Source organism: Salmo trutta, chromosome 1 (genome assembly GCF_901001165.1).
Source record: "Salmo trutta chromosome 1, fSalTru1.1, whole genome shotgun sequence".
Lineage (NCBI taxonomy): Eukaryota > Metazoa > Chordata > Actinopteri > Salmoniformes > Salmonidae > Salmo > Salmo trutta.
Window position 1 is genome coordinate 41341904 of NC_042957.1, and position 72089 is coordinate 41413992.

Here is a 72089-nt window from a genome sequence, read left to right on the forward strand (position 1 = left end):
CCAATGTTGCCCTGCAAATACAGAATGATGGCAGATGTGTGAAATTTGCATTTATGCATGAGGAGTTCAACTAGGACACTTTTAGAGAAAAAGGACAGAAAATAAGGAGAGAGAAACTGACAAAGGAAAATAGCACAAGACTGATGAATGCCTGAACATAATACCTCAAAGAAAAAAACATTTGATTTGACTCATGTCACTACTTTAAGACTTTGCCCATAGACATTGAGATACAAGATTAGAAAAATAATAGTTAAGGCCTCCTGAGTGGCATAGTGGTCTAAGGCACTGCATCGCAATGCTAGCTGTGCCAATAGAGATCCTGGTTTGAGTCCAGGCTCTGTCGCAGCCGGCCACGACTGGGAGACCCATGGGGCGGCGCACAATTGGCCCAGCGTCATCCGGGTTAGGGGATGTCCTTGTCCCATCGCGCAATAGCAACTCCTGTGGCAGGCCGGGCGCAATGCACTCTGACACGGTCGCCAGGTGTACGGTGTTTCCTCCAACACATTGGTGGGGCTGGCTTCCAGGTTAAGCGGGCATTGTGTCAAGAAGCAGTGCTGCTTGGCTGGGTTGTGTTTCAGAGGAAGCACAGCTCTCGATCTTCACCTCTCCCATGCCCGTAGGGAGTTGCAGCGATGGGACAAGACTAACTACCAATTGGGAAGAAAAAGGGGTTAAAAAAAAAATTGTTAGGTAACACTTGCAATTCACACACACAAATTCCTCTAGCCATGTGAGCTCACTGAAACGAATGACTGTATATTCCCTAGGTGTGAATTACGATTCATTCAGGACACAAATATTGCTTTACCCAGAGTGTAAATATTGAATCACTCACACATTACATTGAAAACAAACTAATATAAATGAAACTAAAGTGCCATGGGTGAAACAAAAACACTTAGGCTTTACAGATTAATTCATCACAAACAACTTAATTCATTTAGAGCTACTCAGCCACCCAAACAACAGTGTTTAATCAGTAACAAAATGGTACAAAATATAGCAGCCACATTGACCATAGCACAGAGACTACAAAAATGAATCAGGTACAACAGCACAAATTGAAACAACCAAGTCATTCACTTCACAGTACAGAGTATTTGATCATGTAACTTCCTGACTTTGCATAGTACTGGCCATAAACCACAGTTAGTTGTTCAGGAACAGAAGGCTTCATCACAGGTTCTGATAACAAACATGAGTATGTGATGTAGTCCTTAACCATGATGAAGCTAGGCCCACTGTTCCCTGGCAGCTTGCAAACCCTTGGCCTGTGAAATTGAGCTCTGTTATCCTGCATCAAGAGGCTGGAGGGGTGTAAAGTAATCAGATTTGCGTTCCGCCTGTGTATGTGTGATGGATTGGTGTGAAAGGAGCCAAGGGTGTGTGCTCTCCCTCCCTCTATTTTACCTCAGGGACCCAAGGCTGCTTCCAACCAGGGATATCACTCATGTGATGTCATCACACAGAGACAGAGGACTCCAGAGCGAAGGTTTTATCGAGGGTGTCTGTCGTGTCACGTGAACGTGACTGAAGAATCGCAACAGCAGTTTACAAAAAAAAAAATGTCCCCCTCTGTATCGCTGCACTACCCTTTGAGTCTGTTGCCATGATGCTGCTCTTTGGCGTCGCCAAATGTTTTAGCAATTCCAACACGTCGCCTCCACCTAAATGCAGCTGGGTTCTCCATGAATCAGCGGAAGTTCAGTTGAGGCCACACCTGCCTCAGAGCTTATTACCGCCTAGACTTAATACTGCAGCACACCCAACCTCCCTATTCCCTACCAACTACCACAGTGAACACATGCTTCAATTTCTGCCTCAGCTTCTTTTAAAAACGATGGAGGAGCAGCATGCAGAGCAACTCAAAAACGTAGCCATAGCTTGAGTGCTCCCTGGTGGACAATCACAGAACTTGACACGTAATTCATTGCAGTGCAATGAGAGAGGCCTGCCTCTTGAAGGGGGGAATCGTCCTCGTGGCTGCAACTACTGTATGCAGATAACCAAGAACATTCTAGACAAGAAAAATAATGTAGTTGGAACAACTGTCATGGAAGGGGAGAGTCTGACCTGATGACTGTATGAGGAGGTCATGCCTGCCGATCTGGCAATGGTAGAAGCCCTTCACACATTTTAAAAATGTTTGTTCTCGCCACTGTGCCCGGTGGCATTCCAGGAGCTTCCTCAAGGTCAGTCTTGGCTTTGCTGTCCACTTTCTCTTCTGAGCCTTCTTATATTTCTTAGCTGTTTAGGATTCCTCTTAGCCTTTTGAACCTCAGAAGTTACTCCTTTTCGGCCAGCCTTACCAACACCGCAGTACATGGAGGTATCTGGCAAAAGAAACAACAATGGGTTAGACTACATAAGATGTCATACTGCCACTTTTCCACTATCAGAACCAGGAAAAACTAGAGGTAAGGACAGCCAAGCATGGTGGTTCAAGGAAGTAAACATGTATTCTTAAACTAATTGTATATTTTGCCATAGTGCCAAGGCTGCAAATACTGATAAGTGGGGACATCTCTTAATCTCACAACTGAAAGAAAGTAATACTCAAGAAAATAAAAGGTGTTACTGTGTAGCTTTACTTACAGCGAGGACAAAAGGCTCCAACCACAAAGCTCTTCACTTCCAGTAGCTCTCTATTCTCTGCCGAATCCTTCCTGGCCTGGAATGTTGAGAAGTGTATTGCTAGCCACCAGTCTTTTCTGTACCCCATCTCTTCTGCAAAAATCTTCAGCCATTGCTTTCTAAAGGAAAATATAAATCCGTGGAATTGGCACAAATTAAGCATGACATAAGGATTTGCCAATTCGCCATGAGAAGAGACAAGCAATGTATGCCGAATTTAATTTCTTCAAAGGGAGTGCATTTTCAATGTACTCCTTTTGAGAGAGTAGTGTGGATTCATGCAGCCATCTTTACTTCATCCTCAGTCTCTTGATGATGTTCATCAAATGGTTCCAGACATCCAAGTTGCTCCTCCAACTGGAGTAGTCCAGGAGATCCAGAACCACACCAAGAGCCTTCTGAAGATCCCCCTCTTTCTCTGGAAAAAACTCATCCTTTACTAGGACCAACATCAATGTGAAGAGCACATCCACCAAACACATTAATCTTAATGCATAAAAGCCACCGAAAGGACAAACACACACGACAACATTGAAAAATGACTAAAACATCAAGATAGACTTTAAAATGTCTTGTTTTCCCTCATTTTACACCCATTGTCCCTTTAAGACACTCAAAATCAATATATTGTTATTATTCTATATTCACATACCCGACTGTACCAGAAGAGAACAGTATTCAGGCATCAACTCATGACTTGGGACCAATTTATGCAGGATCTAAGGCAAATGTAATCAAAAACATGGACTCATTAAACAGTACAGTACCAGTAGTGTATTGAGAGGCAGAGTGCAGGACTAACTGTAGCCTAGAGATTTCTGGGTAACAATCAAGTACCTTACTGTGATTGTTTTAAATTGAAAATGGTCAAAAATAAACAAATTGCTTCTTAGCAAAGAAACATTTCTCAAGCAAGAATTTTGCTAGTACTGTCTGGGAGTGGTCTTTGTGGGGAGGGGAAATCCGAAAACTAGCTGTTATTGGCAGAGACGTTTGGAACTCTTTCTTATTGGTCTACTAACTAATTTACCACCTGGTGATGTCACCAGGCAGACCAAAACTCCACCCCACCAAAACAGGCGGACATTTCAGGCAGTCTCTTCAAACAACTCATACACTTACAGGACGTTATACATGTCACAGTATTATTCAAACCTGTGGAAATGTATATAAAACACAGGAAAATATTTTACTGCACTGGGCCTTTAATAATGATAATAGTGCCCAACATTTCAGCTAGACTCCCCTGTTAAGAACAGCAATGGCTTCAGTACAACCTTCAGCACTTTGAGAAGTTTCTTCAGTGGGTGGTTCTGTTTCTTCATGTACCGGTATAGGTAGACATGGGCATTGGGGTTGGGGGGGAAACTCTTGTCATAGGCATAGTCATTTAGAACCTTCACAGCTCCCTCGTGATCGTTGTAGAATTCCAGCATCTGCCATTGGCACACGCAAGTCAAAACATTAGATCATCATAGATAGTCTGATAAGGGAAAGTAGTTCAATGACGGAAAAGTAATACAATGATGGAAAAAGGGGATGCCAGGGGCCATGTTTAGTAGGGCAAATTGTAGCAAATCGTTTTGAAACGGAAAAATGAAAACAAGTATTTTTACTGGACAAATTCAGGTAGTATGTTACCGTTCGGTTTGGAAATTGTTCTCGTTTCATGCCTACTGAACATGAAGCAGTACTTACATCAATGTAACTCAGAACAAAAGGATCCCAGACGCCAGGAAGCTTCATGATCTCCTTCAGGTTCACAGAAGATTGTCGGAAGTAGCTATGCATTTCTTGGTTGACAGCTGCATCATACTCATCTAAAATATGTCAAAGTCCATGTTAAGCCAAAGCACAACCACAGGTTATGGTTACCTTTTATTTGGCCATGCTTTTTGAAATGTATTGGAATTGTCCCTAAAGGCGCAGTTACATTATCTGGCCAGTAGGTGGTGACGTAACATAAGGATTTCTACTTTCCCAATGTCATTGAAACCAATGAATAATGGACACTTGGGGGTTGCCAGGTGTCCTCTTACCTGTGCTGGATGCAGTGGCTTTCTTGTCACACCAGATGAAGTAATCCAGGAAGCCACTATAGGCCTGGATCAGCCTAATCCTCTGGGACTGACCGGCAGACAGCTTGCCATACCTCCAGCTCTCAGCGATGGACAGCTGACGCTTGGCATCCTCAAACTGCCCATTGACCAGGAGATGGAACGAGTGCTCCAGACAGACCTTCAGGACAAACCAATTCCTCAAGTCACATTGGCATACATTTCCATTGCAAACACATTGTTCATAGCTCATAACAAAAGTATAGACATGTTGACTGTCCTATATTTACTTTTTTTAACCTATTGACTTAGGGTCCTTTAGTTGGGCTGATAGTGTAGAGATCAAGAGGTCAATTAAGGAACATACCTTCAGGTAATTCTTTACTCCTGAGTGTTTCACTCGCTCATAGAAACTGTTGTAGTCTTCCAGCTTCGAGTCGGGATGGTGGTGTAGTATCTCTGTGCCTATCCTCCAAATTATCTGATAGACAAAGTTGAAGAAATCAAACTTAGCATTTATACAGACACTGGAGGATAGCTACCCTTTGTGAGAGTCAGTGCAAAAATATACCTACCTCAGCGTAGAGTTGTGGCATGTTTGCAGTGGTATCCTCCAGTGTCTGTGAGTAACTGGCCATGTAATCCGCGGCATCCTGCCATCTATTGTGCAGCAAGTCCTCCCTGATGTGCTGGAGGCAGTTCCTTGTGGTCTTGTGAAAGCCAGTCTCACAGGGTGTCTCTAATGAAACAACAGACATAGCTACTGGTTAATAAGAGCATCTTATGTATAGATGAAAACGATAAATCGGGCATTAACATACACTACATGACTAAAGGTATGTGGACACCTGCTCGTCAAACATCTCATTCCAAAATCATGGGCATTAATATGGAGTTGTACCCCCCTTTGCTGACATAACAGCCTCCACTCTTCTGGGAAGGCTTTCCACTTGATGTTAGAACATTGCTGCGGGGACTTGCTTCCATTCAGCCACAAGAGCATTCGTGTGGTAGGGCACTGATGTTGGGCGATTAGGCCTGGCTGGCAGTCGGCGTTCCAATTCATCCCGATGGAGTTGAGGTCAGGGCTCTGTGCTAGCCAGTCAAGTTCATCCACATCGATCTCGACAAACCATTTCTGTATGGACTTTGTGCACAGGGGCATTGTCATGCTGAAACAGGAAAGAGCCTTCCCCCAAAACTGTTGCCACAAAGTTGGAAGCACAGAATCGTCTAGAATGTCATTGTATGCTGTTTTTTTTTGTTACATTCTTTCACCTTTATTTAACCAAGTAGGCTAGCTGAGAACAAGTTCTCATTTGCAACTGGCCAAGATAAAGCATAGCAATTTGACACATACAACAACACAGAGTTACACATGGAATAAACAAAACATACAAGCGCTATGATTTCTCTCCACTTTACAGTTGGCACTATGCAGTCGGGCAGGTAGTGTTCTCCTGGCATTCGCCAAACCCAGATTCGTCCGTCGGACTGCTAGATGGTTAAAGCGTGATTCATCACTCCAGAGAATGCGTTTCCACTGCTCCAGAGTTCAATGACAGCAAGCTTTACACTACTCCAGCCGACGCTTGGCACCACGCATGGGGATCATAGGCTTGTGTGTGGCTGCTCAGCCATGGAAACCCATTTTATGAAGCTCCCGACAAACAGTTATTGTGCTGAAGTTGCTTTCAGAGGCCGTTTGGAACTCAGTAGTGAGTGTTGCAACTGAGGATGATTTCTACGAGCTATGCACTTCAGCACTCAGCAGTTGTCTGTGAGCTTGTGGCCTACCACTTCACAGCTGAGCCGTTGTTGCTCCAAGACGTTTCCACTTCACAATAACAGCACTTACAGTTGACCAGGGCAGAAACTTGACAAACTGACTTGTTGGAAAGGTGGCATCCTATGATGGTGCCCTGTTGAGTCACTGAGCTCTTCAGTAAGGCCATTCTACTGCCAATGGTTGTCTATGGAGATTGCATGGCTGTGTACTCGATTTTATACACCTGTCAGCAACAGGTGTGGCTGAAAAGGCCGAATCTACTAATTTGAAGGAATGTCCACATACTTTTGTGTATATATAGTGTATGTAGCATCAGTCAGTAAACAGCAGCTTTTTGTTTTTGTTTAAAGGCAAGTCAGTTAAGAACAAATTCTTATTTTCAATGACGGCCTAGGAACAGTGGGTTAACTGCCTTGTTCAGGGGCAGAACGACAGATTTGTACCTCGTCAGCTCGGGGACCTTTTGATGACTAGTCCAACGCTCTAACCACTAGGCTACCCTGCCGCTCCTAGCTTAAACTCGCTAACTAGCGGGTTCCCATATTCTTCTACACGCTGTATTTTATAAATTACCTTTAAATAAAGGAGGCGCCAGGGGAAGGTTTTGTTTCTTGATTCGTTTTCTGTTGATTGATTCATCGTCATCTGAAGACTCATTTTCGCCCTGTTCTTCTCCAGGCACCCTGGGTTCTGACTCCAGATCATCCATGACTCACCGTTCAAAGTTCGGCCTATTTTCGTTAACAATCATGTGAAAGGCCACAACATATATAGGTAGATGTAGGTTATTTAGCAAAAAGTGTGAATTTGCGCCAAACACCATGCACGATACCAGCATCTTATCAGCGACACCAAAAAAAGTACTTCCGGGGCACGGAAGTCGTTTTTCAAAATAAAAGTCGCCCATGTAATAGTAGAAAAGTGGCATTAACCTGTATTTATTCATGACAAAAATAATTGTCTTACCATTAACAATGATTCATATTTGTTCATATTTAAGTAATATTTGCATTCAATTTGGGCTTCAACACATGTTCCAAGGTCAAATAAATGCCTCCAATGCAATACACTGTATATGAAATACATATTGGTTTATAGGGAGAAAACTATTCTAGGTGCTAAAGTAAAAGTGGGGTTGGGATTACTCACTAGGGTCTGTAGAATCTATATATGGTGTTATTTTATGGGGGACTGAGGTCTATGGCAACACTTTCTACTCCACCCAGTCCATAGCCCCCAATACAATACACTATAGAGTACCACAGTATGAGTCATAATACCCATAAAACCTTGCGGTCAAACGAGGAAATGGTTCCAATCGTTTTTCCACCATTCAATTTTTCCTTACTGGATTATAGAAACACTTAAAATAAGGGCTGTGTTTCGTGTAGGCTTACCTTGGAGTGACGTTTTGATAAATCTCTCTAGGTCCAGGACAAGATGTCTTATCAATATATTCGCTTGTATTTACCCCTAAAAATGAAATGCTAATTAGCTGTTAATGTGGCTATCATAATGAACTAAAAATACGGAATCGAGGCAAATGTAAGAATCTCTGGATTAACTATATCTAATGTTAGAAAAATGTACTAATGAATAAGTCATTTCTTTAAATTGACAATTCTGTGAACTGTCTTGTGCAAGTTTTACATTGACACAATATACCTGTTTGCAAAGGTCAGCTCGACATGACGTGCAGGAGCTGGCAGAGATTTGTAGTCTTGCATGATGTCTACTTTGATGCTAATTAGCATTTTCGAATCTGAGAGTAAATAGAGCCAAATATATTGATGAAAGTCACCTTGTCCAAGAGCGATTTAAATGGTTATCAAAACATCATGCCAGGGTAAGCCTACATGAAACACAGCCCTTATTAAGTGTCTCTAAAATTCCCTATGGGGAAAAATGAATGGTGGAAAAACGATTGGAACCATTTCCCTGTTTGGGTATTATGACACCACCACTTTGGGGCTCTATAGCAGGGATAGGCAACTCTGTTCCTGGAGTGCAGCAGGTACAACAGGATTTTGTTCCAACTAGGCACCACACCTGACCAACTGAGCTAATTGATCATTTCAATGATTGCCTAAATTCAACACACCCGCTGTTCCAGATTGGTAAATCAAAAACATGAAGTGTCTGCGACACGCCAGGACCATGGTTGCCTAGCCCTGCACTATAGGCCTATACATTTTATATTGGCTTACATAGAAAAAAACTATTCTAGATGCTGAAATAAAGTGGGGTTGGGATTACTCACTACGGTCTTCATTTTAATTTGACTTTATAAGAAGAGTGCTTTGTGTTTGAGCCTATTTCTTCCTATTTAAGAAATAAGAGGTAGGCCAACCTGTTTCACAGACAATTATAGGCTATACTATTCATAGATCTAACCTATATAATAATGATTTAACAACAATGTACTGGAATAAAATATAATAAATTAAGGAAGGGAGGGAGTTCGCTGCAGAGGTCTGGTGTTGGTGGAAGGACTGGTAAAGGGTGGACCTAGTGCTAAAGTAGGAGTTGACTGTACTGATAGTGACACTGTTGTCTGTGGTGATAAGTGTTAACTGTGGAGTTAACCGTACTGGTAAATGCATAGATCAGAATAATTTGACACAATAGATGATAAATTAAAATAAGGCTGTTGAACCACCAAATCTGAAGCATAAATTGTATGGGGATGTTGTGGCACGGATGTTGTGAATGATCAGAAAGTTAAGACTCAAAAAAAAAATTGGGGGGGGGGGGGGTTATTAATGATTAATTTGTCTTTTAAAATGATAAACTTGGATTAGCTAGCACAATGTGCCACTGGAACACAGGAGTGATGGTTGCTGATAATGGGCCTCTGTACACCTATGTAGCTATTCCATAAAAAAATCAACTGTTTCCAGCTACAATAATCATTTACAACATTAACAATGTCTACACTGTATTTCTTATCAATTTTATGTTATTTTAATGGACAAAAACATTTGCTAAGTGACCCCAAACTTTTGAACGGCATTGTATGTCAGAGTGGCATTGGACGAAGATACAGTGGCTTAGTATAGAATACAGTATATACATATGAGATGGGTGATGCAATATTTACACACAATTAAAGTGACTAAGATTTTGACCCTTTTTTTATTCATTTCACCTTTATTTAACCAGGTAGGCAAGTTGAGAACAAGTTCTCATTTACAATTGCAACCTGGCCAAGATAAAGCAAAGCAGTTTGACACACAACAACACAGAGCTACACATGGAGTAAAACAAATATACAGTCAATAATACATTAGAAAAATAAGTCTATATACAAGATACCTAGGAATAGTATAGAGTACAGTTTAGAAATATGAGATGAGTAATGCAAGACACGGAGACATTATTAAAGTGGCTAGAGTTTCATTTCCTTAAAGTGGCCAGTGATTCCTAATCTATGTCTATAGGCGGCAGCCTCTGATGTGCTGGAGATGGTGTAGTATAGTCAGTGGTGTAGTATGGAATAAGGGTAGGGAACAACACATCCACCACACTGATCCTCAACACAGGAGCCCCACAGGGGTGCGTGCTCAGTCCCCTCCTGTACTCCCTGTTCACTCATGACTGCACGATTCCAACACCATCATTAAGTTTGCAGATGACACAACAGTGGTAGGCCTGATCACCGACAACGACGAGACAGCCTATATAGGGAGGAGGTCAGAGACCTGGCCGTGTGGTGCCAGGACAACAACCTCTCCCTCAACGTGATCAAGACAAAGGAGATGATTGTGGACTACAGGAAAAAGAGGATCGAGCACGCCCCCATTAACATCGACTGGGCTGTAGTGGAGCAGGTTGAGAGCTTCAAGTTCCTTGGTGTCCACATCACCAACAAACTAACATGGTTCAAGCACACCAAGACAGTTGTGAAGAGGGCACAACAAAACCTATTCCCCCTCAGGGGACTGAAAAGATTTGTCATGGGTCCTCAGATCCTCAAAAGGTTCTACAGCTGCACCATCGAGAGCATCTTGCCTGGTTGCATCACTGCCATGTATGGCAACTGCTCGGCCTCCGACCACAAAGCACTACAGAGGGTAGTGCGTACGGCCCAGTACATCACTGGGCTGTACCAGGCGGTGTCAGAGGAAGGCCCTAAAAAATGTCAAAGACTCCAGCCACCCTAGTCATAGACTGTTCTCTCTGCTACCGCACGGCAAGCGGTACCGGAGCACCAAGTCTCTTCTAAACAGCTTCTAACCCCAAGCCATAAGACTCCTGAACATCTAATCAAATGGCTACCCAGACTATTTGGATTGCCCCCCACCCCCTCTTTTACACCGATGCTACTCTGTTATTATCTCTGCATAATCACTTTAATAACTCTACCTACATGTACATATTACCTCGACTAACCAGTGCCCCCGCACATTGACTCAATACCGGTACCCCCTGTATATAGTCTCACTATTGTAATTTTATTGCTGCTCTTTAAATTACTTGTTCCTTTAATTTCTTATTCAGATTTTTTCAACTGCATTGTTGGTTAGGGGCTTGTAAGTAAGCATTTCACTGTAAGGTCTACACCTGTTGTAGTCAGCGCACGTGACTAATAAAATTTGATTTGATTTATAGAACACAATACAGTATATACATATGAGATGGGTGATGCAATATGTAAACACAATTTAAAAGTGACTAAGATACAGTAGAATAGTGTGGAGTGGAGTTTATACATATTGTGACGACCCTCCTGCTGTCTGCCGTATTCTCTCTTTGCTCTTGTTTTCCTTATAGGATTTCGGCGGGCTGAACTGGGAGGGTCGTCAGCAACAAGGGACACACCTGGGCCCGGGTGTGTCCCAGGATGAATGCACCAATTCCCCATTCATTTAGGAGACTCTCTCCATGCAGACACACTTATAGATTTTGGTTGTGGCCATTTGTTTGCTTGGCACCTTTCAGCACCGTACTGACTACACACACCATTGTTAATTGTATTTAGTTTACTTCAGTTAATAAATATATTTTGTTATTCCTTATCTCCACGGTGTCTCCCTTTTTGTTACGAACTTCGAGCCCGTTTGTGATGAGATTAGTAATGCTAGATACGGAAGCATTATTAAAGTGGCTAGTGATCCATTTCTAAAATTGGCAGTGATTCCAAATCTTTGTCTATAGGCAGCCGCCTCTGATGTGCTAGTGATGTTTCGCAGTCTGATGGCCTTGAGATCGAGAGACTGAAAAACAGCTTCTGTCTACAGAACCTGGTTCGATTCCAGGCTGTATCACAACCAGCCGTGATTGGGAGTCCCATAGGGAAGCGCACAATTGGCCCAGCGTTGTCCGGGTTAGGGTTTAGCCATTGTAAATAAGAAATTATTTTTAACTGACTTGCCTAGATAAAGGTTAAATAAAAAAATGTCATAAAATATATTGTCTTTGGTATAGGCCTGTAATTTGTTGCAATGCTTTTTTTTGTAATTTCATTGGCAATGACATGTGACTTGGATCATTACCGTCATTGAGGGTCCACCCAAATATGAGTAACATTATGTCCTCCTTTTAATGGGGTGACTGTAGTCTAGTCGGGTGGGAGTGGCTACTATTTTGATAACAGGTGAAACAAAATCAACTGGATCGCCAACCCTTAGCTTCGTCCAGCAACAAGGCATTTATATTAACATTTATTTGATAAATTCTGACTTGTACAGGTTAATATAAATGTAGTTTATAGCCTACCCTGGAAATGTGAGACCTATCCCCTCTGTTTGTTTTGGTACTCAGTGCCTGAAAAACAATGAACATGTGCTTTTGATGTGTCATAATAAATCTGCGGTAGTCAGATAGTCAAATTGAATGGGATATTACGCTCACTTGTCAGTAAACTTGTGGAATGTTTAGTTCTATCCAGCAAAGACGTGATAAACCCGAATCAGAACGTCTATTGTGACGCAATAAGAAGCTTTTGTTCTGGTTTCATGTCCATGCTCTTATTTTTGACATTGTCTGCCCAGATTTTGATATTTGCCTCTTCGATCAACATCCTGCGAATTGTTCCAGCCTTGGATTTGCTGACGTGTAGGCTTCATCTGCTCATGCTCGAGCAGAACCAGCCAGCCCAACATGGCTGTACATGTTTCTTATGTATACATTTTTATTTTATGTATTCATAATTTCATATCCAAAGCCGCAGTCGAAAGGAGATTCTCCGACTTCAAAATATGTGCAGACGAGGAATGCAGTAGTAAGTACTTGGCGCTAAACTCAAGCGAACTTTAAGGATGCTTCCATCCTTTCATAGCTAGCTAGCTTGACCGGGGTTGTCATTTCAAAGGGATGAACTCGGCTAACCTAGCGCAACTGTCGTTAACGTTAGTTGTACATACCAATACACAATAACCTAAGCTTGCTTAGTTGTAGCAGAAGCGAAGTCTCAGCCTGTGTTGGCTACTGCCTGACTAGTTGCCAAATTCTGGAACTATAACAACTGTGTTTCTGTAGTAACTACGTTAGTAGCTTGCACCGTATACAAGCTTTCGGCCTAACGTTATATATTTTCTTGAAACCAAGGGCAAAGCCACACAAGGGCCCAAAGCTACTCCAAACGTGTGAACATTGACTAACTAGCTACATGACAACTTGCCAGTTGATCTGGCAGTCTTCTTAGTTAACTAACTAGCTAGCTACACACAATAGAGATGTTAACTTGATTGTAATCAACTACTATAGTTACTTACTAAACGGACCATAAATATCATACCTCTGTGTTGGCTTAGGAAGCAAATTGCAAGATGGTGTATATAGGCCTGGTTAGTTATAAAGCTAGCTATTGTTGACATAAAATACCGTCATGTCATTAACCCCTCTGGCTGCAAGTTCTTCTCTTTTTACATCTACCTTATCAAGACAAAAACAATATTCTATTTACCCTTGATGCTTGGCTTTCCTTTTGGATACTCTGGCTCTGTAAAAAGAGAAGCAGATGAAACAAGGCTTACTTTAGTGATGTGTATTCTATTCATGCTCTGATTGTGCATGGGGCACATAGGGTGGACGCTGAGCTAATGGGGTGAAACAACTGATCTTTGAATCATTCCTCTCCACAGTGCTCCTATGCCGGGGGAAAGCTTTCAGCGATTTCACCGGACCAGACTGTCGGTTTCTGTCATTTAAAAAAGGAGAGACTATATATGTCTACTATAAACTCTCAGGCCAAAGGACAAATATATGGGCAGGGGGTGTAAGTATGAGTTAATATTTAATTACAGTACCTGTCAAAAGTTTGGACACCTACTCATTCAATGGTTTTACTTTATTTTTACTATTTTCTACATTGTAGAATAATAGTGAAGACATCAAAACTTTGGAATACGCATAGAATCATGTAGCAACCAAAAAAGTGTTAAACAAATCAAAATATATTTGAGATTCTTCAAAGTAGCCACCCATTGTCATGATGACTGCTTTGCACACTATGGCATTCTGTCAACCAGCTTCATGAGGTAGTCACCTGGAATGCATTTCAATTAACAGGTGTGCCTTATTAAAATGTTATTTGTGGAATTTATTTCCTTCTTAATGCGTTTGAGCCAGTTGTTATGACAAGGTTGGGGTGGTATACAGAAGAGTTGGTAAAAGACCAAGTCCATATTATGGCAGTCGCAAAAACCATCAAGCGCTATGATGAAACTGGCTCTTATGAGGACTGCCACACGAAAGGAAGACCCAGCGCTACCTCTGCTGCAGAGGATAAGTTCATTAGAGTTACCAGCCTCATATTGAAGCTGCTTCACAGAGTTCAAGTAACAGACATAACTCAACATCAACTGATCAGAGGAGACTGTGTGAATCAGGCCTTCATTGTTGAATTGCTGCAAAGAAACCACTACTGAAGGATCCTAATAAGAAGAAGAGACTTGCTTGGGCCTAGACACACGAGCAATGGACATTAGACTGGTGGAAATCTGTCCTTTGTTCTGATGAGTACAAATTTGCGATTTTTGGTTCCAACCACCATGTCTTTGTGAGATGCAGAGTAGGTGAACGAATTATCTCTGCATGTGTGGTTCACACCGTGAAGCATGGAAGAGGTGTGGGGGTGCTTTGCTGGTGACACTGTCTGTGATTTATTTAGATTTCAAGGCTCACTTAACCGGCATGGCTACCACAGCATTCTGCAGTGATACGCCATCCCATGTGGTTTGTGCTTAGTGGGACTATTATTTGTTTTTCAGCAGGACAATGACCCAACATGCCTCCAGGCTATGTAAGGGCTTTTTGACCAAGGAGAGTGATGGAGTGCTGCATCAGATGACCTGGCCTCCACAATCACCCGACCTCAACCCAGTTGAGATGGTTTGGGATGAATTGGACCGCAGAGTGAAGGAAAAGCAGCCAACAAGAGCTCAACATATGTGGGAACTCCTTCAAGACTGTTGGAAAAGCATTCCTGGTTCAACAACACAAGCATTTTGCTACACCCGCAATAACATCTGCTAAACACGTGTATGTGACCAATAACATTTTATTTGGGCTACTTTGAAGAATATCAAATATAAAATATTTAGATTTTTTGTACACTTTTTTGGGGTTACTACATGATTCCATATGTGTTATTTCATAGTTTTGATGTCTTCACTATTATTCTACAATGTAGAAAATAAAGAAAAACCCTTGAATGAGTATGTGTCCAAACTTTTTACTGGTACTGTATGTGATAACATTGCAGTCTAGAAGGAATGTTGAAGCTTTTTCTGTTTTGTTGACATGTTTTATTCTCTGTTTTGTTTCCATTTCTTACAATAGGTTGGTAACCGCTTTGGTTACTTCAATAAGGACCAACTCATAATCAATCACATATACACTGAAAAAGAATTGGAGATTCCTGCTGAGGTAAGTCAATAAATAGATGTAGGCCTATTTCACTACTGCTAATGCATCATCGCTTAAAAACATTATCTGGAATGACTGAACTTCTTTCTGAAATAGGTAGTATGACTCAAACAATGTTTTCTTTTTCTTTTCAGGAAACCGACTTTGTTTGCTTTGACACTGGACACGATAAGTTTGACAGTTATGACATTGATTCACTGTTAGGTTCCTCTTTATTGTTAACAGACAAGGAGGAATCTGTGCAAGTAACCACAGAGACTTTTTACCTAAACAAAAGTGCTGAGAGCACCACGGTGGAAGTGGATGAGCCTCCACCTGAAGTGACACTGTTAGAAAATGATGAGATTGATAGGGATGTTCCTGAGGACATTGATAAGGTTGTAGAGGTTCCAGATAATGATGATCTGAGACATTTTGAGGCTTTAGAGTCCTCTCTGCATCAGCCTGAAACTCTTGACACAAAGGGAGTGGAATCTAACACTGTACTTGAGACCACAGCTGAGAGGATCAAAGATTACCTCCAGAAAGATCAGCAGAGGACAGAGGACTCTGTGCCGTACAGTGTTGTTGAACCAGAGGAAGGTGAGATCAAAGAAACCCCCTCAGAACCTCTATCCAAAGATGATCCTGAGTTAGAAAATGTACCTAATGGTTTTTCAGAAGGCAGGCCTATTCCTGTGTTAAAAACCACACTTGGAATAACTTTTGATGCTGTCACTTCCAATGATGAGGACACTTGGAAGGTGACTCCATATGACGAGGAAAGTGACAAGACTGAATATCAGCAGGATGAGGAAAGTGATTATCATCTCAGGGAAACTCCATTGCTGGCTTTTTCTGAAGAAAGTTCTAATTTGGAACACGAGAACATTCCGGAATCTGATCAGACAGATGAGGAAGACAGTCTATCAGAGGTACCTCATACTCAGAAACAGGACTCCAAGGACAATAACCTGTGGTCTGCATTTGGTGATACAGTTTTTAACATTGTCAGTGGTGGGGAAAGAATAGCTCATGTTGCCGGTTCAGAGGAAGATGGCGAGGAGGATGATGACGAAGGTGAGATTACACCAGAGGAGCCTCCCAAAATTGAAGAACCCAAGGAGTCATTTGGCTGTTCTACTTCCTCTGAGCTAATCTTTGAGGAACCTGCAGACTCTTATTTCAGTGAGGATGCTGTCAAAGTACCTGATGAGGATTCTCAGACGTTGTAGTTTGAGGATGAATCTGAAGAAGGTGACATTGAACCTTCAACACCTCCTGCTGATGAGGCGAGTCCCTTTGAACACACTGAGGCTTTAGCAGAGAATCTTACAGTAGATGACAGCCCAGTCCCTAAACAGCTCTCACAGACATACATGCTCTCAGACTTTGATAGTAAAATTAACGAATCAGAGCAGAAACAAGCTGTTGAAGAACTCCTCACACAAAAAGAGGAGTCAATAGATTTCTCACAAGTAGAGAATACATTTAAACAGGGTGGTACAGAGCTTTTCAGACTATTTCGAGAACCATACCAGAAGGTCCCAGATCCAAGTAAAAACACAATGGTGAAAGAGAGCCATCAAGAACTCCCCATAGAGGAGGAAGATTCAATACACTTAGAGGGGGAAGAGATTGAGGAAGAGTTGCTAGAGGATGAAAATGCAGTATTGTCTTCATCCAAAACTGAGCACACTGATGAAAAGGACACAGAAAGTCTATCTGAATTTGGGTCAGAGCAACCCAATAATTATACACAAACCGATGTTGTATCCAGTGATGTGTTGGATGTGGTCCAACACGACGAGGCAATTGACATAGAACCTGAGGTGCATGAGACTGAAAATGATGCTGAAAGCCACACACCCTCACTTAAAGATAAAGTTCTGGATCCCCTTCCAAACAAAGAGACGGAATACAGTGACAATGTGTTGACGCTGACACTACTGCGAGACCACTTCAAGGAGGAGGATATGGAGCGCCTCCAAAAGATTCTAGGTCTTCAGAACCTCTTTAGGGTGGAGTTCCTGTTTTCTGACCTGGAGCTGAATGCTGCCCGGCTGTCCCAGACAAACACCAGTGAGGACATTGAAAAGGTGCTGGAAGCCATTTTGGAAGCCTCTGAAACCCCAATCCTGGATGAGATTGAGAGGATGCTGGATGCCCAGGAGAACGCTGACCTGCAGCAGGAGGCTGGTGAGTTTGTTGATGAAGCTTCCGTCTTGGACGACTTCCAGGAATTGGTGTTCACCCTGCGTCAGAAGTACTCAACGGCCAGAAACAGTGCTCCCATGGCAGTGGGCAGTCAACTACACCCTGACACAGGTAATAATGCTTTTTTTTCAGTTTGTTCATGTCAGTATAGGAGGATTAAAACCTTTTGTTAAGTAAGTATTTGGAAAGTCTCATACATTGCTAATGACATGATAATTATGCCTGGAGATTTGGTTTGCAGAATAAGCTGTATTTAAGAAATGCTCAAGAAGTACAACAAAGTAAATAGTAATCTGTTGACAGAACAAATACACTTCCTGACAATGGCAGTTAGATTGGCAATGCATGAACATTTACTCACTGTTTGAACCTCTCTGAATGTTTCAAAAGATGGGGATATGTCTGATGTTGCGGAGGAAGAGAAGACATCCCCGCACTCTGTGGAGGACACAGACAAGGACAACCTCACTGTGACAGAGACGGATGAAGAGACTAAGGCACCTGAGAAGCCTGCCCATGATGGTCACAAGATACCAGATATGGGCATTGAGGAGGATGGTGGGTACTTTAACAGAAACAAAAACAATCAGGCAAGCTCTAAAACTCCAGAAGAAATCCAGAGGGGCCCTCAAATTATTTTGGAAAATACCTTGGACGTGGGACTTAGCGTAGACATGGATCACCCTCCCTCAGGTAGGTGTTCATTTTTCTTCCCTACTTTTTAAATTGTGGTGAGATGTAAACTGTATGCATTAACCTAATTTGCTTGTGCTGTATTTCCAGGATCTCTGGAGTCACCACCTGTCACTGATTTCCATGAAGATGAGCAGAGTGGTTCATCATTCATAGCAGTGCTAATTTTATCTGCTCTTCTCATCACCCTGTTTTATGAGTATCTTGGAATATATGGTGTTATGGTAAGTTACTTCATGTATTTCTCTCTTTATGAATGGGCTTTCCTTCCTATTGTAATTGTAGTGCTTAGGACTCAAGTATTCATACTTATTTTATTATTGCTGGGACAATGCATGTATTATTTTAATTTGGGGCGGGGGGCATTTGCCATGCTGACAGCGTTACCCAACCCTTCCCCTTTTGAGTACAGCGCCGTTTCGTTAAATTAAACGTTCCGGTAGCGATGGATTCGGAAGAAACAACTCATTTGCCCCTGATGACAGAATCTGATCAACTGTCTGTCTTGTACTTCGATATGTAAGTAGTTGGCTACAATGTAGCTAGCTCGCTAGTCAAGTCTTAGGCCACCATATGGCTGGCTGGCTAGCTACATTGAAACTGAATCTTGTTGGCAGCTTCATTGTCTTGGGGAATGATTTTGTCCAACAATACCTAATGCATTTCCCAAATAGTTGCAGCCTAGAATGGATCAGTTGATTGCTCTTTTAGTTTAGATTTTTTTCGAAGTGGAAGTTGCCTGTCCTCTTCCTCATTAAAAAAATGGCTCACTTTCCATACTAGCAGTATCTGTTCTTCCTGTATCTGGGTCTCAGATCGAGAGGTGCCTTCAAGTTGTTGAATTTTGCTTTGACAGCTTCCCCTTACATAACTATCACCTGAGGTTACATGCCATTAAAATCTATATGTGGCTCATGTCTAGTGATATGTTACGTAATCATCTGTTTTGTTTATTGGCCATTTTACAGGGTGAAAGGCTACATGATGCAATCTTTTGCAATCTAAATTCACATAGACCTGAGACTTGTTAGTTAGATCCACTCTGTGGTGATTAATTTAGCTAATCCTTGAGTTTCGCTGAGCGACTGCGATGGAAGTTCTGTATTGTGCAAAGGTCACCATGGTTGGACAGTGGTAGGGCCTCAGGCCAATCCAATCCCCATTGATTACATAAGGTCAAGGCAAATCTTCTCTATTGATTTTGATCAACAACTAGGTTATAGGCTACATCTATTTCTAAACCCACCTTGATTTGATCTGAAGATATGCCTCTTTGCATTGGCAAAGGGTGCTCAGTGAGATAACCATTAGCTGTGCTTGTAAACAGAACACTGGAATACCTGACAGGTTTAGTTAAATGTTTTTAACATCACTTATTTTCTTCTGTCATCTCAGCCCAACTATTACCCTACTTATTTGCTAAGCCTGACGTGCTGTAGTAACACTGATTGGACATGTCTCTCCCCAGATGGTCACCAGCCTGCCAGAGCACTGGAAGCCAGGTCCAGACTTCTATGGCGTGTCCTGGGATCCCGTACTGGTCACTGCAGGTGCCAGGGTCATCGGCTTCCTCTTCTGGAGGAGCATTCTATCTGTAAGTCTTTGTTGCACAGTTACTGCTTTCATAATTTCATAATGTGATTGCTTTGTTATTCTATGATGTATTGTATGCTACTGTTGAGGAGGTTGTTTGCTGCCACTTTTCTTTTCCCTTTCTCACAGGTCAAAAGCAAGTCATATCTAAGTAAGTTCTTCTCTCTGGCAATTTAGGGTGCATAGTGAATCCTCATTCATTTTGCTTACAGGCTGGTGTCCTTGTCACGTGTAAACCATGTCTGATTTCATACTCTTGTCATGTGTTTTATTAGCTACTGAAAAAGAGATGGCAGACAGGATGAAAAGGCTTGAACAAGAGAAGGACATACTCCAAAAGGTTGCTGAACTGCAGCAACAGGTAAGTTGCAGAGACTTTTCACATACTAAGATCCAGACTTTAGAGTTCAATGTGAATTAAGGGACATAATGTTTTGACAGTATATTTCTACTGGGTTCCCCTCAGGGCGAAGAACTTAAAGAAAAGCAAAAGCTGTCTGAAAAATCTGCCACTTTATCTCTGGAGAATATCCAGGAATTGGAGGTGAGTCTCTAAGAAATATTATCTTGATCACACGTCATTGTCATGCTGACGATTCTTTTATTTTTCATTATATATTTTTTTCTTCTCCATAGTGTTTAAATTGACTCAGCATTTTATTTTTCTATCTAATAGAATATTGGGCAAGAGATGCAGAGACAAAATGAGTGCCTGGACGAGGAAAATAACTTACTCGCCATATCCTTTGACAAAGAGCGGGCCAATACTGCAAAACATGAAGATATGGTGAGTAATATTGAGCGATTTAGCTGTAATTAAAATGTTTCAAAACAACCAATTCTCTGACATTGGTTCAATTATTTGAATTCCATTAGGTTAGTTTATTATGTGAGCTCAATGTGCCGTTTCTCTAGAGAGAAATAAAATCAAGCACAAACGTCGGGATGTTGTAGGAAGTTGTAGTTTTCAACAGGCAAATAAATATTCAACATAGTTTAGTGCAGAAAATGTGGTAATTGACAAAATTGACCACAATCCATTGCACCTATAGCTGCCTGGACATGCGCAGGCAGACACAGAAAGAAAGGGACAGCCTGCAAACGAGAGAGATGAGCAGTTGCTTGCGTGATGTAGACAGCATAGGCAGCTACTATTAGCCAGCTACCCTCCTAAATAGGATGGCTCGTTGATGAGCACAGAGAAATATGGTTGTCATTATGCTTATCATTATCTTTGCCCATAGATGTCCGAAATGGACAAAACCATTGAGAAGTTGAAGCGCAGCAAGAAGACGACCCAGGACGCACTCTCAAAGGTGTAGGTCATATACAGTGGGGAGAAGTATTTGATACACTGACAATTTTACAGGTTTTCCTACTTAAAACATGTAGAGGTCTGTAATTTTTATCATAGGTACACTTCAACTGTGAGAGATGGAATCTAAAACAAAAATCCAGAAAATCACATTGTATGATTTTTAAGTAATTCATTTGCATTTTATTGCATGACATAAGTATTTGATACATCAGAAAAGCAGAACTTAATATTTGGTACAGAAACCTTTGTTTGCAATTACAGTTTCCTGTAGTTCTTGACCAGGTTTGCACACGCTGCAGCAGGGATTTTGGCCCACTCCTCCATACAGACCTTCTCCAGATCCTTCAGGTTTCGGGGCTGTCGCTGGGCAATACGGACTTTCAGCTCCCTCCAAAGATTTTCTATTGGGTTCAGGTCTGGAAATTGGCTAGGCCAATCCAGGACCTTGAGATGCTTCTTACGGAGCCACTCCTTAGTTGCCCTGGCTGTGTGTTTTGGGTCGTTGTCATGCTTGAAGACCCAGCCACGACCCATCTTCAATGCTCTTATTGAGGGAAGGAGGTTGTTGGCCAAGATCTCGCGATACATGGCCCCATTCATCCTCCCCTCAGTCGTCCTGTCCGCTTTGCAGAAAAGCATCCCCAAAGAATGATGTTTCCACCTCCATGCTTCACGGTTGGGATGGTGTTTTTGGGGTTGTACTCATCCTTCTTCCTCCAAACACGGCGAATGGAGTTTAGACCAAAAAGCTCTATTTTTGTCTCATCAAACCACATGACCTTCTCCCATTCCTCCTCTGGATCATCCAGATGGTCATTGGCAAACTTCAGACGGGCCTGGACATACGCTGGCTTGAGAAGGGGGACCTTGCGTGCGCTGCAGGATTTTAATCCATGGCGGCGAAGTGTGTTACCAATGGTTTTCTTTGAGACTGTGTTCCCAGCTCTCTTCAGGTCATTGACCAGGTCCTGCCGTGTAGTTCTGGGCTGATCCCTCACCTTCCTCATGATCATTGATGCCCCACTAGGTGAGATCTTGCATGGAGCCCCAGACCGAGGGTGATTGACCGTCATCTTGAACTTCTTCCATTTTCTAATAATTGCACCAACAGTTGTTGCCTTCTCACCAAGCTGCTTGCCTATTGTCCTGTAGCCCATCCCAGCCTTGTGCAGGTCTACAATTTTTATCCCTGATGTCCTTACACAGCTCTCTGGTCTTGGCCATTGTGGAGAGGTTGGAGTCTGTTTGATTGAGTGTGTGGACAGGTGTCTTTTGAACTCGTTACCTGCATAAACAGGTAATGAGTGGAGAACAGGAGGGCTTCTTAAAGAAAAACTAACAGGTCTGTGAGAGCCGGCATTTTTACTGGTTGGTAGGTGATCAAATACTTATGTCATGCAATAAAATGCAAATTAATTACTTAAAAATCATACAATGTGATTTTCTGGATTTTTGTTTTAGATTCCGTCTCTCACAGTTGAAGTGTACCTATGATAAAAAATTACAGACCTCTACATGCTTTGTAAGTAGGAAAACCTGCAAAATTGGCAGGTTATCAAATACTTGTTCTCCCCACTGTAAGTGAACATGCCCAATAAAAGTATGTCAAATATATTAACATTGCAACAATCAAATTTAAAGTGTATATTTCCTTTTAATTATCCTTATCATTGAATCTGTAGTCTACCATTCTGATGGATGAAGCCAAGCTCTGCGAAGATGCCCGGAATGTCCAGCACCAGGTTCTGGAGAAGGATATTGCCACCCTGAAGGAGGAGAACCTCTCGGTGAGTACCAATATGGAACAACGATTCACACTTTAAGCCTCATGACATTGTGTAGGACTCATTGGCCATGCAGGGCCTGCATAGCACTGTCCTTATGACCTAACTTCCTTGTTACAGCTGCACCATGCTGCCAAGTTGTGGAAGGATAAGCACAGGGAGACAAGCGAGCAGATCAAAGTCTACCAGAAGTCCCAGAAAGACCTAGAGGATTCCCTCGTTCAAAAGGACCACAACATTGAGTTTTTTTTTACACGTTACGATATTGTTACACACATCAATTCTTGTTCACACCTTCTCAAATGCACCCTGATGACAAAGAAACATGTCACCTGTATTATGTTCCAAAACAATCCTTCTTGACTGATTCCAGGGGGAAAGTGTAGTGTATCAATTGGTGGTTCCCAACCTCTCTGGCAGGTTTTATCTGACCTGCTAGGAGACCTGGAGGCCTGCGATGACCTGAAAGGTGGAGTTCTGGCTAACGGGGAAGCCTCTAACAGTAAGTCACCTGACACGGTGTCCTAATCATAGGAGGCTGGTGGGAGGAGCTATAGGAGGATGGGCTCCTTGTAATGGCTGGAATGGAACCAAATACATGGAAACAGCATGCTTGACTCTTCCATTTATGCCATTATAGTGAGCCAGTCCTCCTATAGCTCCTCCTACCAGCCTTCTCTGATTAGGATACTGTCATGTGATCTGGTCTTACGTAGCAAAATTTGAAATTGTTTATTTTTTACATTGGATTAAAGTAGAGACTCGGAGCAACACAAAGGTATATCATACACTACAGTTGAGGAACAATGGGAAAGTAATTCTGCTTTGAAAGTTGATAAACTTGTAGCCCGTACTGGAGAGCTCTTCTTCGTCTATACCCATTCTTCATTGTTCACACCCTCTTAAACCTTAGCCCCACCCATCTCTTTAAGGATTCACATGCATGGTAGTGTACTAAACAACCAAAGATTTCAAGACTAAAGGCTGGTTTATACTACGTCTATCGACATGTCTGTAGACAGTTGTCGCAGTGTCATCATGATCATTCAATAGAATGAAATAGAATTCTTCGTAATAACGAAGAAAAAGTATAATCACAAAAACGACAGGCCGCATGACATCAGCAGCCTGGTGGTCCAAAATAGCATAACTGGTGTATTTTAACACCAATAAACCCAACCATTTAAAAATATAATTTTGTATATGTCAATCTAGCAAACCAAGAACATTTCTAAACAATGGTTTGGTTTGTTTCTCGCTTGTTAGTTGGCTAGCCAGTTCAAATAATGATCATATACCTGACAACGTCTTAACTTTAGTTAATTAGTATTCATTATTACAGGAAAATAAACACACAACGAAATCATTATTTATGAGTGTGACTAAGTAAAAGCATGGTATTCTACCGGAGAATTTTAGAACTTGGACAGTGTCTCGTTGGCCTAACGTTATATCCAAATTGTGACTATTGTGCAGGTCATGTTCTTCACATTACTGTCTCTGGTGAACACACACATGATATCAAATAAAATCTGTTTAATTGTCGCATGCACAGGATATAGAAGGTGTAAACGGTACAGTGAAATGGTTACTTGGATAGTGGAGTCTTTTGTTTAGACTAGCTAGCTAAACAATTAACTATAATCCCAACTCATAACGTTACCACCCTGCATGAATCTCCTGGTAGCTAAAACTAACCAACTAGTTCAATGTTACCTAGCTAGCTAACATTAGGCTATAACTAGCAATGCAAATGCACTGAGGTATGAATGTTACGTGTAGTAATATTAGCAAGCGATCCAGCCAGCTAACATTAGCTAGCTAGCTAACAATACGCTTTATTTTGCAATGAGAAAATGACTTTCTGACAAAATTAGAAACTTATATCTGAAAATGGTTTCCCTTAGTTTGAAGATGTATTCTGGAGACGGGTGTTTTATACAACAGCATTCTATGTGTTCTATTTTCGACTGCCTCTGCATATTTGCAATCAAACGACAGAATTTTCTCCATCTCCTTAGCTATCATACTCTGCTTCCACCGGACAGTCCACTGATTTCAAAACTTGGTCCTCCTAAAAGTGGAGAGCATCTTTCAAAAAAGCTGTGTTAGGAAGGATTACTTACACATACTGAGAAGCTCATGTTATAGACAGAAGCGTGCTACGTGGCAGACCAATCCGAACTCGTTTCATGGCGTGTCCAGCTCATCCATTATCTCAGCCAATCGTGACTAGAAGGAAGGTTCCTTTTTCCGTGGCTAAACTAACTCGGCTCGTTGTTTACCATTTTTATTCTTATTTACGAATGGCATACAAGTTTGTTATTAAGGCACGTGAAGTTCAAGTTCCAGAAGGCAATTTGCCAAAAAAAAACACATTTTGAGAGTTTTACATTCAAATGCCTCTCCTGTGAAGTATTGACGCGTGACATACGCCTACTTTCCTGAAACGTGTCACTGTGTTTACAATTATTTGTTTCAGACAAGCAGACCATCATCCAAAACCGCATTAAGCAAAATGATGGACGTCTCTCGGGTAAGACTGAGTTCTTTCTTGAACGGACCCAGAATTCTGTGTACCTGAAGGCAAGTAAAACTCGTGCTCAGAACCAAGAAGTGTGTCAACTCTTGCACTAACTGTTGGCAGAACTTTCCACAGGTCCAGACCACTCTGTCTGTTGTGGCGGAAGAGCGCGATCGCTTCATGACCAAGCTGCTGAACGAAGAGAATTCCAGGAAACAGCTGGAAGGTATGTCCCAGCAACTAGAATTTGATATGCATCAGTGCCTTTTCTCTCAACACTATCAACTTGTTATCGCCACAGAGCAATTTCAGAAGCTGGAGCATGTCATCTTGTTGGTGAAAAGTGACAAGAACCAGTACAAGACCCTGCAGCAGAAGAACGAGATCATGACCGAGATGTACCAGCAGAAGGAGAACGCTTTGCAGCAGTAAGTGGAATCAGAAGCAGTGCAGTTCATGCGTTAATACCATAGTAGGGTTTGTTCTCCATGGCACCACAGCATGTAAAAAAAACATGTTTCCTTGTCTTTTACTGTATTCTTTTACTCTGAGGTTTTCAAATGGACTTTAACTAGAGTTTGATTTAATTTGTGTGTCGTCTTACAGGAAGCTGACCAAGGAGGAGTTTGAGCGCCCCAACAAGGAAGACCGGCTGACGGAGGTGGACGGGAAGGCCCTAGAGGAGGAGGTCAAGATGTGTAGGCAGCGCGTTAAGGAGATCCAGGACGAGCTGAAACGGACCGAGAACTCCTACAAAGCCCAGATCATTGAGCAGGAGCAGAAATCTCATGAGAACTGGGTAGGTACAATACAACTTTATTTGTCCATTTGTTAAAGAAACAACAGAAATGTTTCATTTCTCAAACCCCATCGATGGCACATACATTAGGATCAGGACTTTTTTTTTTTCAGTCTGCTGTTTGGCCAGTCATTTGTAAGGTGAATTTAGTCCAAAATCAGAGATTTTAAATGTTTCTTCCTTCTCTCTAGGTGATTGCACGCGCCGCAGAGCGAGCTCTGTTCGACGAGAAGAAGGAAACAACTAACCTTCGTAACTTGTGAGTGCAACACTAATACAACAGACTCAATTGGGCTATACCAATGCAGGGCTCAAGGCTTATTTAGTTGATGGCCCCAGCACATGATTTGGTTACATCAATTTTTCGCCACTGCACGGATATAATGACCTGACCTGTGTCCCATAATGTACCTGCATTCCATACAGAACCAGGCAAATAATGACTAGCCATATTTTACATTAGCATGCCCTTGAGTTCTTACATTGATTTGGATAGATTTACTCAGGGTTCAATGTGAACTTTTTGTCTCAGTGGAAGTTTATAAATCCATTGGGATGCATGCTTTCGCGCTCTATTCAGCTAGTAATAGGCTACATTTGGTTATTAATTATATATTAAAAAACTGTATGATATATTTTTGCAACGTAAGACATTACTCTGTTTGTTAGAATTGCAGAAATGTATTTTCTCAAGTAAACCTGTCTAAAATTATTTTACATCTCAAAGTAGTATGTTGTTGTTTAAGACAGACTGCTTTTCGAAGGAGAGATCAATGTCTACAGTAGGCTAGCCGAGACGAATGCTAGTTGTCTTTTTGTAGTTTTCTTTTTGTACACTATCAACAGTAGCCAGTAGAATATTTTTTTCTCCAGTGACAAGACAATTGAGATGGTATTCTAGGATTCAAAAAGTAAGACATTTCATCTAACACATCCAGGGAATGCATGATTGTTTTTTTGAAACCTGTCCAATTAGGATCCGATATGTCTGCCTACACACCTTGACCTAGGCTATATTATTCACCACCTGAGGAAGTGGAAACTCAAAACCCTTATCTAGATTGTTAACTCTAAATATGTTACTAGATAGCCAAAATATAAGCTAATTTATTAGCAAATGTAATGTCTTACAAAATATTTCCAGCGCTAGGCCTATTCACTGCAAATGGCGCGCTCTGCGGACGCATCAAAACCATGTACTACATAGCCTACTCCGGTTGTTAACTTCTATGGGCTACGTGGGCCACCTGCGGGACACAGCCAGTGAAATATCAGGGCGGCAAATTAAAAAAGAACACAATGTCATAATTCAACTTTCTCAAACATACGACTATTTTACACCATTTTAAAGATACACTTCTCCTTGATGTAACCACATTGTCCGATTTCAAAAAGGCTTTACAGCAAAAGCAAAACATTAGATTATGTTAGGAGAGTACATAGACAAAAATAATCACACAGCCATTTTCCATGCAAGGACGTGTCAATAAAACCCAAGACACAGCGAAATGAAGCACAAACCTTTGATCTTCATCAGATGACACTCCTAGGACATTATGTTACACAATACATGTATGTTTTGTTCGATAAAGTTCATATTTATATCCAAAAACAGCATTTTATATTGGCGCGTGATATTCAGAAAATGTATTCCCACCAAAACGTCCGGTGAATGTGCACATCAATTTACAAAAATACTCATCATAAACGTTGACAAAATGCATAATTATTTTAAGAATTATAGATAGACTACTCCTTTATGCAACCGCTGTCAGATTTTAAAATAGCTTTACAGAGAAAGCACATTTTTCAATATTCTGAGTACATAGCTCAGCCATCACGGCGAGTTATTCAGACACCCGCCAAATTCGGGGCAACCTAAACTCAGAATTAGTATTAGAAATATTGTATTACCTTTGCTGATCTTCGTCAGAATGCACTCCCAGGATTGCTACTTCCACAATAAATTTTGTTTTTGTTCCAAATAATCCATATTTATGTCCAAATACCATCCTTTTTGTTCGTGCGTTCAGAGCACTATCCAAAGGCATAACGCGTGAGCGTGGAACGAGAGACGAAAAGTCAAAATGTTCCATTACCGTACTTAGAAGCATGTCAAACGCTGTTTAAAATCAATCTTTATGATATTTTTTATGTAAAATTGCGATAATATTCCAACCGGACAATAGCATATTCATTCAAGAAGAAAAAGAAGGAACGGAGTGCTCGCGTGACAGCGCATATCCAATCCCTTTGTTGCCAGGCAGACCACTCAGTGACTGAGCTACTATACTCTGCCCAGTGACAGGAAAATGCTCAAACCACTTTCTGAAGGCTTTAGACAGCCAATGGAAGCCTTAGGAAGTGCAACGTCACCCCACAGACACTGGAGCTTCGATAGAGAATCAAAAGAACTACAATTCTCAGACTTTTCACTTCCTGCTTGGATTTTTCTCAGGTTTTTGCCTGCAATATGAGTTCTGTTATACTCACAGACACCATTCAAACAGTTTTAGAAACTTCAGAGTGTTTTCTATCCAAATCTACTAATAATATGCATATTCTAGTTTCTGGGCCAGAGTAGTAACCGGTTTTAAATTGGGTACGTTTTTCATCCAGCCGTGAAAATACTGCCCCCTAGCCCAGACAGGTTAAGTGGTGCCATGAACTCCATATTGAGAGCTGGGAAATGGAATTGTATACTCACAGAAAGCTGTGACTCTCCTCTCTGTAACTAGAACAACAGTAGCTGCTTTGCAAACTGCATTTTTCTGATTTGCATTTTAAGCAACGGTCATATGGTTGTGCTTATTAGAATGCACCTCTCACCTATTGCTCACTCAAAATGGAGACAGGCAGATCCTTTCATTTGGTTTATTTTTGGTCAATTGCACATTTGCTTTTTTGAATTAGTCATAGTAAATTAAAAAGAGGCACAATGTGAACCAAAGGTCGCACTGCCAAGTCGAAGGCCACAAATGCAAGTGTTTTGGTCACAGTTTTGCAATGCAGTAAGTTGTTAGTCTAGATTTGGAGGTACAGTATTGAGAATCGAAATGTCTGTTCTCTTTTTCACTCTAGACTGACATGTCCAGCAAGCTGAATGAGCTCCGTAGGCCTCTGTTCAAGCCCACCTCTGGGATGGCTCCCATGCCTCTCCGACGAGGTAAGAACCGATCCTCAGTTCCCATTATTTAGTGCTGGCGACTGGCACGCCTGGGGTGCATTCAGTAAGGCAAAATCGTCAGAACATAACTTGCCGATAGAAATGAAATGAATAGGGCTGAAATGACTTTATTCTTGAGAACAGAAATATGATTCTCTGTCTGAACGTTCTGTAACGTTCCTGAACATTTCTATTGTCTTGTCGGTTGGATATCAGCTGTGACTGCAAATTAGATCTTGGACTTTTTAACTGTCTGATGCCCCATCTGCTTTTTTACGTCCACCCTCTGAAATGCATGTTTTCCTGAGGTTTTGATTTGAATTCCTTGTAGCTGGTCCAATGTGGAGAGACTAACAGTGGTATTTGGCTGAGTGTTTTGTTGTTAAATGGTTTTGCTAAACAGGTGATTCGTACTGGCCCTCACCTGTGAGTGGAGGTGCCCCGTCCCCCCCTCTCATGATAGAGGTTCACGGGTGCCCCCCCCCTTCATCCCTGCGGGGCGAAGGAACGAGCCCTATGGTGAGTCTCCTGAACCCCAGCCCCGGACAGCCTTGGCCCTGCTGATTGGCCGAGCAGTACCATCCCTCAGCCAATCAACCCCCCCCCCCCGTTCACCCTTGTACTCCCCGCTTTCTTTTTCACCTTTCCGTTTTCCCTGTCTTTACCCGTTTCAATAATTTCACTTATTTTACTTATTTTTCTTCCTACTGCTCTCATCCTGCTCCTAGTTGGTACCTACCTCTGACCTTTTCCTCTTCCTAATGCTTGTCTTCTGATTACGTCCTGTGGTGGCTAATTTCCACATTACCAAATGAGGAGTTACAAACACACCAGTCCGAGTTAAACTACATCTTTAATACTTAAGATACTTTTGCAAAAGTTCTTGACCCCCAATAATGCATTCTCTCGAATGAACCAGGAAGGTGATTACAGAATTGCTATAGGGATCTTTTATAGCAACGATACACCCCCTTCAACGTACATTGACAAACCACAGATACTTAGTAACAGTTTACAAAGGTTAAGTTTTGTATGACAGATATCAATAAAACACATCAGACAGTAACTGCTATGTCAACAGGATTAATGGTATAGCCCAGTATCTGGTCTCCTTAGAACCGGCCCTCCCTGGTACGGTATTGAACAGAACTATTTCATCCAATGGCATATATCAATTGTCAACTCTAGATACTCCCATCTCAAGCAAACCCCCTCTTGACCCCACTCCTGGACAGGCTCACTGGGGGGAGTGAGCCTCTAGGCCATATATTATCACAGGATAAGTGTGAGATCTAAGAGAGGACATACAAGGGTCCATTTACTGCCATAATCCTCCCCACAAGAAAGAAAAGGAGGGAGTGACTGCTCACAGACATTGTGGAGACAAGTCATTGGTTCCCCATTAATCACGCCATCCCTTCACATGGTTTAAGAAATAGGTAAAGACACATTCCCATGACGACAAGTCTGACCTCTCCCCTCTCTGGGCCCCAAGTGTCTGAGCCCCAGCTAAGGTAGATGTGCAACTGAAAAGACACCAGAGTCCAATGGACACTTTCTAATGACAAGTACCTCAAATAAGCATATTATACAAATAAAACATCTTAATTATCTATGTTACCCAACTAATTCTGATTCGTCCACGACATTCCCCTCTCAAGGGACTCCGTCCCTTCTAGAGAATCAGAACAGTAACGTTACAGCGGAACCAGTGTCTAAACACTGGCTTCATCACAACAGAAAAGACAGTCATCCCTTCTCAACTTAAAAGAAAATCACCAGATTTAAGAACATTCATTCACATAGAACATACATATTCTACATAAACCAAAAATCACAAAACACTAACTCATTTCATGGGGTTCCTGCACATAACATCCCAAGAAACTCAGCACTGTCTCTTATTACCATCCCCCAACATTTACTAAACACTCTAGCAATTTGTCTGGGAAGGTTATGATACACAGTCACCTGCACGAATCCACGAAGAAAAACAAAAAATGCATCCAGTTTATGAGATTCAAAGCTATATTTTCCATAGACAGTGAAAAGCACATAATGAATGCATAATGCAGTGCATGCAACAATGAAGTTTAATAAAATAATCTTTAGTTATCTATCACACTCCAATGGATCAGCATAGTATGTTGGAAATGACTATTTTCATCCCAGAAACTATAATTAGCATATCTTGTTGTACAAATCCAGGTAGTGACTCCTAGTTAAAATAAAATGTATATCCTTGGTGCCTAATGAACATGACCCAAGACAAACATCATGATTCCACTATTTATAAAGCAATGCCTATAGATCAAATAGATTAGGATCCTTTTCACTCTCCTGATCAGAGTTCACCCATGTCATTCACCCATGGCATGCTTATAATAACCTCAACATCTTTAGTTCATAACAACAATCAAAACAATCAATCCCTAACACATTAATTTCTTCACTCATTTAGATATTAACATATTCAACTCAAATCAATCCTTCAGTTTTAAAATTCATTCAATTTCCAAATAAAATCATAATTAGAACTCAGTTAATTATCCAACCAAAATTTTCAAAATGACATTGCTCAGTGATTCAACTTTGTCTTATCACTCAAAGTAACAACTCAATTTAAACAAACATCATCATTAGCAGAATGTACATTCATTTTAACATCCATTATAATTATCCCATAATTTCTACTATTAACAATTTTATCACGATTATTCTATAGATCAGTATCTCAATGCATTCTTAATCTAAATTACTATAATTTTACGTGGTGTAGACCTCTAAAATCAACCTGATACCCCAAAAGTCTAAACAGTTTTGGGCACAGTTGACCAAACCCCTCTCTCCAGGCACTGATTCTTCTGGCGTCCTCTTCGTTCTTCTTCAGATAGCTTTAAAGTTCAAAGTGAAGGGCCCATTATAATGTCCCAATGTCAATGTTTCACCTTAGATGCCCATTATGTCTTGTCCATTCGTCAACCAATATACCAGCAACATAAGAAAAGTTTAGAACAGCACCTTTCCCCATGCTCACTCCACGTGGACTCCTCTCACACTCCTGAGAGAAACATGAGAGAAAAGCAGTTGATAGCTTAGATCGGATACTGTGCACCGGTTGCTGGCTCGGCCATTCCTCTCAGTAGAAATGGTTCGGACAGGGCCATATTCAACGCCTTCGTCACTCCTTCTTCAGCCAATTAGAGGGGGTTTGAGGTACACACACTTTTCGGTCCAATTATCTCTTCCATGCATTAAGATACCATCTGATGTCACTTTTCATGATAACCTCGAAAGAACAGATCACAACAACAGTTTAGTTCAGTTCATTAACTACATGATAAATTATTACTTTTACCAATTATTCTTAATACAAATGTCTAAACATTCAAAGAGAATAACAACACATTCTATTCTTCCAAATTGGCTAATACTTCCCATCACAATTTCAACTTCATCGCAGAGCCACAGAATCAGGAAGTTAGACCTATAACCCATCAGGAATAGAACAGAACAAACAACACAACAATACACTCCTTCACATATCACTCAAGGTGTGTAAACTTTAATCCAAATTTCAAAGAACTGAATCCAAACCCTCAAAGGACTGTATCCTCCCCCATTTTTTTTTAACACATGACTCTCCATGAGTGTATAAAAAAACACTACTACAAATCAAAAGATAAAACAAAAAGTCAAATAACATAATCAAATGAAAATCACAACTCTGAAAACAAACAACAAAGAAAAAATAATTTCCCCGTATGGTCATAGGAAAACAGACTTCAAGCAGCCTACCCTTAGTGAAAGGCAATGCCCTATATCACATAGGTCCAAATTACAAATATGTCTAAGAACTTTAAATTCCATCATAATTATAAATTTCACGAATGACCTTGAAATCAGTATAACAAATGACCTAAAATGTATTATCCAAATGGCTTTCCCATGAGGCTGATCAGACCACACAGGAAAACCCAGACAAAGGTCATAAGTCAAACCACCCCTTCACAGAAATGTTTCTTACTATCTTAGACAACAACAAAAAATTACAAACGTCAAACATTTTCTACATGTTCTACATGTTGTATCACAGGTTACCCAGAACATTTCATTAACAAAAGAATCCACATCTTTAATTAAAACGCAGGGAAAAAAACTTCCAAAAATTCCATGTGTATACCCCTTTAAGATATCTTAGCACTAAGTCAAATGAAAACTCACCAATACCACAGGAAATAGAAAAACAAATCAAACATACTATTTTAAGAACACAAACAAATAGTAATAACAAATGTGTTGTGTATGGGTATTTGCAAACCCTAAAGTAAAAACAACCAAAACATTTCCAGGCCTCTTCCATTTTGGTAGTTTACAGCCTCAATCTCACTCACCCAAGATTATAGCCCCAGGAAACATTCCAAAGAGAGACAATAAAATCCCCATTTTCCCAAAGACAAACACAAAACACTTTGTTAGCATTCATTATACAACTGATTCAGAAACCCAAACGTTAACTACAAACAAAACCTAATGATAATTCCACTGTACTCCCTCAAATCATGAATCATTAGTTTTAATCTGCATCAATGTATATGCATGCTTAATTGACCCTTAGATACAATTATCCTGGTATCATTACTAGACCAATGTCCAACAAATATGTGATAGCTTTTTTCACCTTTGGATTGTTCAGCAATATTTAATCCCAGGCATTTAATAAAATGTAGTTTGAGACGTGTTCTCTCATGTCACCTTTAACATACATACTTCAGTTGACTTTCATCCGTCCTGGAGGAAAGAATCCTTCTCAAACACATCAGATAATACAATGTTTAATTAAGTGAAAACAACACCAAAAATAAACAGTAAACAATAAACAAACCCATAACCTCTTTCTAGCAATCAAATCATTTCAACCTGTTGCATAAATTTAGTAAAAACAAACCTTGTCGTTTAACAAATCTAAAACCTTAAAGTGTGCCGTCTCATAAGCTTAAGAATCAAAACTAACTTTTTTCCACTCATAATACAAAATGTTTTAATTCCCCAAAGGTCAATACTGTTCAGCTCATACATGAATGATTTTCCTTCTGTCTGTACAGGGTCTGAAATTCCAATGTATGCAGATGATACAGTGATAAATGCATGCAATTAACAAACAACCTACACAAGAACTCACTACTGTAATGGTTGAGATGACAAAGTTGCTCAGAGACTCATGTTTGCATCTCAATAAAATTAAAAATAAAACACAAAACACAGTCTGCATGTTCCTCACAAAGAAAACACTGATGCCCCTGAGACAGATGTCTATGTATCAGGGGAAAAGTTCCACGTGATATCTGATTTTTAAGTTCCACAGCATCATACTTGATTCCAACTTCTCTTTTTAAAAGCAAATGAAAAAGGTAATTCAAATAACCAAATGCAAACTAGCTAATTTCCAAAACATATTAAATTTGTTTTACTACATAAGTAACAAAACAATGCTCCAAGGTCTCAGAGCGAGTAACGTCACCGATTGAAACGCTTTTAGCGCGCACCACCTCGGTTACACTCCCCTCCCTTACAAAGCTCGCGTCCTCGCGCTATCTTGCGACTCTACGTCTTACAGGGACGCGCACGCCGGCCAAGCACACGCACAACTGTGATGAATTCGCACTGTCCCTGTAAAATAAAATTAACTCAACCTGCAATTCACTGTACTGTCCTAACATTGTTCCACGTAATGGAAACAGAGTATAATGTTTTAATACATAAACTTCCTTCTCTAATTCACTGGTGTTACCTAAACATTCAAACCAAGAATCAATAACCAGCTTTCACATCACAAAATCCTTCCTTCCAGCCAAACAGCCCAAGCATAGCTCAGCGCACATAACCAATTCTCTTCTCATCTTTTGCTTTACCCGTAAGCAAAAATATAACCCACTACTCACCCAACGTTCTGCCTTACCTCTATAGTAAGATTAAAACCAAACTTTACAACTTCCTCTTCTCTTTCAGCTTCACACTTATGAAATATCCAAGACTTTAAAAGTAACATGTAAATCGCCATACTTATAACACAATTCATTCAACTCTTTCTCTGTATGTCAGTTCCAGCAACAGACAACGTATTGTAATGAAACAGCAGGGAGCAGGTCTCGAACCCTCGACCTTCTAGCCCGAAGTCCGGCGCGCTATCGACTGTGCCGCAAAAGTATGCCCGCCCGGCAGGGTCGATTTCCGCGCTTATAAACCCAGGGTCGTTAGTATCATATCAAAATTCTCTTGCTATTATTTTCTAATGAATTAGCCTTCCAATTTAAACTAATCAAGCTATCAAAACGTTACATTTATATCTTAAACGCTAGCAACCGTATCTCTCCAGGCAAAACATATCAATAGTAGAATTATCATTTAGTCCCCTGGTGCATGGGCTAGGATATGAACCCTGGCCTCCTACGTGGCAGGCGACAATTCTACCCCTGTACCACCAATGCTAGACTCCCAGCAAATAAACCCATTCACAATTGTCTGTAGTCGTAAAATCAGGCACGTATTACCGAGACAATTCCCAGAAAATAGCCCTAATTTCAAAGTCCAAGCGTTACTCCGGCGATGATTCTCACATGCCAAATGAATAGATTAGCAGTCAAAGAGTAAAATCAACATTCATAGACTAGGAAACAGATCTTGCGCCTTTTAATAAAAGTAGATTATGTTTTCTCAACGTATTTCAATGACTTTACTTCATCATATTAAAATCAGCCAATGATAATTAGTTTGATGGATACCCTAGGCTTTGTCCGACTTTATAAACTACGTCGAGATTCCATCTTAATTCGCTCTAACTTTATGGAAAACGGTTTATTCAATAAATCCAACAACTCCTCTCATACTGGGAGGAAAAATAAAACAGTTTCAGACCTTAAGGGCATTTTTATTTCAACTGTTGTACCCAGACGGGGATAATACAATAAGCATTTATAGTTACATCGTTAGGGTAAGATAACCAAAAGTGGACACAATCCAATCAGTATCTAGAGCACAATTTCCCAAACATTGTAGACAGTTTAATAACGCTTAAAACCTCATCTTTATTAAATGATCCATTAAAGATACCAACTCCAACCTACGTACGTCTACGAATGGATGGTTTAAATTGTATCTAATTATATTCTCAGCATTCTTTATCAAATCTCTAGTAATCGATTATACACACGTACAATTTATCATATTTTCACAGAATCCATATAAAACGTTAGAAATGTTTAGGTACTCACACAGAACTTTAAGGATCACCCACACAGGATTGGCCCGATACTCACACAGAACTGGTCCGATGTTCACACAGAACATCAGAACATAATTGAAAGGTTACTCACACAGAGTAAACCTGCTCACACAGAACGCTCCTACAAAGATTACCTAGTGGTAACTTTAACAAAATACTCACACAGAGTAACCCAGGGCATACCTGGCTAGCACATTTAAAATAATTGGAATTCACCACCTCTGAGTGTCACTTAGACAGTCACACAGACATTCTCAGAACTAGGTCCTTATTCCAATAGGGCTTCACCAAGTACCATGTTTCACACAGAACACACAGTCACCCTGGCCCCTCACCCCCACAGACCGCACCAATCCCCACTGTGATCAATTCAGTGTCAAGACGGCTCTAGGTCGCCCGCAACCGACCAGTGGCAGAATGCTGGCGGTGCTTTCACTCTAGTGGTAGCATGAGACGGCGGTGCTTTCGGGCCCTCACTCCTCTCACATCCCACCCCCCGTCGCCAAATGGCGGTGCTTTCACTCTAGTGGTAGCATGAGACGGAGTCTACAACCCACACAGTGGCTCAGGTAGTGCAGCTCATCCAGGATGGCACATCAATGCGAACTGTGGCAAGAAGGTTTGCTGTGTCTGTCAGCGTAGTGTCCAGAGCATGGAGGCGCTACCAGGAGACAGGCCAGTACATCAGGAGACGTGGAGGAGGCCGTAGGAGGGCAACAACCCAGCAGCAGGACCGCTACCTCCGCCTTTGTGCAAGGAGGAGCAGGAGGAGCACTGCCAGAGCCCTGCAAAATGACCTCCAGCAGGCCACAAATGTGCATTTGTCTGCTCAAAAGGTCAGAAACAGACTCCATGAGGGTGGTATGAGGGCCCGACGTCCACAGGTGGGGGTTGTGCTTACAGCCCAACACCGTGCAGGACGTTTGGCATTTGCCAGAGAACACCAAGATTGGCAAATTCGCCACTGGCGCCCTGTGCTCTTCACAGATGAAGCAGGTTCACACTGAGCACATGTGACAGACGTGACAGAGTCTGGAGACGCCGTGGAGAACGTTCTGCTGCCTGCAACATCCTCCAGCATGACCGGTTTGGCGGTGGGTCAGTCATGGTGTGGGGTGGCATTTCTTTGGGGGGCCGCACAGCCCTCCATGTGCTCGCCAGAGGTAGCCTGACTGCCATTAGGTACCGAGATGAGATCCTCAGACCCCTTGTGAGACCATATGCTTGTGCGGTTGGCCCTGGGTTCCTCCTAATGCAAGACAATGCTAGACCTCATGTGGCTGGACTGTGTCAGCAGTTCCTGCAAGAGGAAGGCATTGATGCTATGGACTGGCCCGCCCGTTCCCCAGACCTGAATCCAATTGAGCACATCTGGGACATCATGTCTCGCTCCATCCACCAACGCCACGTTGCACCACAGACTGTCCAGGAGTTGGCGGATGCTTTAGTCCAGGTCTGGGAGGAGATCCCTCAGGAGACCATCCGCCACCTCATCAGGAGCATGCCCAGGCGTTGTAGGGAGGTCATACAGGCACGTGGAGGCCACACACACTACTGAGCCTCATTTTGACTTGTTTTAAGGACATTACATCAAAGTTGGATCAGCCTGTAGTGTGGTTTTCCAGTTTAATTTTGAGTGTGACTCCAAATCCAGACCTTCATGGGTTGATAAATTGATTTTCCATTGATTATTTTTGTGTGATTTTGTTGTCAGCACATTCAACTATGTAAAGAAAAAAGTATTTAATAAGATTATTTCATCAATTCAGATCTAGGATGTGTTATTTTAGTGTTCCCTTTATTTTTTTGAGCAGTATATATACATACACACACGTGTGTGTGTGTGTGTGTGTGTGTGTGTGTGTGTGTATGTATATATGTGTGTGTGTGTATGTATATGTGTGTGTGTGTGTGTATGTATGTATGTATGTATGTATGTATGTATGTATGTATATGTATATGTATATGTGTATGTATATATGTATATGTACATATATATACCTATATGTGTATATGTATGTATATATATACATACATACATATATATGTGTGTGTGTGTGTATATACATACACTACCGTTCAAAAGTTTGGGGTCACTTGGAAATGTCCTTGTTTTTGAAAGAAAAGCATATTTTTGTCCATTTAAAATAACATCAAATTGATCAGAAATACAGTGTATACATTGTTAATGTTGTAAAGGACTATTGTAGCTGGAAACGGTTTTTATTTTTTAAATGGAATATCTACTTAGGCGTACAGTGGCCCATTATCAGCAACCATCACTCCTGTGTTCCAATGGCACGTTGTGTTAGCTAATCCAAGTGTATCATTTTAAAAGGCTAATTGATCTTTAGAAAACCCTTTTGCAAGTATGTTAGCACAGCTGAAAACTGTTGTGTTGATTTAAAGAAGCAATGAAATTGGCCTCCTTTTAGACTAGTTGAGTATCTGGAGCATCAGCATTTGTGGGTTCGATTACAGGCTCAAAATGGCCAGAAACAAAGCACTTCTGAATCTCGTCAGTCTATTTTTTTTCTGAGAAATTAAGGCTATTCCATGTGAGAAATTGTCAAGACACTTAAGATCTCGTACAACGCTGTGTACTACTCCCTTCACAGAATAGAGCAAACTGGCGCTAACCAGAATAGAAAGAGGAGTGGGAGGCCCCGGTGCACAACTGAGCAAGAGGACAAGTACATTAGTGTCTAGTTTGAGAAACAGACGCCTCACACGTTGAGGAACTGGCTGCTTCGTTAAATAGTATCCGCAAAACACCAGCCTCAACTTCAACAGAGAAGAAGCGACTCCGGGATGCTGGCCTTTCAGAAGAAAAGTCTTTGTTTCTGGCCATTTTGAGCTGTAATCGAACAACGCAGCCGTTATACTGCTCAGGAAGGAGATGCGTTTTGTCTCCTAGAGATGAACGTAATCCTAACCGAGTCCTAACCGACTTGCCAAAACTATAGTTTGTAAACAAGAAATTTGTGGAGTGGTTGGGGGAAAAAATGTTTTAATGACTCCAACCTAACTGTATGTAAACTTCCAACTTCAACTGTGTATATACACAGTACCAGTCAGAAGTTTGGACACACCTACTCATTCCATGGTTTTTCTTTATTTTTACTATTTTCTACATTGTAGAATCATAGTGAAGACATCAAAACTATGAAACAACACATTGAATCATGTAGTAGCTAAAAGTGTTAAACATATCAAAATATATTTGAGATTCTTTAAAGTAGCCACCCTTTGACTTGATGACAGCTTTGCACACTCTTGGCATTCTCTCAACCAGCTTCACCTGGAATGCTTTTCCAACAGTCTTGAAGGAGTTCCCACATATGTTGAGCTCTTGTTGGCTGCTTTTCCTACACTCTGGGGTCCAACTCATCCCAAACCATCTCAATTGGGTTGAGGTCGGGTGATTGTGGAGGCCAGGTTATCTGATACAGCACTCCATCACTCTCCTTGGTCAAATAGCCCTTACACAGCCTGGATGTGTGTTAGGTCATTGTCCTGTTGATAAACAAATGATAGTCCCACTAAGCGCAAACCAGATGGGATGGCGTATCACTGCAGAATGCTGTGGTAGCCATGCTGGTTAAGTGTCCCTTGCCTTCTAAATAAATCAGTGTCACCAGCAAAGCACCATCACACCACCTCCATGCTCCACGGTGGGAACCACACATACGGAGATCATCCGTTCACCTACTCTGCGTCTCACAAAGACCCGACGGTTGGAACCAAAACTCTCAAATTTGGACTCTTCAGACCAAAGGACAGATTTCCATCAGTCTCATCTCCGTTGCTCTTGTTTATTGGCCCAAGCAAGTCTCTTCTTATTCATGTCCTTTAGTAGTGGTTTCTTTTAAGCTATTCGACCATGAAGGCCTGATTCCCGCAGTCTCCTCTGAACTGTTGATGTTGAGATGTCTGTTACTTGAACTCTGAAGCATTTATTTGGGCCTGTAACTCTTAATGAACTTATCCTCTGCAGCAGAGGTAACTCTTGGTCTTTCCTGTGGCGTTTCTCATGAGCCAGTTTCATCTTAGAGCTTGATGGTTTTTGTGACTACACTTGAAGAAACTTATTGAAAAGAAAAGAAAAAGTTATTGTAATTTTCGAGATTGACTGATCTTCATGTCTTGAAGTAATGGACTGTCGTTTCTTTTTGCTTATTTCAGCTGTTCTTGCCATAATATTGACTTAGCCCTATTTGGTTAAAGACCATCTTCTTTACCACCCCTACCTTGTCATAACACAACTGATTGGCTCAAATGCATTAAGAAGGAAAGAAATTCCAAAAATGTACTTTTAACAAGGCACACCTGTTAATTGAAATGCATTCCAGGTGACAACCTCATGAAGCTGGTTGAGAGAATGCCAAAAGTGTGCAAAGCTGTCATCAAGGCAAAGGGTGGCTTCTTTGAAGAATCTCAAATATTCTGGTACTGGTACTTCTAGTTCTGGAAGAATAATATCCTACCATGACATGACCAAACATTTTCCTCGGACTGCAAATAGACCAGACCTTGCTATAAATAGATGGTAGCAGGAACCAGTAACGTGGTCTAGAGTCAGGTGCCTAATGACAACCAGGAGAGCCAAGGTTAGCACTCAAGAAGATTAGAGAATATTGCAGGGTTTTACGTTGATGTATCACCGTGTATATTGTCCAACAGGACCACGACCTCACTCTGACCCTCAAGGCCGTTACCCTCCTAACCACAAACACCCAGTGGCTGCTAGACCTGGTAGGGATTGTATTTCTTGTCAATGAGGGTTGATGTGGTATTATTCCCTAATCGAGCCCTTTATCCTAAATCTCCTCTAATCATTCTGCCCTTTGTTCCTCCACAGACACCTTGGCCCCACGTACATCCTCACCAAGCAATCTGGGCAGCTCGGTAAGTTTCAGTCAATTTGAGACAATGTCCACAGGTTATTTATTTCCTTATTACGTAACATGTCAGGAGGGAAAAAGTGACATGGAACTAGAGATGAAGGTTCAATGAAACACCTTGAGTCCTTACGGTCTTATGTGCATCTTCCCCCCTGTTCCTCCATCATGTGGGTGTGTTTGCACTAAAGCAGACCGCTCCACTAGAGTCACAGGCTGAGGCCCAGGCCTCCACAGAGAACCCAGAGGCAGTGAGTATTATGTTCGAGGCAGCGGTGGCAGGGATGCGGATGTGTGAGCATGCTTACCCCAGCCGTGGATCAGTGGCTGGAGTGGCAGTCAGCTGGGTAGTGGCTTCACAGGGTTGTCAGACTTAACATTGCTGGCTGGATTCTGACATGCGTGGTTGCTTGTTTTAAGGCGCTTACAGACGGGCTGCGGTGAACTCAACATTTCTGCCTACCGTGGTGTAGATGCCAGCGGTCCCAGTTGTTGTCAGCTCAAAGGTTGTGATTAAAACATTGGTTGGTTGGCGAGATGAACTCTGCTCATTGGTCAACCATCCATATTTTGAAGCCTTGAGCGTAGAGCCAGCGCCACCGCTCACTGGAGTGAGTGCCACGAACGGCGTCACTTGTAAAACTGCTTGCGGTTTGCCGCCCTACTCCCATTGAAGTCTGAAGACCTTTTCCGCTTCTCGTGGCCCGTCTGTAAGCTCCTTTATATTTTCCCTACATTACGACACCCACCCTCCATCTGACCCCCACTGAATGAATTGGTGACACTGTTCTACAAAGCCATAACTTCAGCACAACTACATGATGGATATCTCAAATGTGTTATCATTTAAAGCTATGTGTTTGAGGTTAATGCTTTGTGGAAACGGTCCTGATTCTGAATCAGTGTGTGGAACTTGGTCGTGTGATTCTTGTGGGACTGTGTAACTTTACTTATTATTGTGGGATGTTGTTGTCTTTCTCACCAGTGCATAATTGTTTATGTTCTAACGAAACTGTTTGAATCAGATGAAAGGGGCTGTCATTGTTGGTGCCAGCAACAGGGCTAAAAGCACAATGGCCCTGTTGCTAATCTTTGTTTTAATATTTTTTTGTTTGTTGTTGTTCCTCCAGAACACTCGACCTCCGGGTCCTGGCTCCCTGCTGGTCTCACCCATCAAGCTCCCCCCCCCAACTCAAGCCCTAGCCCCCTCAGACCAGTCATCAGCCATCCCTCCGGACTCTGCTACCGTCCCCTTCCTGGACCCCACCACATCCCTCCTCCCCCACCCTTCATGCCTCCCGTGTACAGACCAGACAACGGACACTCAGGCATGATGCCTCCTGGACCCCCACCACCTAACGGACACCCGCCTCGTCCCATGATACCACCCGGACATCGGCCTCCACCTCCTGGTGCTCACGGTCCCCCTTCCCCACACAACCGGTACCTTCCTCCACCTCCTCACTATGGACCTGTGCCTCCCCCATTCGGTAGGTGGTGAATTCTGGCCCCCAGCTTTTATCTCAAGTTGAGTCTTTGCTATTAGTATTTCAGTTGTGGTTAGCAATGCCATTGTTATGTTGGTACTACAGTGTTTATATTTGTATGTTCATTTTTCCTTCTACCTAGGTGTTTCCGGCAGCCCTCCTATGGCCCGACCCATGGGACCCCCACATGGACCACTTGATCACTCCATCCCACTCCGACACCTGCCCCCTGGGGTGGCCCCATACCCTCCTCATGTCGGCCCCAGAGACTTCCCTGTGCAGCCACAGGTCCCACATGGCCATGACTCTTCAGTGGGCCCCCAGGGGCAAGGCTACAGCTCCCAGCAGGCAACAGCTGCCCCCCAGGACTCAGTCAGCTCTGCCATGGCAGAGCCTTAGACACCTACCAAACGTTAACGACCCAGCTACATCTAATCAACCACGATTCATCTCTTTATTTTTTTTGTTTTTAATTGGCTGAAAATATCATATGATATACTTGCAAACAACAGAAGTATCTAAAAAGTTAGTGTTCCTTAAAGCATCAGAAAATCAATGTCTTATGTTTCGTGTCTGAAATGTAATAATGACTTGAAGAGGAGTAGTACTGAGGCTTGTTACTCTGCAAGAAGTCCTATTGTGCAATAACATTTCTATTGTATAACTGAGGATTTTCAGTTTTTAAAAGGGTATTATGTTGATTTTTGTATTAATTTCACAATGTTATCATGGTTTCCTGTGGAAATTATTAAAAATAAATGGACCCCAAGCTTTTGGGTTGCTTGATCGATCATTTCAGAAGTACCATATCTTAACTCTTCCCAAAACTCTCTTCAGAATGAACTGAAAAGGAAAGTTGTAAGTTGAAAGTCAAAGATGTATTTACTGTTCTTAGGATATTTTATTAATAAAACTGGTAAAAGGTACTGCAGTTATCTATTGTTCATATGAAGCATATGACAACTTTTGCAATCCTTTTTAGTTTGAAAGGAAATGTCTGACAGTGCATTTTGTTTTGTGTGGGTAGCTGTATTACATAAGTAATAAGATGCATAAGTAATCACCCACTAACTGAAAACCTGTCATATTACCTTCACATTTGTTTCTTTTTTTGTTCTTATGTTACGTCAGGGATGCATCACATTTTTCTATTTATTTTCAATAAAAAGAAAATAACCAATTTTTTGGCACGTGACTAAAGACTATTTGCATTAAATGTATATCATTGCATGCTTTGGTTAGAAATGTTTAACTCTCTGTAGGTCCCAGAACGTTTCTTTGTACCCACCGACAATATTTACTGCTACCAAAGCACTTGACTGATTATTGGCATATCTGGAATGTTATGAGTTTGAGAAACCCTGCTCTAGTCTACAGTAACAGTGCAGGTAGAATGAACAGGGTTTATCACGTTTTTCATTGTTCCAGGTCTGAATTGACATTGTACATTTCTACAGTATGTGACGCCATAAATGGAGTTACTGAAGGTTAATCATGACTAAGTGGATTTTCTGTCGACACCCAACACTTGAATTTTTTCTCTTTGTATATGCTACCAATAATAGCTACAGTAATAAATCAGGAATAAACAGATGGTTAAGTGGGTAATTCTGGTAATTACTATGGGCACTCCTGCAAAGCCTTTGCTAGTCTTGAGTGACAGTGGCTATGTTAGTGAGCATCAAATATGTGATTCATTGTGACTAACTGATCTACAAATAATGAGTAGTTTATTTTATGATGCAAGGTCATTTGTATATCAGACAGCAGTCACCTGCAATGTCAAACAAGCCCAGTGAAAATTTGACATGTTAGGTTTCGCTCCTTTAGTAAGTGTAAAGAAGGACCACTATTCAAACAGCATTTTGTTTATTAAAAATGAAAGCAATGTAAATTGTCATTCCAATGATAAATGTTCATTTTCTCACAACCTGTTACCAAAAGCACAACACTATATTGACAATCGTCAACCCTGTCGGACAGCACACACAATAATATGCACTGATTAGTGTCTCTTAATGCCGTGTTCAAAACAACTGGGAACTCAGAAATCTCAGACTTCAGTGTGTTCAAGACAACCAGGAACTCTGGGGGAAAAAACAAGCTCCGACTGGGAGAAACCTTTTAACAGTCATCCAAGTCGGAAACTCTGGCACTTTTCTAGAGCTCTGACTTTCCGACCCGAAGATCACTGACGTCATGATTTGACCTCATTACTTTCAGAGTTCCCAGTTGTCTTGAAAGCACCATAAGTGTTAGTGCCATTACAAAAAAAAAATCTAAATATTAATAAAATAGAGACAATGTTTAAATAGTGGTTAGCCATTGTGGCCTTGATGGGAACAGCATTCAAAACAAAGGTAAAAGTCAACTTCAGTTACATGCAGCATCCTTTTCAACTCCTTTTATAACAGGATGACATCATAGCATCTCAGAATCCTTTTTGAATGCTAAAAAAAATAAAGAAAATATCCCAATATATTACTTTTACCTATTAAATAATGCCAAATCAGTGATAAGGATGTAAGTAAATGAACAGGGCAGTTATATATTTTCACTGTGGCAGTGTCAAAATATCTCATTGTGCCCATTTGAAATTGGCACCAGGATATGACATCATCAATACACCACTTGAGCACCTTTAACCATGTTGATCCTCTTTCATCCCTAAAGGGAAAGGCAGAGGAAGACTAAAGACGAGGCTGGTTGTTTTTCTGCTGGTTGTTTGGCATACAGTACCAATTGCTAACTCAACTCTTCTTTTCCATTGAGCGTCAGGCAGAGAGGAGAAAAAAGTGATCGCTAATTGGCACCAGAGGGGTCAAATGCTGCGTTTGTAACCAAGTGGGAATTTACCATATACAACTGGGAAAAATCCACTTGAAAAGGCCCTCCAACTGGTAATTACTAGTAGAAAACTCATACATCATCCTGAGCTCCCACTTCTCCCACATGCTGACCTCTGACGTCACCTACTTAGGAAATGACCTGGACAGCATTTTTCTGCAATTAAATGCAACAAAACATTATTTATAAAAAGCTATTTTAATATGTTTTTACTCATTTGTTTACCAGCATGATAGCTTTTAGTTTATGGTTCAGGCAGCTTTTGGCCATTAGCCAAATTATCTTTTCTCAACAAGTTCAAAGCACGTGAATGCATCCAACTGGTATTTACGACTTCACAACTGGTAAATTCCCACCTCCCACTTGGTTACGAAAGCAGCATTATACAGTAGTGTGTTGTCACCCCTGTAGTTAATATGTGTCATCCAGGGCCGTCCTATCACAGAGTTGAGGTTGTGGCATTTGGGCCTGCTGGGTTTAGTATTGCTGATGTGAGTGAAGGCGGATAGGGAGTTGGTACACCAAACTTCGTTGGATGTCTGATGACTACAGTGGAATTCTGTGGCGCTTCTGCTTTCTTGATGTGCTCTACTCCGTGACCTCGGTTATTAATCTTTGTGCAACGTCTGGTGGAGGTGGAGATAGAGTGGCTTCTTGGTCAGGAGCTGGAGCTTCTTCCTCTTGAAGTCAGTAGGCTTCTTGTACCTGACATCCGATAGCATAAATAAGTGAATAATTCAAACTGTATATTCAAAGGGCAGACTGAACCCGAACCCCCCAGAAAAATAGCTGAAATCTGAGATTCTCAAAATAAATAGTTAGCAAATTTGATTTATTTTTATCTTAAAATAAAATAGTGAATACATTTAAAGAAAGTTAATCTGGAAAACACAAAATGTGACACTCACAACTCGATCACAATGGGACCAGGTTTGATCTCATCCATTTCCATGAAGGCAAAACATTTTGTGCTGGTAAACCCCTTCTTGGGTTTATAGTGCTTGAACTCAAAGAAAATAGCTGCCCCTGGAACATGAACAAAATTCAGGATTAACAATTGTCTGCCCAATCCCTCTGCAAGGATTTGAACATAAACTGACACTGTATTAGCTTAATATTACATGATACTAGCTAAATAGAGGCCCCACTACTAATTCAGTAGAAATAGAACGTTTGACTACCTTTTGGTAGTCTCTCGATATGTCTCTGGATCTCGATGTCTACGCTGAAGTGAATGTATGTGTCCTCCTTTTGGGTAGCCACAGGTGTGTCTTGCACTGGGTTCAAATCAATGCCACTCAAATCTGTTGGGAAACAAAACGTTCAGATTCACTTGGGCTGTTCTGCAGGAATAAATTATATTTAAAAAAATGTACTGTCAAGTGTCAACTCAACAGAGATAATTATTTTAACATTTTTCTAGATTATCACTGTTTCAGACCTTACCATTTACATTTTAGTCATTTAGCAGACGCTCTTATCCAGAGCGGCTTACAGTAGTGAATGCATACATTTCATTAAAAAAAAAAAATTCAGTACTGGTCCCCCGTGGGAATCAAACCCACAACCCTGGCGTTGCAAACACCATGCTCTACCAACTGAGCCACATTTCAGATGTGAAGGTAAGCAACTCATCTCAGCAATGTAAACAATGTAGCCTACATATAGTACCTTTCACACTAACTGTCATGTAGGGATCAATGCATTGCCCTGCATCTTTCAGCCCAATCTTGTCAATCTTTATTGTGAGCAGCGACATCCTGGGCTCTGAGGGTAACCGTGGCAACAATGTACCTGTTGGAGACATGAAAGCTGTAACTTTCTAAAGATACAATAATTGCAGAAAACATTCCCACGTTCCCAGAACTAATGCAGCTGAAATCAAGATAATGTTAACGTCCCAAATGGAACCCTACTCCCTATATTATTATTTTATTATACCTTTATTTCAACAAGGAACACAGACTGAGACCAAGGTCTCTTTTACAGCTGGGCCCTGCGTATACGTGTTTACACATACAGTTTATGTACAATGATTAAGAAACTACACAAGACAAACAAAACAATCACATAACACAAAAAAATACAGCAGCAGATTGTTACATTTACACATAGGTTATTCTCCTAACAGCACAAGAATTTGCATTACCCGAAGCAGTTACAAGCAATACAAAAATTAAAATCCTACAATAAATGTTTAAAATGGGCAAGGGGGACAAGTGCACTACTATAGTGCACTACTTTTGACCAGGACCCGTATTGTACTGCATAGGGAATAGGGTGTCATTTGGGATGTAACCAGTGTTTATACTTACAGATCCTTGTTCAAGTCATTACTGTCAGCAGTATTTTACTTATGCAATAATAGGCAGCAGAAGAAGTTGTAGACTGACTAACAGATAAGGCTAAGATGACATACACGTTTTGGTGAACGATTATAAAAAAAAGTCTTTGAAAAGTAGATTCAACAACTAAAGCTATCTAGTAGTAGTAGGATAGGGGTTTTCATAATAACAAACTGTCCATTAGTAGGCAATCATATTCATGCTACGACAAAACTATAAAAAGACATAGACCCATTCAGACCCATACCAGCCCCTTACTTCTCAACCAAACCATACCTTGCAAAACTGTGAATGGAGCAGGCAGTGAGGACAGAGCGACGAAGCCATGCAGAGAGACAGGGAACAGAGGAGACAGCAATCACAAAGGCACTCAAAACAGAGCCACAAAGCCAAAATAAATAACCATGGCAAAATTACACAGTCAACAGATTCAGAATAGTGACCAATGATTATGAATGCTCTATATACACCATAGATTACAAATAAAACACAGTATTTGTTGAGTACTCTGCAAGTACTTTGTGAGTACTTACCTGGTACTCTGTTGGGAAAGGACTCTGGGGAGCCTGCTCCTGTAGCAGCATCCTCCTCTTCTTCCACCTCCAAGTTCTCCTCCTCCCCTGGGGCAAGGATTCTCCTGAATGTAAGATTTCATTCATTAGATTACTTGTTTTGAATATTTACAGGCTCAGCATGTTGTTAGGAGATTAGATTAGGTCATTCAGATGGGGAAGCCATTGTTTAATTTTTGTAATACCGTTTGCTTTACTCCATCATTTGCTCTGATTTGTTCTGATTATTGTGTACTTAAACAAAAAACGTATGGTTTTGTCTGTATTTACATTGGGTACGACAATAAGTGGCCTGCATTGTGATGGTTCATCAATCTTCATTTACCTCAAGGGCACTGGCTGCACATCAAAAGGAAAATCTTTGTTATACGTCAAAATACTCTTAATAACTGTTGAGAGAAAAGCACAATTAACACATTTCATTGCCAAAACATTCAACTAATGATGAATAAAGATGTTGACGATATCATATTCTTCCTAGTATACATACTAATTTCCAGTTTCTTCAGATCTTCCAACTTGAACTCCTCCTGAGATTGTGTGCACTAAAGGAGCAAAAGACGATGGAAAATTCTGAAATGTTCAAGAATTTGCTGAAGACGTGAATACATTTTGGAGCCAATTGTCACAGCCTTGGAACATCTGACAACTCTGACAAAATCTTCCTGTGATTCACTGACAAGGTTGTGTTACAGAGTTAAATGCATATCATAGAAGGTTTAGAATTAGAAATCATAAAAAAACAGAATGAGTGTAACATCATGTATGTTAGTCATAACACAGACACTGGATTTTCATCAATATGATAATTGGCTGGCGAGCCAGAACATGTCCACATACACACTTAATTAGATGAATACTCAAGACAAAGGAGATGAATGTGGACTACAGGAAAAGGAGGACCTAACACACCCCCATTCTCATCGACGGGGCTGTAGTGGTGCAGGTTGAGAGCTTCAAGCTCCTTGGTGTCCACATCACCAACAAACTAACATGGTCCAAGCACAACAAGATAGTCATGAAGAGGGCACGACAAAACCTATTCCCCCTCAGGAGACTGAAAAGATTTGGCATGGGTCCTCAGATCCTGAAAAGTTTCGACAGCTACACCATCGAGAGCATTCTGACTGGTTGCATCACTGCCTTGTATGGCAACAGTTCGGCCTCCGACCGCAAGGCACTACAGAGGGAAATGCGTAAGGCCAAGCTTCCTACCATCCAGGACCTCTTATACCAGGTGGTGTCAGAGGAAAGTCCTATAAATTGTCAAAGACTCCAGCCACCCTAGTCATAGACTGTTCTCTCTGCTACCGCACGGCAAGCGGTACCGGAGCGCCAAGTCTAGGTCCAAGAGGTTTCTAAACAGCTTCTACCCCCAAGCCATAAGACTCCTGAACATCTAATCAAATGGCTACCCAGACTATTTGCATTGCCCCCACCCCTCTTTTACGCTGCTGCTACTCTCTGTTTATTATCTATGCATAGTCACTTTAATAACTCTACCTACATGTACATATTACCTCAATTACCTCGACTAACCGGTGGTCCCGCACACTGACTCTGTACCGGTACCCCCTGTATATAGCCTCGCTATTGTTATTTCACTGCTGCTCTTTAATTATTTGTTACTTTTATTTATTTTTTGTTGTTGTATTTTGTTCTTAAAACTGCATTGTTGGTTAAGGGCTTGTAGTGAAATGCATACAACACCTGTTGTATTCGGGGCATGTGACAGAAAATGTAATTTGATTTGACATCACAGATTGGTATTGGATGTATTCATCACCTCGCCTATAGACAGTTCAACACTGATGAATAGGTAGAAAGAGAGCATTCATTTAGTGGTCTTTTACTATAAAACAATAAGTATTATGTAATCAGAGGTACAAACCTGCAAGGCAGAGCTTCTCATCTCCAGGCATGTTGCAAACTTCCCTAATGTTTTCTAAAAAAATAAATAAATAATCAGGTTTCCTCACATAATTAGGCTACCACTGAATGTCAAACCTTTTTCTGTTAATAAATATGTTGTGATGAAAAATGGTATCTTTCAGCTATAAAAAGAAGGCATAGTGAGATAGAAGAAAGTGAGGTTGAGGTAGCCTAAGCCTATAAGTAGTCATTAATTCACCCAGTGTTGAATATAAGTATTCATTAAATCACCGGGTGTTGAAATTAGTCTGAGAAAAGTATGTACCTTCTGGTCCTCTGTGAAGTCAGATGGGTTTGTTGACTGTACCTCTTTCTGCAGCTGCCTTGCCAGTCTATATACATATAAATGAATAGAAACATCAATTAAATGCATATTCTTAATCAAGTTAAACTAATAGTTCCCAAAATATGGAAACACTATGTTAACAAATATGCTGAGTAAAAATTGTTGTTACCTACAGCGCTAGTCATCGTTGAAGGCATCTAAGAATGGGTGTTGTGGCAATAAAATAATAAAATGCATTGTTCTCATGCCCCCTCCTGGGCCAAGAGAAGAGGTACAGTAGCCTCAAAATGATCATGATTGTCATTCCTGTGTAATACAGTATACTATTTTAAGATAAACTTATTTAATATTGTCTTGAATATATCCTCATTTGTTTTTGTTCATCAGCAGCAGCCTATGACACATCCACAGATCAGAACTCCACCCATAAGAATAGGAGGGTGTGGCAAATAATTTCCCAATGCCCATATGACTGTCTTGCGCTGACATAAATTGCATTTTCAGAATACATCACCCCAAATTCTAATTGTGATTTATAAACTAATATGATAGCAACATTGTAACAGATGCAAATTGACTTCCCATCTTTGTGACAATGTAACGCCAAGAGAAAATAGTTACAGTTACACCACATCAAAGATCATGCAATGGCTTTCTATTGCTGATGGTTTTTAGATTTGCTGGCTTTCGTGATACTTCATGAAAACAATAATGATATATTTTACTACATATTTCGAGATGAGCAGTGTAAACATTATCTTGAATAGATAGTAAGATGCAACCATCCTTTCGCATTCTTGTCATTCTTCTAACCACTGTGACAGGTGATGCAACTTACATTTGGTACTCATCTATGGCCTCTACTAATTGTCCCCACGAATCAAAGTCCGTTCCTTTTCTGAAACTCGCGTGCCATTTCTGGATAGTCTTGTTGACATCAGACATGTTCACAGGGTAGAGTTGCACAAGACGTTTCAGGTTAGCATCGCCGATGTGGGCTACTATGTCCCTCGCCGCGTCATTGTATCCTAGTAGTTGTGCTGCTGTACTGAGGCTTTCACATAAACCTGTGATAGGCCTATCAATAGTTGATACAGTAACGATCCCTTCTGCGTTCTCACCTAAACCTCTATCCATAAACGAAGGGAAGTCCCGCCTCTCACAATATGCAGTAGAGTCACAGATATTGTTACGTCATGCCAATAAAGCGAATTGAATTGAATTGAAGATAGAAGTTTGAGACAGATATTTCACCGGATATATAAATGTGAAGCATCCGCTTGGCGTTTCCACTTACTAATATGGTAGTGACTGGAAGCCCACTGGCCGGCAGTAGGAGAAAATGGAACGAGATGGATTTTGCCCGACATTATGCACATTTTCTCATCGATTAAACATTTGATTTAAATACAGTTTTCTGTTCCCAAAACGAATATCTGTCATGAACAGAGTGGACCAAGTTTTGTAGACTGTACCCTTTGCAAAATGTTTAAAAATTCGCGTTGTTTGAAATGAGTGCAAAGGCGAATTGAGTTATTGCACAGGCGCACTTCACAGAGTAGGCGTTCCCTAACTGAAATATGCAGATAAATGCTAGCTCGTGCTTGGTTCTACCCACCTCCTTGCTTTTTCTGCCAACTATGACTAATTTGTTCCCATTGTAAACGACAGGCTGTTGTCTATCTTGGCTTATTTATAAAACATATTTGGTATATTCAGCAAGTGAAGGTAGCTGCATCTCCAGAGTGACCCTTTCAATGGGCGTGTCGAGAGAAGTGGGAGGATAGGGAGCACTGATGGGAGGATCATGGGAGGATCAGGCGTTGGACGCTTTCTCTGTGATTGGTTACGGTTTTGAAGGAGCTGTGTTCCTGAATGAGCTGTGTTCCTGACCGTGTGTCACCTCCGGCCAGCCTGGGAGGATGTTATCACAAATAGAACAATGAGACAGATATTTCACCGAATGTATAAATGTGAAGCATCTGCTTGGCGTTTCCACCCACTACCAAATATGGTAGTGAGAGGAAGCCAAGTGTATTTGGCCCGATATTCTGCAAATGTTTATATCGATGAAACATTTCATCTCAATACAGTAGTGTGTTCCCTAAACTAGAATCTGTTACGAACAGAGTGGACTAATTTTTGTAGACTTTCCCTTCACTAAAGGTTTTTAAAAAGTGCATTGTTTCGAAGGAGTACAAATACGAATTGAGTTATTGCACACTCGCACATCACAGAGTAGGCGTTCCATAACGGAAATATGCAAATATATGCTACAATGCACCAATAGTATCTCAAATAAAATGTTATTGGTCACATACACATGGTTAGCATATGTTATTGTGAGTGTAGTGAAATGCTAGTGCTTCTAGTTCTGAAAGTGCAGCAATATCTAACATACAGTTGAAGTCGGAAGTTTACATACACCTTAGTCAAGTACATTTCAACTCAGTTTTTCACAATTCCTGACATTTATTCCTCGTAAAAATTCCCTGTCTTAGGTCAGTTAGGATCACCACTTTATTTGAAGAATGTGAAATGTCAGAATAATAGTAGTGAGAATTATTTATTTCAGCTTTTATTTCTTTCATCACATTCCCAGTGGGTCAGAAGTTTACATACACTCAATTAGTATTTGGTAGCATTGCCTTTAAATTGTTGAACATGGGGCAAATGTTTCGGGTAGCCTTCCACAAGCTTCCCACAATAAATTGGGTGAATTTTGGCCCATTCCTCCTGACAGAGCTGGTGTAATTGAGTCAGGTTTGTAGGCCTCCTTGCTCGCACACGCTTTTTTAGTTCTGCCCACAAATTTTCTATAGGATTGAGGTCATGGTTTTGTGATGATCACAACTTTGGAAGTATGTTTGGGGTCATTGTCCATTTGGAAGACCCATTTGCGACCAAGCTTTAACTTCCTGACTGATGTCTTGAGATGTTGCTTCAATATATCCACATAATTGCCCTTCCTCATGATGCCATCTATTTTGTGAAGTTTTGTGAAGTTGTGAAGTGCACCAGTCCCTCCTGCAGGAAAGCACCTCCACCACATGATGCTGCCACCCCCGTGCTTCACGGTTGGGATGGTGTTCTTCGACTTGCAAGCCTCCCCCTTTTTCCTCCAAACATAACAATGGTCATTATGGCCAAACAATTCTATTTTTGTTTCATCAGACCAGAGGACATTTCTCCAAAAAGTACGATCATTGTCCCCACGTGCAGTTGCAAACCGTAGTCTGGTATTTTTATGGCAGTTTTGGAGCAGTGGCTTCTTCCTTGCTGTGAGGCCTTTCAGGTTATGTTGATATAGGACTCGTTTTACTGTGAATATAGATACTTTTGTACCTGTTTCCTCTAGCATCTTCACAAGGTCCTTTGCTGTTGTTCAGGGATTGATTTGCACTTTTCACACCAAAGTACGTTCATCTCTAGGACACAGAACATGTCTCCTTCCTGAGCGGTATGATGGCTGAGCGGTATGATGGTGTTTATATTTGCGTACTATTGTTTGTACAGATGAACGTGGTACCTTCAGGCATTTGGAAATTGCTCCCAAGGATGATCCAGATTTGTGGAGGTCGGCATTTTTTTTCTGAGGTCTTGTCTGATTTCTTTTGATTTTCCCATGATGTCAAGCAAAGAGGCACTGAGTTTGAAGGTAGGCGGTGTTATACATTCACAGGTACACCTCCAATTGACTCAAATGTTGTCAATTAGCCTATCAGAAGCTTCTAAAGCCATGACATCATTTTCTGGAATTTCCCAAGCTGTTTAAAAGCATAGTCAACTTAACGTATGTGAACTTCTGACCCACTGGAATAGTGATACAGTGAATTATAAGTGAAATAATCTGTCTGTAAACAATTGTTGGAAAAAGTACTTGTGGCATGCACAAAGTAGATGTCCTAACCGACTTGCTAAAACTAGATATAGTTTTAATGACTCCAACCTAAGTGTACTGTATGTAAACTTCCGACTTCAACAGTATAATCTAACAATTCCACAACAACTACCTAATACACACAAATCTAAGGAATGGAATAAGAATATATACATATAAATATATGGATGAGCAATGAGAGAGTGGCATAGGCAATATGCAAAATATGTTATAAAATACAGTATATACATATGAGATGAGTGATGCAAGATATGAAAACATTATTAAAGTGGCATTATTAAAGTGACTAGTGATCCATTTATTAAAGTGGCCAATGATTTCAAGTCTGTATGTAGGCAGCAGCCTCTCTGTGTTAGTGATGGCTGTTTAGCAGTCTGATGGCCTTGAGATAGAAGCTGTTTTTCAGTCTCTCGGTCCCAGCTTTGATGCACTTGTACTGACCTCGCCTTCTGGATGGTAGCGGCGTGAACAGGCAGTGGTTCGGGTGGTTGTTGTCCTTGATGATTGTTGCATCCCCGGTTAAAGGAAGCGGGTTCTTTTTAGTTATTGTAAAGAGAAGCTCAACAGTATAAAGCATTAACATCATGAAGAGGTTTATTTCCAAGATGACAGTAGATACTATGTAGCCGGTTCCAGGCTGAGTCCATCTGCACCCGCTCAAAGGGAACACAATTGAATACCTTGGCCAACAACCAATGAGTCCTGCCAATAAAACTATGCGCATCCAATCAGATACATATTTACAATATCACGCACTGTACACATGCACACCATTTTAACTAGGTGTGCCTAATAACTGCTTATCTCTCAAACACTACAATGATATTTATGGCCTTCCTGTGACATCGGGTGCTGTAGGTGTCTTGGAGGGCAGGTAGTTTGCCCCCGGTGATGCGTTGTGCAGACCGCACCACCCTCTGGGGAGCCTTGCGGTCATGGGCGGTGCAGTTGCGGTACCAGGCGGTGATACAGCCCGACAGGATGCTCTCAATTGTGCATCTGTAAAAGTTTGTGAAGGTTTTAGGTGACAAGCCATATTTCTTTAGCCTCCTGAAGTTGAAGAGGCGTTGTTGCGCCTCCTTCACCACACTGTCTGTGTGGGTGGACCATTTCAGTTTGTCAGTGATGTGTATGCCAAGGAACTTAAAACTTTCTACCTTCTCTACTGCTGTCCCGTCGATATGGATAGGGGTGAGCTCCCTCTGCTATTTCCTGAAGTTCACGATCATCTCCATTGTTTTGTTGACGTTGAGTGAGTGGTTGTTTTCTTGACACCACACTTCGAGTGCCCTCACCTCCTCCCTGTAGGCTGTCTCGTTGTTGTTGGTAATCAAGCCCACTATACTGTTGTGTTGTCTGATGATTGAGTTGGAGGCCTGCATGGACACGCAGTCTTGGGTGAACAGGGAGTACAGGATGGGGCTGAGCATGCACCATTGTGGGGCCCCAGCGTTGAGGATCAGCAAACTGGAGGTGTTGTTTCATACCTTCACCACCTGGGGGCTGCCCGTCAGGAAGTCCAGGACCCAATTGCACAGGGCGGAGTTGAGGCCCAGGGCCTCAAGCTTAATGATGAGCTTGGAGGGTACTATGGGTACTATTTAGTTCAGTTACCTTTGCCTTCTTGGGTACAGGAACAATGGTGGCCATCTTGAAGCATGTATGGACAGCAGACTGGGATTGGGAGAGATTGAATATGTCCGTAAACACACCAGCCAGCTGGTCTGCGCATGCTCTGAGGACGCGGCTAGGGATGCCGTCAACTGTATTATCCTCAAAGCGGGCAAAGAAGGTGTTTAGTTTGTCTGGTAGCAAGACATCGTTGTCCGTGACATGGCTGGTTTTCCTTTTGTAGTCCATGATTGTCTGTAGACCCTGCCACATATGTCTCGTGTCTGAGCCATTGAATTGCGACTCCACTTTGTCTCTATACTGAGGGGGATATACACGGCTGTGACAATAACCGAGGAGAATTCCCTTGGGAGATAATATGGTCGGCATTTGATTGTGAGGAATTCTATGTCAGGTGAACAAAAGGACTTGAGTTCCTGTATGTTGTTACAATTACACCATGAGACGTTAATCATGAAACATACACCCCTGACCTTCTTCTTACTGTCGGCGCAAAGCACAAGGATTCCAGGTGGCTGTACCGACTCCGACAGCATATCCAGAGAGAGCCATGTTTTCGTGAAACAGAGTATGTTACAATCCCTGATGTCTCGCTAGCTCGTGCTTGGCTCTGCCCACCTCCTTGCTTGTTCTGCCCTTTACTACTCGTTTGTTCCCATTTGAAACGATGGGCTGTGGTCTATCTTGGTTTACTTATAAAAATCTTTGACATTATCGTGTGAAACAAGACTGGGACAGATAAAAAGGCGCGATCTAATCTTGATAGAATCATACTGTGTCAGTTGAATGTTAACGAAATACAAATAATAAACATCAATCTTATAAACTAAATTAAAATAATTAACTTTTTATGTCACTTTTAGCAATACATATTGGGTCTATAACTCATTATGACATCTGTTTGGGTATCATATGATGACAATAAAATTGTGTTTAGTTTATAAGGCTTAATATAATTACTGTTATAGGCTTATTATTAGGCATCAAACAGACTACACAGGTTTTTCATTTACCAGTAAATCTATATTTCCTTGTTTTAACTCACTGCAATCATCATAGAATGACAATAAATGCATTTTTGTCTCAATAATCTATTCTTGTAGAATCTGGCAGCAAACCATTTTAGAATGGGAACTGCTGGACTCTGTATTGTATTGTCATTCTATTCAATGACAAGCTCAACAATAAAATCCATCAATATGACTCCTACCAGAAATCCATTGTAAATACACTGTAGGCAACATAACACATTATGAAAAGACTGTCAAATTAACCGAATGACTTTTTACATAAAGTTTGACTGAAACTGTAAAGTGTGTTAACATGCTCAAACATCTTGAAGAAAAATGTGGCCTTAATTGGCCACGTGTACTCTTACATCCCAACCAGGCACAGCCAGAAGAGGAATGGTCACTCCTCTCTAGGTTTTCCCCTCGGCTCCTGCCTTTCTAGGCAGTTTTCCCTAGCCACTACAGTATGCTTTGCTTGCTCTTGGGGGGTTTAGGCCAGGTACATGTATAAGCACTTAATGACAACTCCTGATATAGAACGGGCGGCTTTAAAAAAGAACATACGATTGATTGGGAGGCTTGTGCAGTGGTGTGATTACCACCACTTCATACATCAAGAAAATGTATTTTGACTTAAAATCCATTGGTGACTACTCACCTGTGGTGTAGTGCTACACACAGTAATGTGGACTTTAATCAGGGTAGATGCAGGGTTTTTGGAGTTAAACCCAAGGTCATGCTCCTATTCTACCAGACTGTTATAGAGAGCTTTCTATTATTATATGTCATTTTTGCCTGGATTGTGAAATTTTCAGTTACTTTAAAAAAAAATTTACTTTAAATTTTCAGTTACTTTACTATCCAGACATCAATTAATATGATGGGTGTGAACAGACAATCATGGGACAGCCAAATAAAATTGTCTCAGACCCTTCCTATGTACTCCACCCAAAGTTAAAACTTCTCTCCTCAGGCAGACGCAACAGTTTGTCATTGTAAACTGAACAGATAGAAGCACTCCTTCATCCCGTTAGTAGTACTCCTAAACAGCAGTATGTAGGAGGAGACCATGTGCAATGTGATAAGAACATGTGCGGTATATACATATATATTTGATTTGGTGGGCTATATATGTTATGGACATATCTGGTGCAGTGTCACTTCTCACATTCTAATACTTTTTTTTAGATTGTTCTGGTCAAATAAACTTAATATCACCTATTCAGTTAAGCTAAACCACATATTTTACATGGAGTACAAGTAATGATAGAGGGAGTTAAAATCACACATCAATGTTTAGCCTGGTCTGATGATGTGGTCATGTGGTGTATAACCAGGAGTCCCAAAGGTAGTGCTTGCATTTGAAAATAATCAGGTTTTACTCTCTATTCTTTACAATTCTAAATGTTGGTGAAAGGTGAAGTCGAACAATAATACAAATCAAAACACCATTTACCTTCAGGGCTTGAATATCACCTATATGTGACATCTTCCTCTCACTGGGAAGACCAAAAGCCTCCTCTACCAAATCCCACTTCTGCCTCTGAATCCTCACCATGTTCTCCTCTACGGAGTCCTTTACTATATAAACTTAATGATGACAATGTCCGTTTTCTGGCCAGAGTGGTTACAGCAGTCCTCTGTTGCTAAGTTCCAGGCTTGATCCATGAGGAAGATGAGACGGGACGTCTAGTAGAATAAGGACACGTGTGAACTGAGAAGCACCCAGACTTGATGGTGCCGTCCTCACGGCGTAATCTGAGTCGCATGTGGCTCTGTTGGTAGAGCATTGCGCTTGTAACAGAAATATTGCGGGTTTGATTCCACAAGAAACCAGTACAACATTATGTTCACTACTTTAAGTCGCTCTAGATAAGAGTATCTGCTAAATGACTTACATGTTGTCTAGACAGAGTCAACATTGAACTGAACCAAATAAGCAACAATTGTCTTTGTAATTATTTCTCAAGTGTCAAAATTCTGAAAGTGTAAATAGGTTGTGAGTCACGTCATCGACTGTGTCATTGACTGACAGATTTCTATAAAATATTATGTGGTTAGCTGAAAGGAAAAAAGACCTATCCAGGCATTGTAGGAGCTGGTAGGCAATACCTGAGGAACGTGTACCTAGTAATGGTAGTCTAGGCTTCATGTAGCTGACTAAACTCAACTCCATGATTTACGATCAAGTTGAGCAGCGACTAGTGTGTGCAGACTGGAGCTGATGTCACGTAAAAAGACAATATGCTATTTTATGGGTGCTGAAATGTATTGTTTTTGGTAATAAAAACAATTGTGACTTCGGAAATTTACATTGCCACAGTTGCTGTTCAAAAATAAACCTCACCCCCTTGCTGGAAATCATTGTTAATGTTCATGTTTGATTATTTATGCTGTTATTGTGAAGTGAAAATGTCTAGGAGCAACAACGGCTCAGCCGCAAAGTGGTAGGCCACACAAGCTCACAGAACGGGACCGCCGAGTGAGGTTGCAGCACTCACTACCGAGTTCCAAACTGCCTCTGGAAGCAAGGTCAGCACAGGAACTGTTAGTCGGGAGCTTCATGAAATGGTTTTCCATGGCTGGGCAGCCGCACACAAGCCTAAAATCATCAGCTGGAGTGGTGTAAAGCCTGCCGCCATTGTTCTCTGGAGTGATAAATCACGTTTCACCATCTGGCAGTCCAACGGACAAATCTGGGTTTGGCGAATGCCAGGAAAATGCTACCTGCCCCAATGCATAATAACAACTGTAAAGTTTGTTGGAGGAAGAATAAAGGTCTGGTGCTGTTTTTCATGGTTCGGGCTAGGCCCCTTAATTCCAGTAAAGGGAAATCTTAACGTTACAGTATACAATGATATTCTAGATGATTCTGTGCTTCCAACATAGCGGCAACAATTTGGGGAAGGCCCTTTACTGTTTTAGCACGACAAGCCTCTGTGCACAAAGCAAGGTCCATACATAAATGGTTTGTCGAGATCAGTGAGGAAAGAACTTGACTGGTCTGCACAGAGCCCTGACCTCAACCCCATCGAACACCTTTGGGATGAATTGGAACGCCGACTGCGAACCAGGCCTAATTTCCCAACACTAATGCTCTTGTGGCTGAATGGAAGCAAGTCCCCGCAGCAATGTTCCAACATGTAATGGAAAGCCTTCCCAGAAGAGTGAAGGCTTTTATAGCAATAAAATGGGGACCATCTCCATATTAATGCCCATGATTTTGGAAAGAGATGTTCAACATGCAGGTGTCCACAAACTTTTGGCCATGTAGTGTACATCCTCAGTGGAGACTGAGTGTGTAGCCCATGCTGTTGTCGGCATTGTACGAAAGTGTCACTGTAGTTGCTGGTCCTCAAAGCCCAGATGTGAGCCAGTGTACCACTACGCAAGTGGTGACCCTACTGACGAAGACTACCAGAAAGTGGAGACCGTCATCTACAAGAGAGCCCAGCGAGAGAGTTTCACAGATGAGCTCTGTCTCCTGAAAGCTGGTAAATCTGTCCCATCCAGCAGTTGCCTACTTACTTTGTCACCTGAGCTTGATGAGTCCGGAGGGCTCATCCGAGTTGGTGGTAGACTACATTGTGCTGAAGATTTAGAACATGCTACAGTTCATCCCTCGATCCTGGTCATCCATCTACTAGACTCCTGATCCAAGATTACGACAGCCGTCTGTGCCATCCCGGCCCTGAGAGTGTGTTTGGAGAGATCCGCCGCACCTTTTGGATCCTCCGTGGTCGGGTAGCCATCCGTCGTTCCCAGCACACCATACTGAATGCCGAAGATGGAAATCCAGACCTGCTGTCCCCAAGATGGCTGACCCGCCAGCTGCATGCCTATGCCTCTTCAAGCCAGCCTTCCACTCCACGGGCATGGACTGCTTCGGGCCCTTCCATGTCAAACTGGGGCAGCGTGTCGAGAAGAGATGGGGGACCATCTTTAAGTGACTCACCACGAGGGGTGTATACTTGGACCTCCTGACCAACATCGATGCCGACTCCTTTCTGATGGCCCCTTGCAAAACAGAAGATTGCCTTCCGCTTCAACCCCCCTGCAGCACCACACTTCGGATGAGTTTGGGAGAGAGATTCGCTCAGTTAAGACTGCCCTCTACACTACAGTGGGTGCCGAGTCAGTGACTGAAGAAGTGCTCAGAACTGTCCTCATTGAAGTGGAGGTTATCCTGAATTCGAAGCCCTTTGGCTACGTGTCCTTCAGTATCGCAGACCTGGTCCCCGTGACCCCTAACCTCCTGTTGATGGGGCGGCCAGACGGATCCCTGCCGCAAGTGGTGTACCCGGAAACTGAGCTCCTCAGCAGACATCGATGGAGACACATGCCATCCCTGACAACCTCAAAAGGGATATGGTGGTTATGTTGGTGGAACCCAGCTTCCGAGAGCCCTTTGGCCCATTGCACGTGTCATTAAAGTTCACCCAAGTGCAGATGGTCATGTGAGGTCTGCCGAGGTCAAGATCAAGGATAGAACACACACCCATCTTGTTGCCCGGTTGGTAGTCCTCCCAGCTCTCCCAGACAGAGAAGACGACGACAGTACGCCTGCCGTAACCCCTCCCAAGAGCCCTTAGCCTTTCTCATGAGCAAATTGACGTCGCAATTTGCAAGCGGCTGTACGAAAGAGTATTGAGAGTAAATATTAGTTCATCATAGGAGAGCTGTAGTTCTTCTCACCTGTGATGTGGAACAGAGCATGCTGGGCGATCTCTAACTGAGAAGGAAGTAACCAGAGAAAGTACACAAGCCGTGATAAGTTCCAGCCATCTCCTGTGATTACCTTTAGATAGCATTCTTTGTTTTAGCCAAAGCCAGTGTGTGTCCATATTTCTTACAATTCATGTGTTGTGGACACACTCCTTTGTAATGCTAATTAGCGTTTTTACCGCGAGCTTGCTAACCCTGTTGTTTCTATCATCTCAGACATTTAGCATTTCAGTGTCTAGTCTTATATGTCCTGTGGTTTTATGGATGTATTCTGTATAGATTATGTGGGTATTTTGTTAGCCATGAGCCTTGTGGATGTAGCTATATACATTCAAGTTCATGCAGTTGTGTGAGGATGATGGTTCTGCTCAGTAGTGCTGTGTATTTGCACTCCTCTGATCATTCATTAGTGAAGTCACAGTCATGGTGTTAGGTGGTATTGCCCTGTGCAGCAGAACCTATTTTAGCCATATTATTTATAGCTTATGTAATTGGTGGTTGTACTAAGCATATACCTGCCATTTACTATTGTATTTCATTTCCCCCTTTTCAGAACCACAAACACTCTTGGTTAACACAATTGTCAAGCCATACTGCTGTGCCGTTAATGCTCTATGTGAATCAGCGTCATTAAACAACCTCAACTGGAATCCTACCGGTCTGTCATCGGTGCCCTTATAAACACTTGGGAGGGAACACATAATGCTAAGTAAAACCTAACCCTGAAGAATATTTTTGCCGGAGGAGATCTTAGTCGCGCAATTTTGCATTTGAGTAGGATGTTTGGTGCAGTATTTTTCAAGTGGAAAAATGTGCATGAGGACGAGTCGTCTCTCGTTGAACAACAACAACATGCGCTTCATTGAAAATCCCTGTTGACCAATCGCCGACGAGGGGGCGTAGACTTCGCGTGTCCGATCTGTCAAAAGTCCCAAACGAATAAAAACGTCACAAAATGTCGTCATAATAAATGCTTGAACGGTTCCATACAGAACTGTTTAGGCTGGGATGCATTGGGACTCATTAACGATCAGTTAGTGTGAGGTCTGACACCGAACCCCGGGCCCAGTTCTAATTTTTGGGAAACGCATTCTTTAATCCTATCTATTTTCCGTGAAATAATCACTGATCTGCCGAGGTTTGATGGGAACAAGCAATGAGATAGAAACAATGCTGTGACATAAAAATAAAATACTATTTTTATTGGTACTTCTCTTTTCCCACTAGCACTGACTTTGCTGATAAATACATTGTTGAGGGAAAATATACATGATACTATTGACGTGTTATCTCATATTTGAAAATGAATGCACTAATTGTAAGTCGCTCTGGATAAGAGCATCTGCTAAATTACTTAAATGTAAAATTTAAACATACCCAGTTCACAGATCAGTGATAACCTCAAGAAAAAAGAAAGCAATTATGCATTTCAAAAATATTTCACAAGAGGGCCAATAAAAAAAAGCAGGTATTGTACTGTACACTCAAATACCAGGTATTATGGCAATCTTGGTAAAGACAGCATTTATGATGAAAATGTATTTTCTTAACATGAAGTTATAAAGATAAAGTGAGAAACATACCGCATTATTGTAATCAGGAGCAGGAGTGTCGAGTGTGATATGTCAGAAACTTGATTGGTGTACTTGCTCTAATCAAATTGATGGTTAATGTTGTAACAATTAGCATAAGATCATTTGGGATGTATTGAGATGGGCATGTCTTGTGTGGTTTCTTTGCAACAGCTTTAAATATTATAATCAAGTTTTAAATTAATATATTTCAGACATTCTATGTAAATGTCTGTTCAGACCTTTTTTATTATACCTCAGTTGTTCAGACATGAAGAAGAAATATGGACATAAAGAAAAAGTTTAAGAGCGAGGCATTGTGGGAAATGGAGTCCCTAGAGAAAGCAAGAACAAGATGGGTGTCAGGAGTGGGGCAGCAGTATTATCATAAGGAGACGTATACTTGGAAAACGGAGGAGGAATGGAGGGGAAAAGAGAGGGAGAAGAGGTCTAAGAGAGAGAGGGAAGAAGAGGGTGAGCTTGAGTCGGATAAAAATGGTGGAAAAAATGGAGATGGTAGAAAGTGTAAGCAGAGGGAGTTGAAGCCAGGAGGAGAAATGGAAGTGAATGAGGGTGAAGCATCGGAGGTGGTAGGTGTGGTGAAGTTATCAGAGACCGAGGTATGCACCGAGGATCAGGAAAAAGAAGAGTCTGTGACAGTAGGAGTGAAGTTTATGGAAAAAGTGGACTCTTGCCTTTTGGCTGATCCATTTGTGGTTTCACGGTGGGTGAAAAAAAGAGTTGGGTCATGTGAAATCGGTGAGGGTAATCAGAAGTGATCTAGTGATAATTTTTTGTGTTTCAGCTGGGTAGAGGGAGAATGCGCTGGGGGCAAGAAAAGTGAATTGTTTTGTTCTCAAGAAAAGGGCACAAATGAAAGGAGTGATAACTGGGGTTGCAGTAAATATAAAAGTTTACCAGCTGAGGGGAAAGATTCCCGGTGTATGTGATGCTCGTCGTTTGATGCGACGCAGACAGGGTGGCGAGAGTGGGGAAACAGAAGAGTCATTGTCTGTTCTTTTGAGTTTTGAAGTTGAGCCTTTGCCTGACAAAGTGAAGTTAGGATATATAAGTTATCCTGACGAGCGAATGTGCCGAATACATTATGATGTTACAGGTGTGGCGGTGGTCTGCGGTCCGGAGTCTCCGGCAGAGGTCAGTGGTCCGGAGTCTCCGGCGGCGGTCCGTGGCCCGGAGCCTCCGGCGACGATCCGCGGTCCGGAGCCTCCGGTGACAATCCATGGTCCGGTGGTACAAAAGCGGAGGGATCGGCGGAGCGGGGGCTACGCCCCGAACCGAAGCCGCCACCATGGGTAGATGCCCACCTGGACCCTCCCCTATAGGTTCAGGTTTGCGGCCGGGAGTCCGCACCTTTGGGGGGGGTACTGTCACGCCCTGACCTTAGAGAGACGTTTTATTTCCTATAGTTTGGTTAGGTCAGGGTGTGATGTGGGGTGGGCAATCTAGTTTTTGTATTTCTTTGTGTTTGGCCGAGTATGGTTCCTAATCAGAGGCAGCTGTCTATCGTTGTCTCTGATTGGGAATCATACTTAGGCAGCCCTTTTTTCCTCCTTCAGTTGTGGGATCTTGTTTTTGTACAGCTCTGTGTAAGCCTGCAGAACGTAACGTTCGTTTTCCTTTTCATTATTTTGTTTAGTGTTCTGAGTTAAGTAAAAGTAAACATGAGCACTTACCACGCTGCACCTTGGTCTCCTCCTTACGACGATCGTTACAAGACTAGCTTATTCCTTGCCACTCATTCTGAAACTAACTGCAGCTCTTAAGTGTTGCGGTAATTTCACTTGCTGTAATAGCGGACATGTAAAGTGTTGAGTCATCCGCATACATACAGTAGACACACTGGCTTTACTCAAAGCCAATGGCATGTCATTAGTAAAGATTAAAAAAGTAAGGAGCTAAACAGCTGCCCTGGGGAATTCCTCATTCTACCTGGATTATGTTGGAGAGGCTTCCATTAAAGAACACCCTCTGTGTTCTGTTAGACAGGTAACCCTTTATCCACAATATAGCAGGGGGTGTAAAGCCATAATACACGTTTTTCCAGCAGCAGACTATGATCGATAATGTCAAAAGTCACACTGAAGTCTAGCAAAACAGCTCCCACAATCTTTTTCTTCAATTTCTCTCAGCCAATCATCAGTCATTTGTGTAAGTGCTGTGCTTGTTGAATGTCCTTCCCTATAAGTGTGCTGAAAGTCTGTTGTCAATTTGTTTACTGTAAAATAGCATTGTATCTGGTCAAGCACAATTTTTATACATAAGTTTACTAAGGGTTGGTAACAGGCTGATTTTGTAGGCTATTTGAGCCAGTAAAGGGGGCTTTAATGTTCTTGGGTAACGGAATGACCTCTGCTTCCCTCCAGGCCTGAGTGCACACACTTTCCAGTAGGATTAGATTTAAGATGTGGCAAATAGGAGTGGCAATATCATCCGCCATTATCCTCAGTAATTTTCCATCTGAGTTGTCAGACCCCGGTGGCTTGTCATTGTTGATAGAAAAATGTTTCACCTAATCCACACTTACTTTATGAAATTCAAAATTACAATGCTTGTATTTTGATCATTTGATCGGTTATACTTGGATGTGTAGTGTCAGCGTTTGTTGCTGGCATGTCATGCCTAAGTTTACTAATCTTGCCTATTAAAAAAATAATTAATTGGCATTATCATTGGGTTTTGTAACGAATGAGCCATCTGATTCAATGAATGATGGAGCTGAGTTTTCCTTTTTGCCCAAAATTTGATTTGGGCTCCAAAGCTTTTTACTATCATTCTTTTATATAATTTATCTTTGTTTTATAGTATAGTTTATTTTTCTTTTTTCAGTTTAGTCATAAGATTTCTCAATTTTCAGTATGTTTGCCAATTGGTTGTGCAGCCAGACTTATTTGCCATTCCTTTTGCCTCATCCCTCTCAACCATATATTTTTTTCAATTCCTCATCAATCCACAGGGATTTAACCATTTTTTGTACTTTTTTTAATGGGCGCATTCTTATTAGTAACTGGAATAAGCAATTTCATATGTGTCAAGTGCAGCCTCTGGTTGCTCCTCATTACACACCATGGATCAACACATATTATTTACATCAACAACATTACAAACTTATTTACATCAACAAACTTATTGTGTGACCTCTTATCCACTATATTAGGCCCAGCCTTTGGAACTTTGGTTTTCCTAGATATGGCTACTATATTGTGATTTGGATATTGCTTTTACCTGTTGGGGCTAGGGGGCAGTATTGAGAATTTTGGAAAAAATATGTGCCCATTTTTAACTGCCTCCTACACCAACTCAGAAGCTAGAAAATGCATATTATTGTTCAGGTTTGGATAGAAAACACCCTAAAGTTTCTAAAACTATTTGAATGGTGTCTGTGAGTATAACAGAACTCCTATGGCAGGCAAAAATCTGAGAAGGTTTCATGCAGGAAGTGGCCTGTCTGACAAGGAGTCGTTCTTCTTGCCTCTGTTTATTGAAGAGTAAGGATCTTAGCTGTAACGTGACAATTCCTAGGGCTCCAATAGGCTCTCAGAACCCGGGAAAAACAGGAACGATGACGAGGCAGCCTCAGGCTGAAACAGATTATCGCCTTTTCCAAGTGTCCCATTAGGTGACAATGGAATGAGGCGGGTGCGCGATTCGCCCCCGTGGAGAAATTTCATTCGGCTGTTTAGCTTATTGCAGATTCCCGGTCGGAATATTATCGCTTTTCTACGAGATAAATGGCATAAAAATTGATTTTAAACAGCGGTTGACATGCTTCGAAGTACGGTAATGGAATATTTAGAATTTTTTTGTCACGTCATGCGCCATGCTCGTCACCGTGATTTAGTATTCTGATAGTGTCTAGAACGCATGAACAAAACGTCGCTGATGGAACATAACGATGGATTATTTGGGACCAAACCTACATTTGTTATTGAAGTAGAAGTCCTGGGAGTGCATTCTGACGAAGAACAGGAAAGGTAAGACCATTTTTCTTATAGGAAATGTGATTTTGGTGAAGGCTAATCTTGCCGGGTGTCTAAATAGCTAGCCCGTGATGGCTGGGCTATGTACTTAGAATATTGCAAAATGTGCTTCATCCGAAAAGCTATTTTAAAATCGGACATATCGAGTGCATAGAGGAGTAATGTATCTATAATTCTTAAAATAATTGTTATGCTTTTTGTGAACGTTTATCGTGAGTAATTTAGCAAACTGTTAGTAAATTCCCCGGAAGTTTGCGGGGGGTATGCTTTTTCTGAACGTCACATGCTAATGTAAAAAGCTGTTTTTTGATATAAATATGAACTTGATTGAACAGACATGCATGTATTGTATAACATAATGTCCTAGGTGTGTCATCTGATGAAGATCATCAAAGGTTAGTGCTGCATTTAGCTGTGGTTTGGGTTTTTGTGACATTATATGCTAGCTTGAAAAATGGGTGTCTGATTATTTCTGGCTGGGCACTCTCCTGACATAATCTAATGTTTTGCTTTCGTTGTAAAGCCTTTTTGAAATCGGACAGTGTGGTTAGATTAACGAGAGTCTTGTCTTTAAATAGCTGTAAAATAGTCATATGTTTGAGAAATTGAAGTAATAGTATTTCAAACGATTCAAAAATCGCGCCACTGGATTGAAGTGGCTGTTACGTAGGTGGGACGAATTCGTCCCACCTGCGCCAGAGAGGTTTTAAAGGACAGTTCTGTAGTATTTGTAAAGATCTGATTTAACGTATGTTGATCATTTCATTCATGTACTGTTTGTATCTAGGTTGACTGATAACCTGAACCAGGTTGCAGGCCCTGGTTACATTCTGAACCTTTTCCATGCGTGGGCAGCTTGATGAAAGCCAGTCAATATTTAAATCACCAAGAAAATATATCTTTCTGTTTATCACTACTAGCAGCTTCCCACAAGAATGGGCTTTATGTGAGGCAGATGAACCTGTAGCCATATTACTTCAACAGTATTTAACATGAGATCCTCTCTAAGCTTTACAGGAATGTGGTTCTGAATATTAATATTAACAGCAACACCTCTGTTGGCATTTCTGTTTTTTCTGTAGATGTTCTAACTATATATTGCTACCACTGTATCATCAAAGGTTTAATCTAAGTGAGTTTTAGAGATTGTCAGAATATCAATGTTAGCAAATTATTGATTTCATGATACTTGTTTCATAAATGCTGAGCATTCGGAAAGTATTCAGACCCCGTGACTTCTTCCACATTTTGTTACATTGCAGCCTTATTCTAAAATGTATTAATGTATTTTTTCCCTCATCTACACACAATACCCCATGATGACAAAGTGAAAACACGTTTTTAGAAATGTTTGTATATTTACATTAAAATACAAGTACATTATTTACATAAGTGTTCAGACCCTTTGCTATGAGACTCAATTGAGCTCAGGTGAGAAAAGGGTCTGAATACTTATGCAAATGTTATTTCAGTTTAAAAAATAATAATTCTAAACCTGTTTTTGCTTTGTCATTGTGGGGTTTTGTGTGTAGATTTATTTAAAAAATATTTAATCAATTTTAGAATAAAGCTGTAACGTAACAAAATGTGGAACAAGTCAACGGGTTTGAATACTTTACGAATGCACAGTATGTTAACGTGGGCTATTGTTAGCACTTTTCTGTGATGCTTGATTATTTAAATTTCTTTACTGGGAAGCTTAGCAGAGGTAGACATGCTCATGTTATTTATGTTAGTGCATTGTGTGAGCTGCATACAGTGGACTTCGCCTCAGTGCTAACCGTATAACTCCGGTTCATAGGCACATGATTACTGCATACAATAGCTGTAGGATCAGCAGAGGCATTCAGGGCGGTAAAGGGACATTAAGTTACTTACATTTTCTACCAACGCCCTTGGGATAATGTACATTTGCTAAAGCATTATGACAACTCAGCGACACAATGGTAGGGATTAACTGAACTGAGCTGGGCTTGGGTCATTGATAAGTCATTGTCTCAATGCAGCCTTAGAAGGCTGTAAAAGGATGATCCCATCACCATGCAGTAAAATGGTTAATAGACCAATAACAAAGAGTTCCAAACCTCTATGCGAATAACCACTTGATTTTAGTTTTCCCCTCCCTTCTCAGACAGTCCTAGCAAAATGATTGCATGAGAAATAGTTTTTTGCTAGAGGTACTAAATTGTTACCCAGAAATGTTTTGATTTTGACATTACAGCCACGCTGGGTCTTTAATACTTTTAACATCTGTTTTGCCAGAAATCAGTCTTTGCTCGTTCCTAATTTTAAAGATTGAAAATGGTTGGAAATGCCTTAAAATAAAAAAGTAGTCTCATTTTACACCCAATTCGACATGCTCCTATGAACTTCACATTTTAGTGCTCATGGGTCCTAACTACATTTACATTTTACATTTTAGTCATTTAGCAGACGCTCTTATCCAGAGCGACTTACAGTAGTGAATGCATACATTTCATTTCATGCATTTAAAAAAAATAAAAAATCGTACTGGCCCCCCGTGGGAATCGAACCCACAACCCTGGCATTGCACACACCATGCTGGCGTTGCAAACACCATGCTCTACCAACTGAGCCACAGGGAAGACTCAACTAAAGTTGACTGACTGACTTACGTACAGGCAGAACATGCTGGTGCTCCGCAAGCGGATGAATGACACCCAGCAGTGGGTAGAGGCCCTGGAGGGGAGCGACAGCAGGGCGACCCCCACCAGGAGGAGCAGGTGAGGGAGCTGCAGAGCCAGCTAGAGCTGCTCTGGGGCCAGCTTCACAGGATGGAGTTGCAGGAAAGGTCCATCTGCGAGATGGAGAAGCTCCTCTGGGTGAGACTCACTGGGAGATATCGGGATCGGACAAATCAGAATTCCTGCTTTTTCACTTTAATAATGTTTACATATTTTGCATTACTCGTCTCATATGTATATACCGTATTCTATTCTACATACAGTAGAATTAGTCTATGCTGCTTTGACATTGCTCGTCCATATATTTATATATTCCTAATTCCTTTACTTAGATTTGTGTGGGTATATGTTGTGAAATTGTTAGATATTACTTGTTATATATTACTACACTGTCGGAGCTAGAAACGCAAGCATTTCGTTACACCCTGATAAGAGAATTATCTAATAAAGGTAAATGAATCAATAAACCATGATGAATTATTAGTCATACAGCAGAGTTAATGAATAATCAATGTAATGATCAATGTAGGGATCGATTGGTCTGATTAGTTCCGGAAAGTCCAGGAACCACTGGAGAGGGAAAGAAATGTGTGTGTATGCAATTAGTATAGAGAGCTAGAGAAGCAGATGGTCAAGGGAGTAAAACTTCAGAGAGTTCCTAACCTTGAAGGAAAGGAACAGGCTGAGCCAGAAGGTGATAAACAGTGCGAGAAGTTTATGGGGTTTGCAGGTCACCAACAGATTGTGTGTAAATGCATGTGCGTAAGTAAGCAAGAACTATATAATGACTGTTTTGTTATCCTGACGGCAGAACGTTTTCATGAATAAAGCTACAGAAACCTTTTGCAGAAAGCTGAGTCCTTGCCTAATTATTTTAACCCATTGTCTTACAAACCTTGGGCATTAGTCAAGGCGAATTGATTATCATCTAGGTATAAAATTCCTTCAACACACCCGCAATAACATCTACATTTATTCTCCATTCATATAGACTGAACAAAAATATAAACACAACAAGCAAAGTGTTGGTCGCATGTTTTATGAGCTAAAATAAAAGTTCCCAGAAATGTTCCATACGCACAAAAAGCTTATTTCTCTAAAATGTTGTGCACAGATTTGTTTAGATCCCTGTTAGTGAGTATTTCTTTGCCAAGATAATCCATCCACCTGACAGGTATGGCATATCAAGAAGCTGTTTAAACATGATCATTACAAAGGTGCACCTTGTGCTGGGGGACATTAAAGGCCACTAAAATGTACTGTTTTGGCACACAACATAATGCCACAGATGTCTCAAGTTTTGAAGGCACATGCATTTGACATGCTAACTGCAGGAATGTCCACCAGAGCTGTTGCCAGATAATTTAATGTTCATTTCTCTACCATAAGCTGCCTCCCATGTCGTTTGACAATTTGGCAGTACGTCCAACTTGCCTAACAAACGCAGACCACGTGTAACCACGCC

The 72089-nt window shown here is 41.3% G+C and overlaps 3 protein-coding genes across 7 annotated transcripts; 1 reads left to right on the forward strand and 2 right to left on the reverse strand.

Moving 5' to 3' along the window:
• Nucleotides 1-941: 941 nt before the first annotated feature.
• Nucleotides 942-7369, reverse strand: taf1a (TATA box binding protein (TBP)-associated factor, RNA polymerase I, A). 3 transcript variants are annotated; one of them, XM_029756368.1, is made up of 10 exons: nucleotides 7060-7369; nucleotides 5273-5436; nucleotides 5065-5178; nucleotides 4680-4878; nucleotides 4339-4460; nucleotides 3918-4076; nucleotides 3293-3296; nucleotides 2935-3058; nucleotides 2602-2759; nucleotides 942-2339 (listed from the first exon to the last, which is right to left on the reverse strand). In XM_029756368.1, exons 1-10 carry the CDS (start codon nucleotides 7193-7195, stop codon nucleotides 2200-2202), a joined length of 1320 nt encoding a protein of 439 aa, XP_029612228.1. In that variant the 5' UTR covers nucleotides 7196-7369; the 3' UTR covers nucleotides 942-2199. The 3 variants fall into 3 exon arrangements, with proteins under 3 accessions (XP_029612228.1, XP_029612219.1, XP_029612237.1); XM_029756359.1 differs by having other exon boundaries at nucleotides 3293-3359; XM_029756377.1 differs by lacking the exon at nucleotides 942-2339 and having other exon boundaries at nucleotides 2732-3058; nucleotides 3293-3359.
• A 4883-nt stretch (nucleotides 7370-12252) lies between these two features.
• Nucleotides 12253-43099, forward strand: LOC115192670 (transport and Golgi organization protein 1 homolog). Its single transcript, XM_029751469.1, is given in 25 exon segments — nucleotides 12253-12709; nucleotides 13572-13705; nucleotides 15271-15357; nucleotides 15492-17664; nucleotides 17944-18246; nucleotides 18337-18470; nucleotides 19715-19840; nucleotides 19969-19990; nucleotides 20115-20200; nucleotides 20306-20383; nucleotides 20516-20626; nucleotides 21084-21155; nucleotides 22840-22944; nucleotides 23062-23301; nucleotides 23411-23443; nucleotides 25424-25477; nucleotides 25589-25691; nucleotides 25767-25893; nucleotides 26072-26264; nucleotides 26456-26523; nucleotides 29346-29430; nucleotides 29834-29949; nucleotides 41396-41467; nucleotides 41574-41620; nucleotides 42744-43099. Coding segments are annotated over 21 exon segments (4392 nt in total). The 5' UTR covers nucleotides 12253-12588; the 3' UTR covers nucleotides 29368-29430; nucleotides 29834-29949; nucleotides 41396-41467; nucleotides 41574-41620; nucleotides 42744-43099.
• A 1853-nt stretch (nucleotides 43100-44952) lies between these two features.
• Nucleotides 44953-52306, reverse strand: aida (axin interactor, dorsalization associated). 3 transcript variants are annotated; one of them, XM_029756399.1, is made up of 11 exons: nucleotides 51921-52306; nucleotides 51062-51128; nucleotides 50756-50809; nucleotides 49355-49409; nucleotides 49190-49253; nucleotides 48826-48926; nucleotides 48569-48577; nucleotides 47619-47741; nucleotides 47129-47251; nucleotides 46856-46973; nucleotides 44953-46652 (listed from the first exon to the last, which is right to left on the reverse strand). In XM_029756399.1, exons 1-11 carry the CDS (start codon nucleotides 52217-52219, stop codon nucleotides 46556-46558), a joined length of 1110 nt encoding a protein of 369 aa, XP_029612259.1. In that variant the 5' UTR covers nucleotides 52220-52306; the 3' UTR covers nucleotides 44953-46555. The 3 variants fall into 3 exon arrangements, with proteins under 3 accessions (XP_029612259.1, XP_029612250.1, XP_029612268.1); XM_029756390.1 differs by having other exon boundaries at nucleotides 48826-48929; nucleotides 51921-52305; XM_029756408.1 differs by lacking the exon at nucleotides 48569-48577 and having other exon boundaries at nucleotides 48826-48929; nucleotides 51921-52305.
• Nucleotides 52307-72089: the final 19783 nt, after the last annotated feature.

Bases quoted from the DNA above. Each gene is read 5' to 3' on its own strand.
- taf1a (XM_029756359.1), bottom strand. From the start codon at position 7,195: ATGGATGATCTGGAGTCAGAACCCAGGGTGCCTGGAGAAGAACAGGGC. The intron at 4,879-5,064 runs GTATGTTCCTTA...TTTGTCCTGAAG, and splicing joins GAGTAAAGAATTACCTGAAG to GTCTGTCTGGAGCACTCGTT. The intron at 4,461-4,679 runs GTAAGAGGACAC...GACATATTTTAG, and splicing joins AGCCACTGCATCCAGCACAG to ATGAGTATGATGCAGCTGTC.
- aida (XM_029756390.1), bottom strand. From the start codon at position 52,219: ATGGATAGAGGTTTAGGTGAGAACGCAGAAGGGATCGTTACTGTATCA. The intron at 48,930-49,189 runs GTAAATGAAGAT...TCTTACATTCAG, and splicing joins GTGCAGCCAGTGCCCTTGAG to GAGAATCCTTGCCCCAGGGG. The intron at 47,252-47,618 runs GTACTATATGTA...GTTTCCCAACAG, and splicing joins CATGACAGTTAGTGTGAAAG to ATTTGAGTGGCATTGATTTG.